Source organism: Bufo gargarizans, unplaced genomic scaffold (genome assembly GCF_014858855.1).
Source record: "Bufo gargarizans isolate SCDJY-AF-19 unplaced genomic scaffold, ASM1485885v1 original_scaffold_1046_pilon, whole genome shotgun sequence".
In the NCBI taxonomy this organism is placed as follows: domain Eukaryota; kingdom Metazoa; phylum Chordata; class Amphibia; order Anura; family Bufonidae; genus Bufo; species Bufo gargarizans.
The window spans coordinates 78,765-149,862 of NW_025334210.1; the positions used below are offsets into that span (position 1 = coordinate 78,765).

The 71,098-nt window shown below is 50.3% G+C and overlaps 1 protein-coding gene across 1 annotated transcript; it reads right to left on the reverse strand.

Annotated features, from left to right (window-relative positions):
• Positions 1-26,975: 26,975 nt before the first annotated feature.
• LOC122922903 (serine/threonine-protein kinase A-Raf-like) lies at positions 26,976-53,000 on the reverse strand. Its single transcript, XM_044273674.1, has 10 exons — positions 52,896-53,000; positions 37,464-37,497; positions 37,269-37,375; positions 36,747-36,949; positions 36,487-36,660; positions 36,129-36,175; positions 33,171-33,289; positions 32,964-33,095; positions 32,673-32,807; positions 26,976-27,137 (listed from the first exon to the last, which is right to left on the reverse strand). The coding sequence occupies exons 1-10, from the start codon at positions 52,998-53,000 to the stop codon at positions 26,976-26,978; spliced, it is 1,218 nt and encodes a 405-aa protein (XP_044129609.1).
• Positions 53,001-71,098: the final 18,098 nt, after the last annotated feature.

A 71,098-nucleotide genomic window follows, 5' to 3' on the forward strand; every position in this document is an offset into this window, starting at 1 on the left:
AGGCTGAGAGTAGGCCTACAATCCGTGCTATTGTCCTCAGAGATACTAAATTCTTGTTGAGGACAGATCGGATTTCTTTCCTGATAGTCTTCAATTTCCTGGATGGAAGACTCAGAGTAGCAGATTGAGTATCTACCAGGAAGCCCAAAAATTCCACCTGTTTTGATGGAATTAATTTGATTTTTCGTAGTTGACTAGAAATCCCAAATTGGTCAAAAGAGTTAGTGCCCAATGGATATGAAGGTGAATTATTGAAAGAGATTGAGCCATGATAAGAATATCGTCTAAATAAATGATGAGGCGTACACCTCTTGTCCGAAGGATTGCCACCACTGGTTTTAATAGTTTTGTGAAACACCAAGGAGCTGAAGCCAATCCGAATGGTAGGCTGGTGAATTGATATTTGTGACCCTTCCATAGAAACTGGAGGTAAGGTTGAGACATCGGATGCATAGGCACCGTGAGATAGGCGTCTTTCAGATCTATTTTTGCGAGCCAATCTTCTTGTAGGAGTAGGTCTCTCAGTAAATGGATACCCTCCATTTTGAAATGTCTGTAGACGACATAATTGTTGAGGGTTTTCAGATTGATTACAGGTCTGTGACCTCCATCCCTCTTTTTCACTAAGAAGAGATTGCTCAAAAAACCCGGAGATTGTACAGGTATTTTTATTAAAGCGCCTTTGGAACATAGTTCCTTGATTTCTAAATGTATCAGATTTTGATCTGTCTGGGAAAATGTGATCGGATGTGGTAACTGAGTTTGAATTGGTTTGTAGCCAAAGTCTATTTGGTAGCCTCTTACGGTGTTTAATATCCATGCGTCTGTTGAAATCATAGCCCAGACGTGGATAAAATGTTTTATCCGACCTCCTAAGGGAATGTGGGAAGAAAATGGAAAGAGATTTCTTACCTGCAGAGGGTCTTGATCTCGGGAATCCTCTATTTCCTCTCGCACGCCATGGTCTTCCTCTTGTAGGGAAGAATGGAGTGGTATTGTAGGAGGTGGATGGGTAATTAGTATATTCTTGTTGTGGGGAGGGGCCTTTAAAGAATTGTCTGTCGTGGGATCCTCGGCTGGGAAACCGGCCCTTTCGTCTCCCAGCCCTTCCAAAAACACGCCCTTGGAAGACTCTTTTTAAAGAATTCTGGGCCTTATCAAGTGATGAAAATAGCCCCACATACTTGTTAATATCTTTAACAAAATAATCACCGAAGAGTAACCCATCGGAGGATGGATTATTATCCGGGTCATTATGCACCGTGGCAAGGTGCGTCAATTGTGGATCTAACCTCATAAGAATAGACCTCTTTCTTTCAGTGCATATGGTCGCATTTGTATTACCTAATAGACATATTGCCCTTTGTGACCATCCTTTTAGGACCGATAAATCCACAGGTTTGTCTGAAGTGGAAGCCTGTTCAGTCAAATCTAATATTTTTGTCAAAGGACCGACCATGTCTAGTAATCTATCTTGGATCGTCCTAAAGGAACGATCTACTCCTTTTTTGGGATTTTTCCCTGATTTTGACAAATATTTTACCAAAGCTGGATCAATTTCAGGCGTATCTGAAATTTTATGTGGGAGAGTGGGTCTAGGGCATTCAGCTCGTAGTTTGTTTCTTGCTGAATTTTCTAGTGGCTTTTTGAGCCAAGAAGACACAAATTTAGACACCTGGGGTAATGGTACCCATTCTCCTGACCTGGGATGCTTAATCATTCCAGGGTCAAAGAAAGGTACCCCTGATCCATCCAAAATAACGGATGAAGAAAGATTTCCTTCTTCCAGGTTTGTCTCTTCCTCATCAGAAATGTCTTCATATAGAGATATTATATCACTAGAATTATCATCTTCATTAGAGGATTCAGGAGGGGAAGAGTTAAATGAGTCTGGCTTAACTCTTAAAGCCTTAGATGCCCGCTTCGTGACTTCAACCTCAGGGGCAGAGGGTGCAATATTAACTGCTTTAGCAGCGGTAACTGTGCTTTTTGAAAAAGCTCTAGATTTTTCCTGATCCCATTTATCCTGTGTTTTTTGTAACTTTTTAGGAGTGGGATCGGTAGAAAATCGCCTTTTACAGGCTGATTTACCCCTCTTAAAACCATCCGCAAGGCGGGAAGAGGATTCCTCCGTAGACCAGAATTGGTCGGACGGGGTAACAGGGTCATTTGGTTTTTGCAAGGTCTGCGCATTAGTCATAGCCATGGTCACAGATTGTGTAATGATACTTTGCAATGACGACATGGCTGTGTCGACTGCACATTTTACAGATCTAGAAACTGTTTCATTGACCATGGATTGGAGGAGATCTTCCTCCACAATAAGTGAACCTGGGGTTCCAGGAATATTTTTATGATTTTCAGCGGACATGTTGGCTGATAATATATATATAACCAATTAAGGAAAAATGCTGAAATTGTAAGGGATTGTAAAATATCACCATATACACCAATATAAAGAAATTGTAATGAAGAACAGTATATGTAAAGGATATTATCAAAACTATCACTAAGCAGAGGATAAGGAATGAAATTAGCTAGCAGTTTTCTTCTGAGACGAAACCAGCAACAGATGCTATCTCTGAATGAGGAGAAAAGGGCGGGCAAGGCTGATGACCAGCTGCACATGCGCACTGGGGATCTGGTGCTGAGGTAAAGTGAAAGTAAACAGTGACAGGACTACTACAGGTAAGTCAGCATAGAGGAAAATAGTGGTGCAAATGCAAAGCAGGCAATAACTCTAATCAGGGGGAACTGAATGCAGGAGAAAACACATTAATATGTGAGTGTAACCAAATTTTTATGAAAAATAATCACATGCAGCATAGCATTTTGGTAAAACCACAAAACAAGTGGCAACATACGTTGTCCACAACCATGTAGAAGAATAAATAATCAATAATAGAAATATTTATAATAAGTATATAAAATAATCTATATAATTATATTTATATGACAAAAGAACTTCAATACATATCTTTCTGGGAGCAGCAAGAAAGAAGGACGTTTTTATGTGGGGCTAAACCTTATATAACCTTTGTTGGCTGTTCATTGGATAGTCCTAGAGGCTCATTTACATATTTTATAAAAAATGTTCTATGTTTACATTGTTAACTATTTTGCTGCTGGGAGTAAAAAAGAAAGATATTAGCATAATGGAGTCTCCTGTCTTGAATTAAAATCTGGCTTCATGTCAGCAGAGAATTAGTCTGCATGTCATAGCAGAGAATCAGGCTTCACGTCAGCCACCACTGCAACAGTCCATTGTCAGATATTTAGGCCCAGCACCCAGGCAGAGGAGGGAGGTCCCGTAACAGAGAATCTGTCTTCATGTCAGCAGAGAATCAGTCTGCATGTCATAGCAGAGAATCAGGCTTCACGTCAGCCACCACTGTAACAGTCCATTGTCATATATTTAGGCCCAGCACCCAGGCAGAGGAGAGAGGTCCCGTAACAGAGAATCTGGCTTCATGTCAGCAGAGAATCAGTCTGCATGTCAAAGCAGAGAATCAGGCTTCACGTCAGCCACCACTGTAACAGTCCATTGGCATATATTTAGGCCCAGCACCCAGGCAGAGGAGAGAGGTCCCGTAACAGAGAATCTGTCTTCATGTCAGCAGAGAATCAGTCTTCATGTCATAGCAGAGAATCAGGCTTCACGTCACCCACCACTGCAATAGTCCATTGTCATATATTTAGGCCCAGCACCCAGGCAGAGGAGAGAGGTCCCGTAACAGAGGATCTGGCTTCATGTCAGCAGAGAATCAGTCTGCATGTCATAGCAGAGAATGAGGCTTCACGTCAGCCACCACTGCAACAGTCCATTGTCATATATTTAGGCCCAGCACCCAGGCAGAGGAGAGAGGTCCCGTAACAGAGGATCTGGCTTCATGTCAGCGGAGAATCAGTCTGCATTCCATAGCAGAGAATCAGGCTTCACGTCACCCACCACTGCAACAGTCCATTGGCATATATTTAGGCCCAGCACCCAGGCAGAGGAGAGAGGTCCCGTAACAGAGAATCTGTCTTCATGTCAGCAGAGAATTTTATTTCAAGACACGGAGGCTCCTATTGCATATCTCTCTTTACTGACAAAACCACAGCAGCAAAGAAAAAACTTAAGAGATTAGCATATCTCCATGGTAACAAGCTCCTCCCACTTGCTCCCCTATATATAGTCTCTGTTACAGGAAGCCTTCCTCTTTCTTTGCTGCTGCCACAGCTAAGTACCTCACTGTGCCCATTTTCTACTGTTTATACGTAATACACTGTATATATATATATACATTTCTTTCTTTACAGGGTGCGGTCTTTACCCAATTATTTATTTATTGTGGTTGGTGTCATTTTGCCGGTGTATTTTGAAACTTTTCTCCACAGGTTGCGCTCCTTTCATTTATTCGCCGTATACCCCATTGTTTCTTTCTCAAATCCTTCCCTTCTCTCACTCTGACCCACCCTGTACTCACCCCCCTTTTTCGTCTGTTTCCTCTCAGCCTCATAGAACCTTGCGCTTCTTCGGCCGGTCGCCATTTTAGTCGCGCTGCCCCGAGATCTCGCGCGGACCCCTCCGCTCGCGAGATTCTCGGCGGCCATTTTAACTTCATATTTAGGCGCGCAATCACGTTCAGTCACACCCCTCGGTCTTCCCTGACATCGCTGCCAGACTGCGTCTTCTATACTGCGTCTTGTGGGGTAACTCACCCCAATTAAATTGTTTGTTTTTTCTTTAACTACCCTGTTTATTAGAGTTATCACTAGAGCCCAGATTTATACTTAGAGACAATAAATCTCGGTATATCACCTCAGTTACCATGTCACATACCCCATCCAGACATTCTATGGCCGAGGAGTCTGAGGTAGAATTTCACTCCCCTCCTTCAGCACCTGAGTTTAGTGCAGCCCCTTCCACTCTAGACCCTTCCCAGGTGGATATTTTACAGCGCTCTGTGTCAGAGGCTATTATAGCGGCAATGGGATCTATGTCCCATTCCCTTTCCATGACAATTGCAGATGCACTTAAGAGTCAGCCCCCCACACCCACGGTTGATACCCAAGCAGGTGCTACTTCCCATCCTACCTCCAGAATTGATTTGACTGGTGTGACCATAGCCACCCAAGACAGCGCGCCAAGATCGCGCAAAAGAGCCTTTTCCCGCCAGGCAGAAAAGGCGAGGAGTTGGAAATGTGCCAGAGCACAACCAGAGTCAGTTTCAGGATCCGAATTCGGTTCCGACTATGAGGAGGCTAGATTTGAGGATGAGGAATATCCAGATGCAGACCTGTCTGACTCCCCATATGTTCGGCCTACTGACAGTTCCGCTACTGCGGCAATACCGTCTACATCCCAGGCTGCATTGGGTTCATCCGGTCCTTTGACCGACCCCTCTGGAGAGCCATTATTTGACCCCGACTCCTTGCACCACCCGAGGTCGGCTGAGTGGCTACCGCTGGATCATGTAGCCCAATACTTAGAATCCAGAGTCCGCTGCCCCCTCAGTAAGGAGGCGCGTAAAAAGCTCAGGGCTGAATGCCCGCGGCCCTTAATACCAAACAAAGTGTGCGATACACCATCAGTAGACCCTAAGATGGTCCAATTTCTATCTAAATCTGGCTGGAATCCTAGGAGAGGCCTAGATTCTGCTCTTCGAGCATGCCAGGATAAACTACTGGACATATTTGGGCCCCTAGCAAAAAATTTTGAATTAGCTGAGACCGCTAAAGCGGCTAATGAGTCTGTGGACCCTGAGGTCCTCCGTGCTTGGGCACAACGTGCCATTTGTATAGCCGGGAATGTCAACACTTCCCTGTCAATAGAAAGACGTAAGGCGATCTTATTTAAGATCGAGCCTAAATTAGCTAATTTGGCTCTGTCCGAATCTGGTAGTGAGGCACAGGGCCTCCTCTTTGGTGACTCATTTATTAAAGACATGAGCAAATTTGTGGGAGCATTCACGGCCCTTGACAAGGCCCAATCCTCCATGAAGAGGGTTTTCCACCCTCGTTTTTCTCACAGGGCCGGCAGCTCCAGGGGCCGTCTGTCCGGCCGCTCCTCATTCCAGACCCGGGGCTCGGGTCGAGGTTCCTACAGCCACCGATCCTATTCCGAAAGATCCTCATTCCAGGATTCCAGACAACCAATGGGTTTCTTCCCATCCAGAGGCGCCCCCAATCGAAGAGGTTTCCGTGGAAACTCCGGCTCCCGCCGCCCTTTCGGTAAGTGTACCACCACTTCTTTTTTCTCCACTTTGTGTAGGGGGCAGACTACGACATTTTTCTCGTCCTTGGTCCGCCATCACCACGGACACTTGGGTGCTCTCCACAATCCTTGGCTTCCAAATAGAGTAAGTTTTCCGTTTCTTCCCACCCCCCCCCTACCCTATGGTCACTTCATCAGAGACCCTCTTCCACATAGACAAGGAATTGATGGACCTACACAGAAAGGAGGCGATCGAACGTGCGCCAGATTGCTCCGGAGGCGTTCTGAGCACTATCTTTCTGGTGCACAAGAAGGGCGGCCAAATGCGCCCAGTCATCAACCTGCGCCCCCTGAACAGGTTTGTACGGTATCGACACTTCAAGATGGAGGGCATCCATCTTCTCAGGGATCTTCTACTAAAAGGGGATTGGATGGTGAAGCTCGACCTAAAGGACGCGTACCTCACCGTCCCCGTAGAAGAGTCCTCCAGAGACCTGCTTCGCTTCAAATGGAAGGGAAAAACTTGGCGTTTCACTTGCCTCCCCTTCGGCCTTTCATCGGCTCCATGGTGTTTCACCAAACTCATGCGGCCGGTGGTAGCATGGCTTCGCAGTCGAGGAATTCGACTAATTATCTACCTGGACGACATACTTCTGTTGGCCCAGGACAGACAGACCCTTCTCTCACATCTGGACCTCACTTCAAGCCTATTAACCGGATTGGGATTCCTCATCAACTACGACAAGTCCGTTTTGACACCAGCACGGATAATGGAATTCCTAGGTTTTTCCGTTGATTCGGTAGCAGAAACCCTCAGTCTTCCGACGACAAAGATCAAGGAGATTCGCAAGGAACTACGCAGAACGCTGGACATGCCACGGATTTCCCTTCGACATCTGGCTCGGATCATCGGCCTCCTATCTTCCTCCATCCAGGCCGTTTTTCCAGCCCCTTTACATTACCGAGCCCTACAACGCCTGAAGACGGCGCATTTACACAAAGGAGCCACCTACGCGGACTTTATTTGTCTAGACGACGAAACTCGGGACGAGATCCATTGGTGGATCGGCAATCTTCAAGCCTGGAACGGGAAGGCGATTTGCGGTCCTCGTCCGGATTTTACAGTAGAGTCGGACGCCAGCCTACTCGGCTGGGGGGCCCACTGCGAGGGCATTTCAACCGGGGGTCGTTGGTCAATAGAGGAATCTCCTTTACACATCAATGCCTTGGAACTCCTGGCGGGCTCATTCGCTATTCGCAGTTTTGCGAAGGACATGGCCAAAGCTTGCATTCGACTACGCATGGACAACGTCTCCGCTGTCCGTTATGTCAATGCCATGGGCGGTACCCATTCTCCCATGCTGTCTCATTTGGCCAGGGATTTCTGGTCTTTCTGTCTGAGTCGGGAACTTACAGTGGTGGCGGAATACATCCCAGGATTACACAACGTTCAGGCGGACTGGAGCTCACGCTATCTCAGGGATGCCAGCGATTGGAGATTAGATGCGCAGGTGTTTTCTACCATCTCCTCAATCTGGGGCCCTGCTTGCATCGATCTCTTCGCCTCCCGTTTGAACAAACAACTACCGAGGTTCTTCAGTTGGCGCCCGGACCCGGAAGCGGAAGCTGTAGACGCATTCCTTCAAGATTGGTCAGAGGATCTTCACTACGCGTTTCCGCCGTTCTCAATGATTCCGAGAACCCTGAACCAGGTCCGTTTCCAATCAGCGGAGATCATCTTGATCGTTCCGTTCTGGACCACTCAGTCATGGTTCCCCAACCTTCTAGAGCTTCTCATCTTCCCTCCTTTTCTTCTACCAGTTTACCCAGATCTCCTCTTAGGTCCGGAAGACGTTCAACATCCTCTCCTTCTGGATGGTTCTCTCCGATTACTGGCGTGCAGAGTTTCAGGCGTTCCTACGAAGGCTATGTCCTTTCGGAAGCAACTTGGAAATTAATGGAAGAGTCTTGGGCTCCCGGCACCAGACGGGCTTATAGAGCGGCCTGGAGATCTTGGTCTAGTTGGTGCGTGGACCTGGAGTCTGGATCCCGTTTCAGCCGCTGTAACAGACATCCTGAATTTCCTTACTTCCCTATTCGAAGACGGTAAGGCTTATCGGACTATAAATCTTTTCAGGTCCGCCATTTCCTCTTTTCATCAAGGTTTCGAAGGCCGTCCAGCAGGCCAACACCCTTTAGTCTGCCGCCTACTCAAGGGCTCCAGGATGGCTCGTCCTCCCAGACCACGCCTTTCCGCCACTTGGGACGTTTCTCTGGTCTTAAATTTCTTCTCTTCCTGGCCATCCAATTCTGAACTCTCATTACGCCAATTGTCAGCTAAACTGGTCACTCTGTTCTGTCTTATCTCTTGTAAGAGAGTTTCTGACGTAAGAGCGTTAGATTATAACGCCAGATTTTTCTCTCCTGAAGGAGTCACCTTTGACATTTCTCGTCGGACTAAGACACAGATTCGTTCTGTGTCTCATCCTTGTTTTCCGGGAGTTCCTGCTCTTTGTCCCGTATCTTGTTTACGCGAATACGAGTCTCGAACTTTATCTCATCGTTCCAATGAGCTCCCTCAGTTGTTCCTTTCTTACCGACGTCCGTTTGCCCCGGTTTCCACCACAACTTTGGCTAGATGGGTTAAATGGCTCATGTCTTTAGCGGGTGTTGATACTTCAATATTCACCGCCCATTCTACTCGAAACGCATCTTCTACTTCTATGATGGCGGCGGGCGCTCGCCTGGAGGACGTTATGAAAATTGCAGACTGGTCCAGAGTATCGACTTTCAGAGACTTCTATTTTCGTCCTACTCAACATGTTTTTACACCTGTTATTGGACAGCTTTAAACTCGCAATAGGAGCCTCCGTGTCTTGAAATAAAATTGTATGATTTTGCTAATTTATGACGTAAAGTCATGATTTTATGAAAGACACGGAGGCGAGTATTGCCCTCCCTCACTTACTTTTTCCCTCCCTGGTCACTTTAATTTAGTTATTTATTTAATTATTTATTACCTTTGACTTGGTGATGATCACTTATACTTGCCATTTATTATGCTCTTTGCTGCTTTGCATGCACATGTTCCTTTAGTGTATACTAATACCCCCTCTATGTGATTTTCCTGTTTCTCTATACTCCTAGTGTGACTTAATCCTCACTATCGGTTGGATTACGTATGATCTACTTTCTTAGTTTCCAGTTTCGACATTGCAGTTCCGGTTTGACCAGTTCTCGGTTTCTGTTTCAAAGTTCCTGAAGAGTTGGAGTGGCATCCGCCAAGAAAGAGGAAGGCTTCCTGTAACAGAGACTATATATAGGGGAGCAACTGGGAGGAGCTTGTTACCATGGAGATATGCTAATCTCTTAAGTTTTTTCTTTGCTGCTGTGGTTTTGTCAGTAAAGAGAGATATGCAATACTCGCCTCCGTGTCTTTCATAAAATCATGACTTTACGTCATAAATTAGCAAAATCATACAATTAGTCTGCATGTCATAGCAGAGAATCAGGCTTCACGTCAGCCACCACTGCAACAGTCCATTGGCATATATTTAGGCCCAGGCACCCAGGCAGAGGAGAGAGGTCCCGTAACAGACAATCTGGCTTCATGTCAGCCGAGAATCAGTCTGCATGTCATAGCAGAGAATCAGGCTTCACGTCACCCAACATTGGAACAGTCCATTGGCATATATTTAGGCCCCGGCACCCAGACAGAGGAGAGGTTCATTCAACTTTGGGTAGCCTCGCAATATAATGGTAAAATGAAAATAAAAATAGGATTGAATAAGGAAGTGCCCTGGAGTACAATAATATATGGTTAAGGGGAGGTAGTTAATGTCTAATCTGGACAAGGGACGGACAGTTCCTGTGGGATCCATGCCTGGTTCATTTTTATGAACGTCAGCTTGTCCACATTGGCTGTAGACAGGCGGCTGCGTTTGTCTGTAATGACGCCCCCTGCCGTGCTGAATACATGTTCAGACAAAACGCTGGCCGCTGGGCAGGCCAGCACCTCCAAGGCATAAAAGGCTAGCTCTGGCCACGTGGACAATTTAGAGACCCAGAAGTTGAATGGGGCCGAACCATCAGTCAGTACGTGGAGGGGTGTGCACACGTACTGTTCCACCATGTTAGTGAAATGTTGCCTCGTGCTAACACGTTGCGTATCAGGTGGTGGTGCAGTTAGCTGTGGCGTGTTGACAAAACTTTTCCACATCTCTGCCATGCTAACCCTGCCCTCAGAGGAGCTGGCCGTGACACAGCTGCCTTGGCGACCTCTTGCTCCTCCTCTGCCTTGGCCTTGGGCTTCCACTTGTTCCCCTGTGACATTTGGGAATGCTCTCAGTAGTGCGTCTACCAACGTGCGCTTGTACTCGCGCATCTTCCTATCACGCTCCAGTGCAGGAAGTAAGGTGGGCACATTGTCTTTGTAGCGTGGATCCAGCAGGATGGCAACCCAGTAGTCCGCACACGTTAAAATGTGGGCAACTCTGCTGTCGTTGCGCAGGCACTGCAGCATGTAGTCGCTCATGTGTGCCAGGCTGCCCAGGGGTAAGGACAAGCTGTCCTCTGTGGGAGGCGTATCGTCATCATCCTGCCTTTCCCCCCAGCCACGCACCAGTGATGGACCCGAGCTGCGTTGGGTGCCACCCCGCTGTGACCATGCTTCATCCTCATCCTCCTCCACCTCCTCCTCATCCTCGTCCTCCAGTAGTGGGCCCTGGCTGGCCACATTTGTACCTGGCCTCTGCTGTTGCAAAAAACCTCCCTCTGAGTCACTTCGAAGAGACTGGCCTGAAAGTGCTAAAAATGACCCCTCTTCCTCCTCCTCCTCCTCCTCCTCCTCCTCCTGGGCCACCTCCTCTTCCATCATCACCCTAAGTGTTTTCTCAAGGAGACATAGAAGTGGTATTGTAACGCTGATAACGGCGTCATCGCCACTGGCCATGTTGGTGGAGTACTCGAAACAGCGCAACAGGGCACACAGGTCTCGCATGGAGGCCCAGTCATTGGTGGTGAAGTGGTGCTGTTCCGCAGTGCGACTGACCCGTGGGTGCTGCAGCTGAAACTCCACTATGGCCTGCTGCTGCTCGTACAGTCTGTCCAGCATGTGCAAGGTGAAGTTCCACCTGGTGGGCACGTCGCATATGAGGCGGTGAGCGGGAAGGCCGAAGTTACGCTGTAGCGCAGACAGGCGAGCAGCGGCAGGATGTGAACGCCGGAAGCGCGAACAGACGGCCCGCACTTTATGCAGCAGCTCTGACATGTCGGGGTAGTTGTGAATGAACTTCTGCACCACCAAATTCAGCACATGCGCCAGGCAAGGGATGTGCGTCAAACCGGCTAGTCCCAGAGCTGCAACGAGATTTCGCCCATTATCGCACACCACCAGGCCGGGCTTGAGGCTCATCGGCAGCAACCACTCGTCGGTCTGTTGTTCTATACCACGCCACAACTCCTGTGCGGTGTGGGGCCTGTCCCCCAAACATATGAGTTTCAGAATGGCCTGCTGACGTTTACCCCGGGCTGTGCTGAAGCTGGTGGTGAAGGTGTGTGGCTGACTGGATGAGCAGGTGGAAGAAGAGGAGGAGGAAGCCGAGAAGGAGGAGGTGGCAACAGGAGGCAAAGAATGTTGCCCTGCGATCCTTGGCGGCGGAAGGACGTGCGCCAAACAGCTCTCCGCCTGGGGCCCAGCTGCCACTACATTTACCCAGTGTGCAGTTAGGGAGATATAGCGTCCCTGGCCGTGCTTACTGGTCCACGTATCTGTGGTTAGGTGGACCTTGCTACAGATGGCGTTGCGCAGTGCACACTTGATTTTATCGGATACTTGGTTGTGCAGGGAAGGCACGGCTCTCTTGGAGAAGTAGTGGCGGCTGGGAACAACATACTGTGGGACAGCAAGCGACATGAGCTGTTTGAAGCTGTCTGTGTCCACCAGCCTAAATGACAGCATTTCATAGGCCAGTAGTTTAGAAATGCTGGCATTCAGGGCCAGGGATCGAGGGTGGCTAGGTGGGAATTTACGTTTTCTCTCAAATGTTTGTGAGATGGAGAGCTGAACGCTGCCGTGTGACATGGTTGAGATGCTTGGTGACGGAGGTGGTGGTGGTGTTGGTGGTACATCCCCTGTTTGCTGGGCGGCAGGTGCCAACGTTCCTCCAGAGGCGGAGGAAAAGGCCGAGGCGGCAGCAGCAGAAGAGGCCGAGGCGGCAGCAGCAGAAGAGGTAGCAGGGGGAGCCTGAGTGACTTCCTTGTTTTTAAGGTGTTTACTCCACTGCAGTTCATGCTTTGCATGCAGGTGCCTGGTCATGCAGGTTGTGCTAAGGTTCAGAACGTTAATGCCTCGCTTCAGGCTCTGATGGCACAGCGTGCAAACCACTCGGGTCTTGTCGTCAGCACATTGTTTGAAGAAGTGCCATGCCAGGTGTAACGGATCTCCTAGCACCCCGACCGGGTACCTCCGTCGATAGATGCTCCTAGTGCTTTCCGAGGACTCCAAGCACTCCACTTGACACCGTACGCCCTGCAGACCCCACGAACCGCCGCAGCTTGGTTGGGGTACCAGGCTCTCCAGTTCTGTCACCCACTCATTCAGGGGCTCCTCTCCCAGAAGGGGCATTCGCAGGGCCACTCGCATCCGCAACTGCTGCTCCTCACTGGGGAGACACTCGCCCCACCGACGCTGTACATCTTCCAGGGCCTCGTGCCAAACGCCTTTCCGGGCTGCATCCCTCCAGTCCGGGTCATCATCCTCCTCGTAGTGGAACGCTGTTCGAAGACTAGCCGATTCCATCCTGCTGTAGCCAGGGGCGCTGTACGGATACTAGCGTTGCCCTCAATATACTCCACGAACGGTGTCTCCGAGCTGCTTCTCCTCACACTAGGACGCCATCCCACTGCTTGCCACCAATGTAACGGATCTCCTAGCACCCCGACCGGGTACCTCCGTCGATAGATGCTCCTAGTGCTTTCCGAGGACTCCAAGCACTCCACTTGACACCGTACGCCCTGCAGACCCCACGAACCGCCGCAGCTTGGTTGGGGTCTCACCGTCCTCCACCCACGCTGGACCTATGACAAGGCTCCAGGCTTCAGTGGGTGAACCTCTCCTACAGCCAGAGAGCAGGAACAGCTCTTACAAGAGCTAGTAGTTATGCAGGGGGAGTATAGCAAATCTTCAGCGTATAGCAATCCCCCAGTTTTGATCAGTTATCCAAACACCAGTCTCAACATGATGAAGGATAAAACAGGAACACTTTATTGAGGGCTACCCGCCCGTATTTATGCAGGTCCCCATCTGGTGGACACGCCCCCAGGGGACCAGAATGGAGACTGCGACACACCGAACAGATACAACACATCCCCACAATGTATCATGGTTTCCTCCTCTCTGCCCCAGAGACAACCGAGGGATAATCCAATTATCTCTCAGGACAAAGGGGAGATCGCCAATACACATGTGGGACAACAGGACAGACATCACCATTTAAACACACAATGTCACACCCTCCCAGCAAACACAGACATTTAACATATTCCCAGATAGCTCAAGTCTGAGTGCATATTATTAGGTGAATGGCACTCAGACCACACGAATACAATTAAACTAGCCATCTGGGTACCCTCACATAACAAAATACCATTCCAAAGACAGATTTAAGCTGTGCGGCCGGCCTGTCTTCTTTAAAGTTAGTATGGGCCATAATCCTGAGGCAGGAGGCTGGCAAAAAGCCCCCTCCAAAACACTGTGGCGAGGTTGGTTTCGTCACACATCTCCCCCTTCCAGGGAAGACTAACCAGATACCTGACCTCACGGTCAGTAGCTGAGTTAGTCTGGCAGTCCAACCACAACCCCATACTGGACCTGTTGAATTTTGGGGCCTGGCTCTGTTCTGTATGTCCCCAGCTGTTGAGTGGGCATCTGCGACTCCTTGGTGGGCAGAGGCCGACTGCGCTCTGCCCAGATGCCAGCTCTTCCGCGGGGGTAGCCTGTGGAAAGTCCGGCTCTGAAGAAGAGGGTAGGGGAGGGCAGAGGCCGACTGCGCTCTGCCCAGATGCCAGCTCTTCCGCTGGGGTAGCCGGTGGGGAGTCCGGCTCTGGAGAAGAGGATAGGGGAGGGCAGAGGCCGACTGCACTCTGCCCAGATGCCAGCACTTCCGCTGGGGTAGCCTGTGGGATGTCCGGCTCTGGAGAAGAGGATAGAGGAGGGCAGAGGCCGACTGCGCTCTGCCCTGATGCCAGCTCTTCCGCTGGGAAGAAATCAGTGGGTAGCGCAGGCTCATCCCCTGCCCCCAGAACTCTGTTGGGAAGTAGCTGGGAAGGGGAGGGCTCGCTTACCTCCTCCTCCTGGTATCCCTGCGGAGATGGATGGGGATCTTGACCGACTGTCCAGCATCTCTGTAGGACTGGCACAGAGCCTGCGGTCTCATCTGCGCCCATGCAGAGGGGCTTGTGTTCCCCTTTTCCCGGTATCTCCGGCTGCTGGTGGAAGGTGAGGCCGGTTGCCTCTCCTCCCCAGGACTCTGGTTGCTGTAAGGCAGAGGGACCCCGCATCTCCTCCCCCTGGAACTCAGGTTGCCGCTGGGGAGAGAGACCGGTTGTCTCCTCTCCCTGTGATATGCACTGCCGCTGGCGATCTGGGCAGGCGGCCCAGCATCCCTGTAGGGCCAGTAGAGAGACCTCGGTCCCATCTCCACCTGCCATCTGTGGGTCCTCCCAGGACCAGTCTGTGAGGTCCCTCAACATTTGCGAGTCAGAATCACCTGCGTCCACACCTGGCAACTCCGGCTGCTGCTGAGGGTCTGGGCCAGCATCCCAGTGGAGAGCCCTCGGTCCCGTCTCCACCTGCCTGTTGTGGTTCCTCACAGGACCAGTCTATGAGGACCCCTACCTCTGTAGCTGGTACTGAAGCAGGGGATACTTCAGTCGGGTCTTCCCAGCTGTAGGGTTGTAGGTCTGGGACTGCCACCCAGCTCTCTGGCAGTGTATATTGGGACCGAATTGAGCTGAAGAAGTATTGGTAGTCCTGCTCCAGCTCCCACTCCTTTGTCACTAGAGATGCCAGGTCTTGTCTCACCTCTCTCGCTGTAGCCCAATCATGCATAGCCTCTCTGTAGTCATAGATATCCCAGAACCGGGACCCTCCAGCATCTCCGAACTCCGGTTCTGCGAAGGCCTCAAACAACAGGCCAGGGCCATCATAATCCTCACCCTCGGGTCTGTCGTGCTCAGCCATCCAGGGAGAGTGCCGAATCACATACCACCAGAGTGCCTGGTAGGCGTCATCTAGCCAAAGCTCCTTCCATACCAGGCTCTCCAGTTCTGTCACCCACTCATTCAGGGGCTCCTCTCCCAGAAGGGGCATTCGCAGGGCCACTCGCATCCGCAACTGCTGCTCCTCACTGGGGAGACACTCGCCCCACCGACGCTGTACATCTTCCAGGGCCTCGTGCCAAACGCCTTTCCGGGCTGCATCCCTCCAGTCCGGGTCATCATCCTCCTCGTAGTGGAACGCTGTTCGAAGACTAGCCGATTCCATCCTGCTGTAGCCAGGGGCGCTGTACGGATACTAGCGTTGCCCTCAATATACTCCACGAACGGTGTCTCCGAGCTGCTTCTCCTCACACTAGGACGCCATCCCACTGCTTGCCACCAATGTAACGGATCTCCTAGCACCCCGACCGGGTACCTCCGTCGATAGATGCTCCTAGTGCTTTCCGAGGACTCCAAGCACTCCACTTGACACCGTACGCCCTGCAGACCCCACGAACCGCCGCAGCTTGGTTGGGGTCTCACCGTCCTCCACCCACGCTGGACCTATGACAAGGCTCCAGGCTTCAGTGGGTGAACCTCTCCTACAGCCAGAGAGCAGGAACAGCTCTTACAAGAGCTAGTAGTTATGCAGGGGGAGTATAGCAAATCTTCAGCGTATAGCAATCCCCCAGTTTTGATCAGTTATCCAAACACCAGTCTCAACATGATGAAGGATAAAACAGGAACACTTTATTGAGGGCTACCCGCCCGTATTTATGCAGGTCCCCATCTGGTGGACACGCCCCCAGGGGACCAGAATGGAGACTGCGACACACCGAACAGATACAACACATCCCCACAATGTATCATGGTTTCCTCCTCTCTGCCCCAGAGACAACCGAGGGATAATCCAATTATCTCTCAGGACAAAGGGGAGATCGCCAATACACATGTGGGACAACAGGACAGACATCACCATTTAAACACACAATGTCACACCCTCCCAGCAAACACAGACATTTAACATATTCCCAGATAGCTCAAGTCTGAGTGCATATTATTAGGTGAATGGCACTCAGACCACACGAATACAATTAAACTAGCCATCTGGGTACCCTCACATAACAAAATACCATTCCAAAGACAGATTTAAGCTGTGCGGCCGGCCTGTCTTCTTTACAGTTAGTATGGGCCATAATCCTGAGGCAGGAGGCTGGCAAAAAGCCCCCTCCAAAACACTGTGGCGAGGTTGGTTTCGTCACACCAGGGAACTCCTTGAAGCTGCCTTTGGGGTGCTCGGTCCCAGATGGCGGCGGTCAGTAGCAGGCGGAGTCTCTTGCGGCGGGTGTTCTGCTTTTGCCCACTGCTCCCTCTTTTGCTACGCTGTTGGCTCGGTCTCACCACTGCCTCTTCCTCCGAACTGTGAAAGTCAGTGGCACGACCTTCATTCCATGTGGGGTCTAGGACCTCATCGTCCCCTGCATCGTCTTCCACCCAGTCTTGATCCCTGACCTCCTGTTCAGTCTGCACACTGCAGAAAGACGCAGCAGTTGGCACCTGTGTTTCGTCATCATCAGAGACTTGCTGAGGTGGTATTCCCATGTCCTCATCATCAGGAAACATAAGTGGTTGTGCGTCAGTGCATTCTATGTCTTTCACCGCTGGGGAAGGGCTAGGTGGATGCCCTTGGGAAACCCTGCCAGCAGAGTCTTCAAACAGCATAAGAGACTGCTGCATAACTTGAGGCTCAGACAGTTTCCCTGATATGCATGGGGGTGATGTGACAGACTGATGGGGTTGGTTTTCAGGCGCCATTGTGCGCTTTCTGCAGAAGACTGGGTGGGAGATAATGTGAACGTGCTGGATCCACTGTCGGCCACCCAATTGACTAATGCCTGTACCTGCTCAGGCCTTACCATCCTTAGAACGGCATTGGGCCCCACCATATATCGCAGTAAATTCTGGCGGCTACTGGGACCTGAGGTAGTTGGTACACTAGGACGTGTGGATGTGGCAGAACGGCCACGTTCTCTCCCAGCACCAGAGGGTCCACTAACACAACCACGACCATGTCCACATCCGCGTCCCTTACTAGATGTTTTCCTCATTGTTATCGTTCACCACAACAACAAAAATATTATTTGGCCCAATGTATTGTATTCAAATTCAGCTGAATATATATTTGAGGCCTAGTATTTAGGCGCTGGGTGACAGGTATAGGTTTACTGACAGAATTAGACTTGGAAATGCACAGTAGCGGGTGTGTGAAGTTATTCAGAATGACCCTATGTGCACCTTGAATATGATATACCCTTTTAGGGATAGATTTCAAATAGCTCTGATACAGCAGAAACCACTAAATTATGAAATTGCTAAATTGGGAATTGTATATCAACCCAGAACAAAAAATGTGCTTTGACAGACACTAAATAACTTGACCAGCCACACCAGTAACGACAGATTTAGCTGGATATAAACTTGAGGCCTAGTATTTAGGCGCTGGGTGACAGGTATACGTTTACTGACAGAATTAGACTGGGATATGGCCAAAAAATAACCACACTATTGATGGTTAAATGCACTTGGTGTGACAGCTTGACCAACCACACTACTGAGGGTTAAATGCACTTGGTGACAGGCGCAGCTTGCCCCTGATGTAGTATATGGCCAAAAAATAAACAGACTATTGCTGGTTAAATGCACTTGGTGTGACAGCTTCACCCTGATGTAGGCTTTAGCCAAAAAACAACCACACCATTGAGGGTTAAATGCACTTGGTGACAGGCGCAGCTTGCCCCTGATGTAGTATATGGCCAAAAAATAAACAGACTATTGCTGGTTAAATGCACTTGGTGTGACAGCTTCACCCTGATGTAGGCTTTAGCCAAAAAACAACCACACCATTGAGGGTTAAATGCACTTGGTGACGGGCGCAGCTTGCCCCTGATGTAGTATATGGCCAAAAAATAAACAGACTATTGCTGGTTAAATGCACTTGGTGTGACAGCTTCACCCTGATGTAGGCTTTAGCCAAAAAACAACCACACCATTGAGGGTTAAATGCACTTGGTCGCAGCTTGTGCTGGCGCACCACAAGACACAAAATGGCCGCCGATCACCCCAGAAAAAAGTGACTGACAAACGGTCTGGGCAGCCTAAAAACAGTGAGCAATTGAGTATCAGCAGCTCAATGATCCACAGCTGCAGATCGATCAATTAATCAAGTCCTTTGGAGGAGTTAATCTGCCTAATCTCGCCCTACTGTCACAGCCGCAACCTCTCCCTACGCTAATCAGAGCAGAGTGACGGGCGGCGCTATGTGACTCCAGCTTAAATAGAGGCTGGGTCACATGGTGCTCTGGCCAATCACAGCCATGCCAATAGTAGGCATGGCTGTGACGGCCTCTTGGGGCAAGTAGTATGATGCTTGTTGATTGGCTGCTTTGCAGCCTTTCAAAAAGCGCCAAGAAAGCGACGAACACCGAACCCGGACTTTTACGAAAATGTCCGGGTTCGGGTCCGTGTCACGGACACCCCAAAATTCGGTACGAACCCGAACTATACAGTTCGGGTTCGCTCATCCCTAATTATTAGGCAAATGAGTATTTTGACCACATCATCCTCTTTATGCATGTTGTCTTACTCCAAGCTGTATAGGCTCGAAAGCCTACTACCAATTAAGCATATTAGGTGATGTGCATCTCTGTAATGAGAAGGGGTGTGGTCTAATGACATCAACACCCTATATCAGGTGTGCATAATTATTAGGCAACTTCCTTTCCTTTGGCAAAATGGGTCAAAAGAAGGACTTGACAGGCTCAGAAAAGTCAAAAATAGTGAGATATCTTGCAGAGGGATGCAGCACTCTTAAAATTGCAAAGCTTCTGAAGCGTGATCATCGAACAATCAAGCATTTCATTCAAAATAGTCAACAGGGTCGCAAGAAGCGTGTGGAAAAACCAAGGCGCAAAATAACTGCCCATGAACTGAGAAAAGTCAAGCGTGCAGCTGCCAAGATGCCACTTGCCACCAGTTTGGCCATATTTCACAGCTGAAACATCACTGGAGTGCCCAAAAGCACAAGGTGTGCAATACTCAGAGACATGGCCAAGGTAAGAAAGGCTGAAAGACGACCACCACTGAACAAGACACACAAGCTGAAACGTCAAGACTGGGCCAAGAAATATCTCAAGACTGATTTTTCTAAGGTTTTATGGACTGATGAAATGAGAGTGAGTCTTGATGGGCCAGATGGATGGGCCCGTGGCTGGATTGATAATGGGCAGAGAGCTCCAGTCCGACTCAGACGCCAGCAAGGTGGAGGTGGAGTACTGGTTTGGGCTGGTATCATCAAAGATGAGCTTGTGGGGCCTTTTCGGGTTGAGGATGGAGTCAAGCTCAACTCCCAGTCCTACTGCCAGTTTCTGGAAGACACCTTCTTCAAGCAGTGGTACAGGAAGAAGTCTGCATCCTTCAAGAAAAACATGATTTTCATGCAGGACAATGCTCCATCACACGCGTCCAAGTACTCCACAGCGTGGCTGGCAAGAAAGGGTATAAAAGAAGAAAATCTAATGACATGGCCTCCTTGTTCACCTGATCTGAACCCCATTGAGAACCTGTGGTCCATCATCAAATGTGAGATTTACAAGGAGGGAAAACAGTACACCTCTCTGAACAGTGTCTGGGAGGCTGTGGTTGCTGCTGCACGCAATGTTGATGGTGAACAGATCAAAACACTGACAGAATCCATGGATGGCAGGCTTTTGAGTGTCCTTGCAAAGAAAGGTGGCTATATTGGTCACTGATTTGTTTTTGTTTTGTTTTTGAATGTCAGAAATGTATATTTGTGAATGTTGAGATGTTATTGGTTTCACTGGTAAAAATAAATAATTGAAATGGGTATATATCTGTTTTTTGTTAAGTTGCCTAATAATTATGCACAGTAATAGTCACCTGCACACACAGATATCCCCCTAAAATAGCTAAAACTAAAAACAAACTAAAAACTACTTCCAAAAATATTCAGCTTTGATATTAATGAGTTTTTTGGGTTCATTGAGAACATGGTTGTTGTTCAATAATAAAATTAATCCTCAAAAATATAACTTGCCTAATAATTCTGCACTCCCTGTAGAGGCTCTGTTCTCTCTGCAACTGCCACGTCCTCTGCACGTTGACTGACGGTGTGATCCCATTTTCACTGTCTGGTCCTGTCAATCAAAGTACAGAAGGTGCAGCAGAGTCTCTAGGTGTAATGGTAACGCCCCCGTTGTGCCTAGGGCTCATTTGCATATTTTAAAACTTCATTTATGAACATGGGAGCAACACAGATGCCTTCAGCTGCAAACAGGTTAGCCGGTGTCATAGGTACAAACCTGCTGACAGATGCCCTTTAATGACCACAAACTAATATCGTTGTAGGGATCTGTATTGCTGTAAGTGTGGATCATTAGACCAGGGCCAGGATTCGCAGTTGTAAAAGGCCCATGCACACAACTGTATGTTTGGTCTGCATCTCAGAGGTGTAGCTCGGCTTTCCTGCACCAAAGGCAAGGATTCACATTCGTGCCCCTCCCCCAACTCAATTTTTTTAAATAGAGGGCGCAGTTAAATAGCAATTTTTTACAGTAAGCCCCTCCTCTAACTCCTCCCAATACATAACCGTACTCTCCCAGTCCCACCTAATAAAATCTATCATGGGGTACACAGCGGTACCAATACACCTTGCAATAAACAAAAGACCCAACTGGTCCTGCCTCATCCAGGGTGTCGCTGGAGTCGGCGTGATGTCCGCTGGATCTGGAACAAGGTCCCTTGTAAGGAAGGGATGGTGCACTAGGAGGGGGCACTATGCTGGGCTCTAAGACCGAGCCACCCCAATATACAACACCATCATGTAGGGCATTTCCCCTTAATGCCACCACACAGTAGTGTGGCCCCATCACAATCATTACCCCTCCATTTAGTTATATTATATCAAACGAGACGTTGGTGGCAGTCTTCCCTAGCTGAGACGGCACTGTTTCACTGGGGCATTGACAAGGCTCCCTCAACTTGTTGCCTCTCTGTGCCCGCATGGTCAGTAGGAGTCTGTGAACACTGTACCAAGCTGACCTTACCTGCTCCTCAGGGACGGCGTAACATAACACCTTGGTAACCAGTGACCATACAGTATCTCGCTGGCTCTACGTACTTGACGTCCGGTGGTAGCGAGTTGTGGTATTCGTCACATAGATATTACAGTAACGTAAACCAATCATGTGATGGGGAATGAGCTATGTGCAGTCTTTCCATGGTTTGATTTGTAGTGTCTGCGATACTGGGGATTGATAGTATTGTCTTGTCCCCTAGTGGCTGTTCTATATAAATACTTCTCCGAGCAGTGTGTTTGAGTCTTTCTGCAATTCACTCGCAGGTGTGGTGTGATTGATAGAGGGGCAGTGAAAAGGCTCTCAGCTTGTTGCCTCTCTGTGCCCGCGTGGTCAGGAGGAGTCTGTGAACACTGTACCAAGCTGACCTTACCCCCTCCTCCAGGAGGACATAACGTCATGCTTTGGTAACCAGTGATCATACTTGACAGGTCGGGGCACGAAGGGTACGGCATTCGTCACAATGACATTTACTTCCTGGCCCTGTCAACGTGCAGAGGGAGCAGCAGATGGAGAGAGAGCAGAGCCTCTAGGTGTAACGGTTACACCCCCATTGCTCCCAGAGGCTAATTTGCATATTTTAAAACATAATTTTTCTCAGCAATTCGGGCACCTATGAACATTGGATTAACAGAGATGCCTTCAGCTGCCAAGCGCATGTGTAACAGGTCAGCCAGTGTCACAGGTACAAATCTGCTGACAGATGCCTTTTCATATCGGATTGTAATTGGTCATTCTTAGTAGTCAGAATCGCTTGACAAGAGGCTATAGTGGCCATGACTTTTCAGCCTCTGCCAAGCAGAGTAAAAGAGGAGCATAACTAGTTTGTGTACTAAGCTTAGAGGTAGGAGGATCAACCAATGGAGATTCAGGAGAGGCGGTAGGATCGCTGAGCCGAGCAGCCTGAGGCAAGATGGCACTGGTCCCTGTGGGGCGCTGCTGGTAGGAGATAACCGTACCAAGAGACTCTTTTCTGCTTTGGCCAATGCTGATCCTGTCTGGGCCAGCTAACCCCGCACAGGGCACTCACACCAGATTTGATCCACACTGGGATATCTCACGGGTGGGCAGACATGTGTCAGGTGTTGGATGGCCAGGATATACCCACTCGTTCCTAGAAGGGAACAAGTGGCTCCCCTTAACTTACCATGTTGAACACACTAAGATCTGCAGGCTGTAGAGCAAGAACCGAACAGAGTCAAGTGGGCTGCTCTATTTATACTGGACAGGCTGTCAATCAATCAGTGACTCTGCCGACTGGACTCAACTGCAGAATGAGCAGGGATTTAAAACTAGACATGAATCTGCTTAGGTTCCTTTTGGAGAATTTTAGGACGAGTTTTCTTTAATCATCTCAGGCCCCCCCTAGCTTAAACCCCCTTAATGACCAGACCACTTTTTACACTACTGCACTACACTACTTTTACCGTTTATTGCTCGGTCATACAACTTACCACCCAAATGAATTTTACCTCCTTTTCTTCTCACTAATAGAGCTTTCATTTGGTGGTATTTCATTGCTGCTGACATTTTTACTTTTTTTGTTATTAATCAAAAATGACATTTTACACTTTCTGTTGTAAAATTTTTCAAATAAAACTACATTTCTATATAAATTTTTCTCTAAATGTATTGTTCTACATGTCTTTGATAAAAAAAATGCAATAAGTGTAAAGGCCGATTTATTGGCCTGCATTTGTGGGAGGGGTGTAGCTGCCTTTATATCCGGCATACGCCCCTCCCTCAATGAACGTCTCGTCTTGTTTCCCCCTCCCACCCTCCCTTTCATATTAGCACTCTAAAGGGGATGCCCTCTATTCAGGCGACCCTACATCGCCGCGGTTACGGCATAATTCTAGCCGCTTTAGAGTTGAGGGGGCCGCAGATGGTGTCAGTCAGTTCCTTCTCGCCATCATTAACCCCGACCACAAGTGTATATTTATTGGTTTGGGTAAAAGTTATAGCGTTTACAAACTATGGTGAAAAAAAATGAATTTACGCACTTTGACTTTCTGAGCACCTGTCATGTTTCCTGAGGTTCTACAATGCCCAGACAGTAGAAACACCCCACAAATGACCCCATTTTGAAAGTAGGCACCCTAAGGTATTCGCTGATGGGCATAATGAGTTCACGGAATTTTTTATTTTTTTTTCACAAGTTAGCGGAAATGGATTTTTTATTTTCCTTACAAAGTCTCATATTCCACTAACTTGAGACAAAAAATAAAATCTTACATGAACTCACCATACCCCTCACGGAATACCTTGGGGTGTCTTCTTTCCAAAATAGGGTCACTTGTGGGGTATTTATACTGCCCTTGCATTTTAGGGGCCCTAAAGCGTGAGTAGTTTGGAATCCAAATGCGTAAAAATGCCCTGTGAAATCCTAAAGATACTCATTGGAATTTGGGCCCCTTTGCGCACCTAGGCTGCAAAAAGGTCACTATCGCCGTACTCAGGAGAAGTAGGGCAATGTGTTTTGGGGTGTATTTTTACATATACCCATACTGTGTGTGAAAAATATCTCTGTAAATGACAACTTTTAAAAAAAATGTATAACCCAATTTACAGAGATATTTCTCTCACCCAGCATGGGTATATGTAAATATACACCCCAAAACACATAGCACTACTTCTCCTGAGTACGGCGATACCACATGTGTGACACTTTTTTGCAGCCTAGGTGCGCAAAGGGGCCCACATTCCAAAGAGTACCTTTTAGGAGGGCATTAGGGCCCCTAAAATGCCAGGGCAGTATAAATACCCCACATGTGACCCCATTTTGGAAAGAAGACACCCCAAGGTATTCCGTGAGGGGCATGGCGAGTTCATAGAAGTTTGTTTTTTTTGGCACAAGTTAGCGGAAATAGATTTTTTTTGTTTTTCTCACAAAGTCTCCCTTTCCGCTAACTTGTGACAAAAAGTTCAATCTTTCATGGACTCAATATGCGCCTAAGCGAATACCTTGGGGTGTCTTCTTTAAAAAATGGGGTCATTTGTGGGGTGTTTGTACTGCCCTGGCATTTGTGGGTCTCCGCAATCATTACATGTATGGCCAGCATTAGGAGTTTCTGCTATTCTCCTTATATTGAGCATACAGGTAATGAGATTTTTTTCCGACTGGTTCAGAAGCCTGTAGGCCTCTTCAAAAGAATACCCCTTCCTTGCCATTTGGTCAACTAAATTTAGGGGGTATTTCCTGAGACTACCCAAGAAAAAAAGCAAGCCTGTCTTACAAATGGGAGGCTAGCGAAGTACCTGAAGCCGCTGCGATTGATAAAAAATATCAAAACTCCTTTTTTTATCGCTGCAGCGCTTGTGTAGTGATTGTGCAGTGTGGGCGACCAATCAGGCCAACACTGCGTTTTGGGTGGAGGGCGAGCTAAGGTGACACTAATACTATTATAGATCTGACTGTGATCAGTTTTGATCACTTACAGATACTATAAAAGTACCAATGCTGATTAGCGATACGCTAATCAGCGAATCAGTGACTGCGGTGCGGTGGCTGGGCGCTAACTACCTAACAAAGGGGCCTAAACTATCCTAAAACCTAACCGTCAATACTGGAGAAAAAAAAAAGTGACAGTTTACACTGATCACTTTTTTCCCTTTCACTAGTGATTGACAGGGATGATCAAGGGGTTAATTGGAGAGATGGGGGGCAGCAATCTGGGGCTAAATATGTAGTGCTTGGTGTACTCGCTGTGATCTGTGCTCTCTGCTGGGACCAACCGATGAAAAGGACCAGCAGAGGAGCAGGGAAGCCATTTAACACATCATATTTATAAATATAATGAGTTATATGGCTGGTGGTTCGTTATTTTAAAAGTCACCAACCTGCCAGCGCTGATCCTGGTGACCAACTCCTTGTGCGCCTTTTGCCGACCCGCACTGCGCATATGCGGGCCAAATATGTGCGGAATCTCGTGTCTCGCCCACAGGACGCATCCCTGCGTTAGGAGGTGGTTCAAGGGGTTTTCCGAGATTTTACTACTGATGGCCTATCCTCTGGATAGGTCTTCAGTATCTGTTGGTGGGGGTCCGACACCCCACCGATCAGCTGTTTGAGAAGGCAGTGGCCTTCTCTTAGCTTTTCCTAGGCTGGAGATGTCATGTTCATCAGTCACATGACCTAGGCGCAGCTCAGCCCCATTCAAGTGAATGAGCTGCAATACCAAGAACGGCCACTATACAATGTACGGTGCTGTGCAGAGTAAGCAGAGGGAACGCCGGTGCCTTCTCAAACAGCTGGTCGGCAGAACGCAAGCTGAGGGCAAGTGATGAGAGGGCGGAGCATGACAGGAGTCCTGTACAGAGGATTTCCTTAAAGAGGTTTTCTGAGATATATTAACTGATGGCTTCTCCACAGGACAAGCCATCAGTATCTGATCATTGGGGGTCCAACAACCGGGACCCCCGCCGATCAGCTGTTTGAGACGGCACTGATGCTTGCAGTAGCTCCGTGGCCTTCTTACGTCACGTTCAACAGTCACATGACCTAGGAGCAGCTCAGCCCCATTGAAGTGAATAGTACTGAGCTGCAATACCAAACACGGCCACTATACAACGTACGGCGCTGTGCTTGGTGAGCAAGGAGAAGGCTGCGTTGCTACTACAAGTCAATCAGCTGATTGTGGGGGGTCCCGGGTGTCAGACCCCCACCCATCAGATACTGATGATCTGTCCAGAGGATAGGTCATCAGGTAAAATATTGCAGAAATCCCCTTTAAATCAGACATCCTTTTATAAGTATTACCTTGAGTGCGCTCTATGTAATGCAGGGGTCCTCCAAAGAAACGGTAAACACCTGTAGGGGGGCTCTCCTTTGTGATTATACAGAATAGACAAATGTATTTTTTTTTACACCAAACTTCTTTTATTTAAAACTATACATTACACCTCCTTATATTCAATGCACTTCTGATTTGTATTCACGTCCCTAACCTTAATTTAACCCAATCGTCCCCACCCACAACTGCCATCCTCACACCAGGAGATGGGAAACTGAACACACAACGAAGCGAGGATGATGCTAGAAAAAAAAAAACATCCTTAAATTTCCTTTTTACAAACGATTCTCCCCAGTTAACAGAAACGGAACCTCTGCAGAAGAATCAGAAATATCTTCCTCCCTCAGATTTACGGCTGGTGACAGTCAGGAGGCAGGTCCTGGCAAGCAGCGAAACCACATGTGCACGGGGTTGGGGGGGGTACAGGCGTCGGGTCTCCTGAACCGTTCCTGGAAAATAATTAAACAATAAACCGTTAACTTCAATGGTTCTCGACGACCCAGATGCCACTGTCCTACGTACCGCCCCGTAATGGCAAAAAAATAACTAGGCTCCGATAATCCGGTTCCTTCACTACCTTGCAGGGAAGCTCCAATCAAGACTGAGAAATTGTCTCTCGAGATGTTTGTATGTTCCAATATGTTGCATGTTGACCGCTCTGTGAAGGGAAGGTTCGGACACGCTGCGTTCTATTTTTGGGAGAGCTTGCTGCAGCAGCTCAATAGAAGAAAGAATCTAAAGGAGAGAAATAGAAAATCTATCAATATGTGAACCCCATACTAGAGGTTACAGAACGACTCTACAATGTACTACATCGTGTATTATACTCCAGAGCTGCACTCATTATTCTGCTGGTGTAGTCACTGTGTACATACAATACTTATCCTGTACTGATCCTGAGTTACATCCTGTATTATACTCCAGAGCTGCACTCACTATTCTGCTGGTGCAGTCACTGTGTACATACATTACTTATCCTGTACTGATTCTGAGTTACATCCTGTATTCTACTCCAGAGCTGCACTCACTAGTCTGCTGGTGCAGTCACTGTGTACATACATTACTTATCCTGTACTGATCCTGAGTTACATCCTGTATTATACTCCAGAGCTGCACTCACTATTCTGCTGGTGCAGTCACTGTGTACATACATTACTTATCCTGTACTGATCCTGAGTTACATCCTGTATTATACTCCAGATCTGCACTCACTATTCTGCTGGTGCAGTCAATGTGTACATACATTACTTATCCTGTGATACATCCTGAATTATACTCCAGAGCTGTACTCACTATTCTGCTGGTGCAGTCACTGTGTATATACATTACTTATCCTGTACTGATCCTGAGTTACATCCTGTATTATACTCCAGAGCTGCACTCGCTATTCTGTTGGTGCAGTCACTGTGTACATACATTACTTATCCTGTACTGATCCTGAGTTACATCCTGTATTATACTCCAGATCTGCACTCACTATTCTGCTGGTGCAGTCAATGTGTACATACATTACTTATCCTGAGATACATCCTGAATTATACTCCAGAGCTGCACTCACTATTCTGCAGGTGCAGTCACTGTGTACATACATTACTTATCCTGCACTGATCCTGAGTTACATCCTGTATTATACTCCAGAGCTGCATTTACTATTCTGCTGGTGCAGTCACTGTGTACATACATTACTTATACTGTACTGATCCTGAGTTAAATCCTGTATTCTACTCCAGAGCTGTACTCACTATTCTGCTAGTGGAGTCACCGTGTACATACATTACTTATCCTGTACTGATCCTAAGTTACATCCTGTATTATACTCCAGAGCTGTATTTACTATTCTGTTGGTCCAGTCACTGTGTACATACATTACTTATCCTGTACTGATCCTGAGTTACATCCTGTATTATACTCCAGAGCTGCACTCACTATTCTGCTGGTGGAGTCACTGTGTACATACATTACTTATCCTGTACTGATCCTGAGTTACATCCTGTATTATACTCCAGAGCTGCACTCACTATTCTGCTGGTGCAGTCACTGTGTACATACATTACTTATCCTGTACTGATCCTGAGTTACATCCTGTATTATACTCCAGAGCTGCACTCACTATTCTGCTGGTGCAGTCACTGTGTACATACATTACTTATCCTGTACTGATCCTGAGTTACATCCTGTATTATACTCCAGAGCTGCACTCACTATTCTGCTGGTGCAGTCACTGTGTACATACATTACTTATCCTGTACTGATCCTGAGTTACATCCTGTATTATACTCAGAGCTGCACTCACTATTCTGCTGGTGCAGTCACTGTGTACATACATTACTTATCCTGTACTGATCCTGAGTTACATCCTGTATTATACTCCAGAGCTGCACTCACTATTCTGCTGGTGCAGTCACTGTGTACATACATTACTTATCCTGTACTGATCCTGAGTTACATCCTGTATTCTACTCCAGAGCTGTACTCACTATTCTGCTAGTGCAGTCACCGTGTACATACATTACTTATCCTGTACTGATCCTGAGTTACATCCTGTATTATACTCCAGAGCTGCATTTACTATTCTGCTGGTGCAGTCACTGTGTACATACAATACTTATCCTGTACTGATCCTGAGTTACATCCTGTATTATACTCCAGAGCTGCACTCACTATTCTGCTGGTGCAGTCACTGTGTACATACATTACTTATCCTGTACTGATCCTGAGTTACATCCTGTATTATACTCCAGATCTGCACTCACTATTCTGCTGGTGCAGTCACTGTGTACATACATTACTTATCCTGAGATACATCCTGAATTATACTCCAGAGCTGTACTCACTATTCTGCTGGTATAGTCACTGTGTACATACATTACTTATCCTGTACTGATCCTGAGTTACATCCTGTATTATACGGCAGAGCTGCACTCACTATTCTGCTGGTGCAGTCACTGTGTACATACATTACTTATCCTGTACTGATCCTGAGTTACATCCTGTATTATACTCCAGAGCTGCACTCACTATTCTGCTGGTGGAGTCACTGTGTACATACATTACTTATCCTGTACTGATCCTGAGTTACATCCTGTATTATACTCCAGAGCTGCACTCACTATTCTGCTGGTGGCAGTCACTGTGTACATACATTACTTATCCTGTACTGATCCTGAGTTACATCCTGTATTCTACTCCAGAGCTGCACTCACTATTCTGCTGGTGCAGTTACTGTGTACATACATTACTTATCCTGTACTGATCCTGAGTTACATCCTGTTTTATACTCCAGAGCTGCACTCACTATTTTGCTGGTGGAGTTACTGTGTACATACATTGCTTATCCTGTACTGATCCTGAGTTACATCCTGTATTATACTCCAGAGCTGCACTCATTATTCTGTTGGTGCAGTCACTGTGTACATACATTACTTATCCTGTACTGATCCTGAGTTACATCCTGTATTATACTCCAGAGCTGCACTCACTATTCTGCTGGAGCAGTCACTGTGTACATACATTACTTATCCTGTACTGATCCAGAATTACATGCTGTATTATACTCTAGAGCTGCACTCACTATTCTGCTGGTGCAGTAACTGTGTATATACATTACTTATCCTGTACTGATCCTGAGTTACATCCTGTATTATACCTCAGAGCTGCACTCACTATTCTGCTAGTGCAGTCACTGTGTACATACATTACTTATCCTGTACTGATCCTGAGTTACATCCTATATTATACTGCAGAGCTGCACTTACTATTCTGCGGGTGCAGTCACTGTGTACATACATTACTTATCGTGTACTGATCCTGAGTTACATCCTGTATTATACTCCAGAGCTGTACTCACTATTCTGCTGGTGTAGTCACTGTGTACATACATTACTTATCCTGTACTGATCCTGAGTTACATCCTGTATTATACTCCAGAGCTGTACTCACTATTCTGCTGGTGCAGTCACTGTGTACATACATTACTTATCCTGTACTGATCCTGAGATACAGCATGTATTATACTCCAGAGCTGCACTCACTATTCTGCTGGTGGAGTCACTGTGCACATACATTACTTATCCTGTACTGATCCTGAGCTACATACTGTATTATACTCCAGAGATGCACTCACTATTCTGCTGGCACTGTGTACATACATTACTTATCCTGTACTGATCCTGAGTTACATCCTGTATTATACTCCAGTGCTGCACTCACTATTCTGCTGGTGTAGTCACTGTGTACATACATTACTTATCCTGTACTGATCCTGAGATACAGCATGTATTATACTCCAGAGCTGCACTCACTATTCTGCTGGTGCAGTCACTGTGTACATACATTACTTATCCTGTACTGATCCTGAGTTACATCCTGTATTATACTCCAGAGCTGCACTCACTATTCTGCTGGTGCAGTCACTGTGTACATACATTACTTATCCTGTACTGATCCTGAGTTACATCCTGTATTATACTCCAGAGCTGTACTCACTATTCTGCTGGTGCAGTCACTGTGTACATACATTACTTATCCTGTACTGATCCTGAGTTACATCCTGTATTATACTCCAGAGCTGCACTCACTATTCTGCTGGTGCAGTCACTGTGTACATACATTATTTATCCTGTACTGATCCTGAATTACATCCTGTATTATACTCCAGAGCTGTACTCACTATTCTGCTAGTGCAGTCACTGTGTACATGCATTATTTATCCTGTACTTATCCTGAGTTACATCCTGTATTATACTCCAGAGCTGTACTCACTATTCTGCTGGTGCAGTCACTGTGTACATACATTACTTATCCTGTACTGATCCTGAGTTACATCCTGTATTATACTCCAGAGCTGTACTCACTATTCTGCTGGTGCAGTCACTGTGTACATACATTATTTATCCTGTACTTATCCTGAGTTACATCCTGTATTATACTCCAGAGCTGTACTCACTATTCTGCTGGTGCACTCACTGTGTACATACATTACTTATCCTGTACTGATCCGGAGTTACATCCTGTATTATACTCCAGAGCTGCACTCACTATTCTGCTGGTGCAGTCACTGTGTACATACATTACTTATCCTGTACTGATCCTGAGTTACATCCTGTATTATACTCCAGAGCTGTACTCACTATTCTGCTGGTGCAGTCACTGTGTACATACATTACTTATCCTGTACTGATCCTGAGTTACATCCTGTATTCTACTCCAGAGCTGTACTCACTATTCTGCTGGTGCACTCACTGTGTACATACATTACTTATCCTGTACTGATCCGGAGTTACATCCTGTATTATACTCCAGAGCTGCACTCACTATTCTGCTGGTGCAGTCACTGTGTACATACATTATTTATCCTGTACTTATCCTGAGTTACATCCTGTATTATACTCCAGAGCTGTACTCACTATTCTGCTGGTGCACTCACTGTGTACATACATTACTTATCCTGTACTGATCCGGAGTTACATCCTGTATTATACTCCAGAGCTGCACTCACTATTATGCTGGTGCAGTCACTGTGTACATACATTACTTATCCTGTACTGATCCTGAGTTACATCTTGTATTCTACTCCAGAGCTGCACTCACTATTATGCTGGTGCAGTCACTGTGTACATACATTACTTATCCTGTACTGATCCTGAGTTACATCTTGTATTCTACTCCAGAGCTGCACTCACTATTCTGCTGGTGCAGTCACTGTGTACATACATTATTTATCCTGTACTGATCCTGAGATACATCCTGTATTATACTCTAGAGCTGCACTCACTATTCTGCTGGTGCAGTCACTGTGTACATACATTATTTATCCTGTACTGATCCTGAGATACATCCTGTATTATACTCTAGAGCTGCACTCACTATTCTGCTGGTGCAGTCACTGTGTACATACATTACTTATCCTGTACTGAACCTGAGTTACATCCTGTATTATACTCCAGAGCTGTACTCACTATTCTGCTGGTGCAGTCACTGTGTACATACATTACTTATCCTGTACTGAACCTGAGTTACATCCTGTATTATACTCCAGAGCTGCACTCACTATTCTGCTGGTGCAGTCTCTGTGTACATACATTACTTATCCTGTACTGATCCTGAGTTACATCCTGTATTATACTCTAGAGCTGCACTCACTATTCTGCTAGTGCAGTCACTGTGTACATACATTACTTATCCTGTACTGATCCTGAGATACATCCTGTATTATACTTCAGAGCTGCACTCGCTAAGTAGTTAGGGGTTACCATTCGTGCTGCAGCTCACCTGTGGGAACAGAGGCCTCTCCTCTCTTTTGAACTTTAGGCAATTTGCTAGAAGCCTTTTCATGGCTTTGGGGCTGGCGTTAGAGACTTGAGTGAGGTCAGGGCTGAGGTAACCATGGCCAACCATGAAAATGATCTGTAGAGGGATGAAAAGCAGTTAATAATGCTGCTGCGCTTTAGACAAAGGGTTCTGCAAACTGCAACTCCCATCAGGCCCTGAAACCCACAGCAGTTGAAGACCCAATGACCTTCTAAAGAAGGACTACTAGTCCCAGAAGCCCCTGCTGGTCACCTGGTCTCTGTTGTTGATATTTGCATATGGTAGTAGTCCGGCCATCAGCTCGTACAGCACCACCCCGTAGGCGTAGACGTCGGACTGGAAGCTGTACGGACTGTTCTCCTGCATCATTAATACTTCTGGGGCCTGGAAAATAAAACGCAATGATCGGCACCAGAGCGAGGGATTATACCGGGCCACAAAGCGGACTGCAGAACTCACCATCCATAGGATGGAACCACTCGGCTGCTTCACCTGCTGAGATCCGCTCCACCTTGTCTTCACCGTGGCCAACCCGAAATCACCAATCTTCACAGTGAGCCCCTCGTGCAGGAAGACATCTTAATGTTCGGTTAAGGATGAAACTTGAGTAAATAGAGGAGGGGTCCTCATTCAGGATCTGGCTATATAGAGCGTCTCTCTCTTTGGAGGACCCAACCCGACCATACATTACACAGTCATTTAGATTTCTTTACCCCTGTTAAGCCATATGGCATAAAAATATTTATATTTTAATACTGGCTTTTTCGGATGTGGTAAATTTTTATACTTTTCATATAAATTTTTATTTATTTTTTTACTTCATTAACCACTTCAGCCCCGCTAGCTGAAACCCCCTTAATGACCAGGCCACTTTTTACACTTCTGCACTGCACTACTTTCACCGTTTATCGCTCGGTCATGCAACTTACCACCCAAATGAATTTTACCTCCTTTTCTTCTCACTAATAGAGCTTTCATTTGGTGGTATTTCATTGCTGCTGACATTTTTACTTTTTTTGTTATTAATCAAAATGTAACGATTTTTTTGCAAAAAAATGACATTTTTCACTTTCAGTTGTAAAATTTTGCAAAAAAACCGACATCCATATATAAATTTTTGGCTAAATTTATTGTTCTACATGTCTTTGATAAAAAAAAATAATGGTTTGGGTAAAAGTTATAGCGTTTACAAACTATGGTACAAAAGTGTGAATTTCCGCATTTTGAAGCAGCTCTGACTTTCTGAGCACCTGTCATGTTTCCTGAGGTTCTACAATGCCCAGACAGTAGAAAAACCCCACAAATGGCCCCATTTTGGAAAGAAGACACCCCAAGGTATTTTCTCACAAAGTCTCCCTTTCCGCTAACTTGGGACAAAAATTTCAATCTTTCATGGACTCAATATGCCCCTCACGGAATACCTTGGGGTGTCTTCTTTCCGAAATGGGGTCACATGTGGGGTATTTATACTGCCCTGGCATTTTAGGGGCCCTAAAGCGTGAGAAGAAGTCTGGAATATAAATGTCTAAAAATTTTTACGCATTTGGATTCCGTGAGGGGTATGGCGAGTTCATGTGAGATTTTATTTTTTGACACAAGTTAGTGGAATATAAGACTTGGTAAGAAAAAACAAAAACAAACAAAAAATTTCCGCTAACTTGGGCCCAAAAAAATGTCTGAATGGAGCCTTACAGGGGGTGATCAATGACAGGGAGGTGATCAGGGAGTCTATATGGGGTGATCACCCCCCTGTCATTGATCACCCCCCTGTAAGGCTCCATTCAGACGTCCGTATGATTTTTACGGATCCACGGATACATGGATCGGATCCACAAAACACATACGGACGTCTGAATGGAGCCTTACAGGGGGGTGATCAATGACAGGGGGTGATCAGGGAGTCTATATGGGTGATCACCCCCTGTCATTGATCACCCCCCTGTAAGGCTCCATTCAGACGTCTGTATGTGTTTTGTGGATCCGATCCATGTATCCGTGGATCCGTAAAAATCATACGGACGTCTGAATGGAGCCTTACAGGGGGGTTATCAATGACAGGGGGTGATCAGGGAATCTATATGGGTGATCACCTCCCTGTCATTGATCACCCCCCTGTAAGGCTCCATTCAGACGTCCGTACGTGTTTTGCGGATCCGATCCATGTATCCGTGGATCCGAAAAATCATACGGACGTCTGAATGGAGCCTTACAGGGGGGTGATCAATGACAGGGGGGTGATCAGGGAATCTATATGGGTGATCACCCCCTTGTAATTGATCACCCCCCTGTAAGGCTCCATTCAGACGTCCGTATGCATTTTGCAGATCCGATCCATGTATCCGAAAAATCATACGGACGTCTGAATGGAGCCTTACAGGGGGGTGATCAATGACAGGGGGGTGATCAGGGAATCTATATGGGTGATCACCCCCTTGTAATTGATCACCCCCCTGTAAGGCTCCATTCAGACGTCCGTATGCATTTTGCGGATCCGATCCATGTATCCGAAAAATCATACGGACGTCTGAATGGAGCCTTACAAGGGGGTGATTAATGACAGGGGGGTGATCAGGGAGTCTATATGGGGTGATCATGGGTTCATAAGGGGTTAATAAGTGACGGGGGGGGGGGGGGGGGGGTGTAGTGTAGTGTTTGGTGCTACTTATTACTGACCTACCTGTGTCCTCTGGTGGTCGATCCAAACAAAAGGGACACCAGAGGACCAGGTAGCGGAATATCAGACTCTGTTATCAAAACAGCGTCTAATATACCTGTTAGGGGTTAAAAAAATCACATCTCCAGCCTGCCAGCGAACGATCCACTCGCTTACCTTCTGATACTGTGAACACGCGCGCCTGTGTGCGTGCGTTCACAGCAAATCACGGCTCTTGGCGAGATGACGCATATATGCGTGACTCTGCGCAGAGCTGCCACCTCCGGAACGCGAATCTGCGTTAGGCGGTCCGGAGGTGGTTAAAGTCACCCTAGGAGACTATAACATGCAATTACTAGATTGCCATTCGTATTTCTATCCATTACAGAATACTGAATTCAGTACAGCATATTCCAATGCAGCGCTGCCACCTTCAGGCCAGCACTGCGATATGCTAGTAATCGGAGGCTCTGGCCTATTACTGCGGTGGAATGCATTCCCCGATCTCAGCCAGGGGAAGGCGTCCTGGGATGAGAATCCGGTTTTAGTGCTCTCAGATGCAGTGCTCACATTTGACCACAGCATCTCAGGGGTTAAATGTCTGTGATCGACATTACTGCTGTTCGCAGACATTAGCAATGGGTCTCTGCTGTTTAAAAGAGCAGAAACCCGGTGGTTATGGCTCCATTTTAAAGACACGACCTGGGAGGGGCTAAGAACAATGTGTCGAAAAGTAAAAACCTCTTTCTGGAGTGGAAGGATACTATTGGATTTCAGATCACGATGTATGATATTCTTGGCATGGAGGTAGCTAAAAAAAAAGAGAGCAAAATAGTGGAAAATTACTGCCAAATATGCACAAAAGCCACAGATAATCCAAAAAGAACCACAAATCAAACATAGAAACTCTCCTGGCACCAAGCAGACCCAGATCAGCTCTGCAAGGTTATAATTACAGCCAGCCACCAGGTGGTGCTTCATCACCCACAATCAATGCCACCCAGTCTTCTCTATACACTGCCGGGTAAAGGGAAGTTTATGACCTGGATCTAGGAGGAGGAATTGGGGGGAGCGGGAGAGACCATCTTTAGGTCAGATTGTGGTAAGGGGGTTGTTACTTACTCCATCCCCTGCGCCGTTTGTCGCGCGATGTCAATCAACTGGAAAACATCAAACCGTGTCTCTATGACGTGTAGAAGGCGGTAGAGGCTGCTCCACTCGCACCACTGCGTGATTATGGCGTAGGGTTTTGTCATGTAGCCCATAAAGAGCAGGATGTTGACGTGACGTGTTTTCCTGTAAGGAGGGGGGAGCAGTTAGCTGTGTAGACAGACGCCGTTACTTTTGGGGGGTCTCTCCCAGGAAGCACCCCCTGCCCTCACCTGAGAACTTGCATCTCGCTCTTGAAGGCCTGGATTTGTTCTGCGGTGGGATTGATCACCTTGAGGATCTTGACGGCCACGTCGCCGTGCCACTTGCCTTTGTACACCGTGCCGAAAGATCCCGTGCCGATGCGTTTCAGTAACATCACCTCACTGGAGTCGACCTCCCAGTAGTAGTTGAAGTCCTGGTAGCCCAGCTGTTTCTACAAGAGAACGGACGGAACCGGTGTAATGACATAATAGAAGTCACCAGCTCCCAGTGAAGTCACCCAAGCTGCCACCCCACCAAGATGGGGCCCTTGAAGTGGTGGCAGTGCTTGCCCGGGCGCCTCGGTCCCATCAAACAGCTAATGGGTGGGGGTGTCGAGAGTTAGACCCCAACTGGTCAGATATTTGTGGCCTAAGCTATGATGAATATCAATAGGTCTGATGGAAAACAAGGGCCAGTAACCCCCTGGGCACAGTAGCCCTGACTACCTCCGTGCCCCTCAAATCTTCAGGAGGCCCTCATCAATCACTCACCACTTTCTTCTTATCATCAGATGACGATGTCCTCTGGTCTCTCAGGGCCTCCACAGGTGGTGACTTGCTACCAACGATGGAGTCGGTTTGGGGCGTTCCCTCCTCGGCTGAAAACACAAGACGCAATGTTATACATCGGCAGAAGGGGGCGCCGGCGAGGTCTACAGGACAGGTAGTAGAAGACGGATAACTCACGAGAGGTGGTGGCGGCGGCGATCCTTAAGGCTTCCTGTCGGAGAAGAAGAGCAGGGTTACACTGAAGGGTCTTACAATATACTTTGGGGGAGTCTGCTCCTTATATTGGGGGGGAGGGGGTTAGGGAGCCGGGGGGATATTACAGGATGCCCCAAAACATTTCAGTATAATAATTTATCACTTCTAGATAAGTATGAAAAACGAGATTTTTGTATAACTTACCAGTAAAATCTCTTTCTCGCTCTTTCCTTGGGGGACACAGAAGACCTTGGGTATAGCTCATCTCCATAGGAGGCGTGACACTAAGTGAAAACTGTTAAGCCCCTCCTCCACAGCTATACCCTCAGCCTGGAGAGAGAGGCTGCCAGTTGCGTGTCCAAGTAGTGAAAAAAGGCAAAGTCCAAAAGTGGAACCAACAAGCCAACTACCCAACGGGTAAAACAACTCGGAAACCGTGTAGAGAAAAACAAAGAATGGGTGGGTGCTGTGTCCCCCAAGGAAAGAGCGAGAAAGAGATTTTACTGGTAAGTTATACAAAAATCTCGTTTTCTCGCCCAGTTTCCTTGGGGGACACAGAAGACCTTGGGACGTTCAAAAGCAGTCCAAAAGGGGGAGGGACCACAGCACCAAGGCGAAGCACCCGAAGGCATCAAGAAACCGCCGCCCGCAGACCAGGCGGCCCAAGGCAGCACCTGCCGAAGCCAGAGTATGCACCCTGTAGAACGCTGTAAGGCAGACCAGTGACCGCCTCGCACAGACGCATGGCCGAAGCCAAATGCCTCCGGCCCAGGAGGCACCGACAACTCTGGTGAAATGAACGGAGACACCAAAAGCAGAACCCTGCCCTTGGTGCGGTAACCACAGCAATAACCACAGTGAGAAAGCGGAGGAAAGCCACCCCGGAGGCCACCAACCCGTTGCGCGGACCTCCTAGAAAACCAAGTGACCTAACGTCGACAAGAGCGGAGATCTCCAAGTAAAAACCGCAAGGCCCAAACAAATCCCAAATCGGAAGAAGTGTCCGTTCCCGGGGGTGGGAAGGGGAGGACGAAAGCCTCGTCAAAATGAAAGACAAACACCACCTTCAGAAGGAAGGAAGAGACGGGATGGAGAACAGCCCTGTCCTGAGGAAAGAGAAGGCCCGGAACAAGAAGGGCCGCCACCCAGGCACCCGCCAGAGACACGACGGCTACGGAAACATAACCGTACAGGACAGAAGGAGTAGAGAGAACTTCTGTAACGGCTCCAAGGGAAAGATTGGAGTGCCAAGAGCCCAGTATGCAATGCCCAGGGCGGTACCCAGGGGCAGTACAAGGGAACCCCAAAGCCGCTCCATGGAAGAGGGTCCTGACAGGCCCAGAGGGCCGGGGAACGCTGAAAGGGGAAGGACAGCGCTGACACTTGACACTTCAAGCAACAGAGTCCCAGTCCCAGATCTAGGTCGGACTGGAGAAAGACAGAACCATTAGGAGCGAACACTAGCGAGCCCGCAAGAGTCGCCTGGGCAAGCGGGTGAAAACCCAATGCGAACAGGCGCAGACCCGTAACACGGGCAGAACGGTCGGCAAAAACTGGTCCCGTCGGCCCCCGAGCAACGTTGTCCTGTAACCACCCGGAGTGGGGGAGCAGAAGGACAGACGGAAAGGAACCGAAGGGTCCGCCCAGCAACCGCCAGGACAAGACAGGCTAAAGTCCATGTCGATGTAGCCACCACAGGAAGACGTCCTACAGTCCCGGTGTGGGAGATCTAATGACAATCTCGACCGAATGGGGGTTCCTCCCAAGTTACAGCCAGAGTGAACAAGGGAGACAGTACGAGGCCAAGAGGAACATCAGAACCATCCACATGAACAACCAAGCTCTCCCCAGAGGGGAGGGCAGTGAAGGAACCGCCACTGAAGCGCGGCCGGGGCAAAAGCCACACCGGAGGGAGCCGAGCCGAACCGAGCGGGAGCCAAGCAGAGCCGGCGAGAAAAGGCAGTCGAGACAGAGGCCGGCATAACACCCTCCAACCGAAAGGAGGAGTGGGCAACAGGGAAGCCATAGGACAGCTCAAAGGCAGAACCCCGCTCACTGAGACGCCCGGTTCACTGCCACGCAGAAGGCGAGTACCCTGAAGAACCCAAGGTGGAGGTCCTACGGACCTGGGTAAGCGAGCACCCAAGAGAAGCTGGGTGACCATCCCGAGAAAAGCGGCCCGAACCCGGTAGCGGACCAGCCTGAAGCGCAGAGGGGGCGCCAAAAGAAAAGACTCATACTGCACGACACCCGAAGAGGAGGAAACAGTAGCAGGCGAGGGAACAGCAGCCCCGCCAGAGCCAACGCCGAAATCGAGTGGCACTGCAAACGGCACTCTCGACCCAGTGACCACTTGCGCCGGGAAGCGAGTGCACGGGAGAACGAAAGGGCACCTATCAAAGAACCACGAACACTCCCCAGGTGGAAAGGCCAACGGACATGGTGGATGCCGACCAACGGGACCACAATATACAGGCCAAACCAGAGAACGAGCACCACCCAGCTCGGCGAAGTAGAGAGCAGTAGAGCCCATCTACTCATATCTAAAGAATACACCTTTGAATACAATGGCATTCTTTTAATGCTTGTATGACAGCACCCAAGGGTTATACAGGTGGACAGAATGATCTCTTTAGAGAAGAGCGCAAGGCCCGTGACAAGCACCACATCCCAAGAGAAAAAAAGGGAATGTCGCAGGAGGAAGTGAGGCATACGTACGAGCAGCCCCGCAAGCAGTGAGAAGGCCAACCCACCTATGGGAGGAGAAGGCATACACGGCCCAAACAACGGACAGAGCGCACCAGAAATACCGCTCACTGCAAAAAAATAGTCACCCAGTGAAGGGGATCAGCCACAGAGTCCAACAGTATCAACGGAAGTGCAAAGTGCAACCTGAAAGGGAGTTATGCACAAGACATCAGTATGGCATGCGATGGAAACGCAGGCAGGCCCCCCAGAAAAGGGGGAAACGTATCTGGCAACACTGCAGCTGGTAAGAATGCAAAGGCCCGTCCCAAAGGGGGGATGCCCAAGGCCAGTAACAACTTCAGAGAAGTAGAACATACCATAGTCTGCCCAGAAGGTGACCAATCACATGGCCGCACAGTACCCAGCGGGAACGCAGGAGGTCCGCCCAGTGAAAGGGGGACATGCACGGGGTTATCCAACCATTAAGCGAGTGCGCAATAACCCACCTAACACCGAATACTGTGAGAGTGCAACTACTCCACAATGAAGGAGAACATGCAAGAATCCCGCACAGCATATCACGGACAGCCATGGGTCACGTGAGGGTGCAAATTTTTCGCCCATGGATGAGGAGGGCCGTGTATGGCCCGCAACACATCCGGCGAAAGAGCAGTATTCCACCCAGAAAGGGGCGGGGTAATGCACACGGCCGTCACCGCATCCAGCAAAAATGCAAGCACCCCGCCAAGGATGCGGGACATGCACATGGCCAGCAACGCACTGGCGAGAAAACAACCACAGTCAGCGGTGTTGTGCGTATGCCGCCTGAGGAATTTCTCTCTCCTACGTCACTGGATACATGCTCATTGCTGGCAGCGATTCCAGTGAGTGCAGCACACCACCCAAGGAAGGGGTCGTGCACATGGCCGGCAGCGAATCCAGTGATAGTGCAGCAATCCACCTATGGAAGGAGTTCATGCACATGGCCGGCAGCAAATCCAGAGAGAGTGCAGCATTCCGCCTATGGACGGAGGTCATGCGTATGGCCGGCAACGAATCCAGAAAGTGCAGCATTCCGCCTATGGAAGGAGGTCATGCACATGGCCGGTTCATGCATATGGCCGGCAGCGAATCCAGCGAGAGTGCAGCGTTCTGCCTATGGACGGAGGTCATGCATATGGCCGGCAGCGAATCCAGAGAGAGAGAGCGCAGCAGTCCTCCTTTGGACGGAGGTCATGCGTATGACCAGCAGCGAAGCCAGAGAGAGTGCAACATTCCACCTATGGAAGGAGGTCATGCATAAGGCCGTAGCGAACCCAGCGAGAGTGCAGCATTCCGCCTATGGAAGGAGGTCATGCATAAGGCCGTAGCGAACCCAGCGAGAGTGCAGCGTTCCGCCTATGGAAGGAGGTCATGCATATGGCCGTAGCGAACCCAGCGAGAGTGCAGCGTTCCGCCTATGGAAGGAGGTCATGCATATGGCCGTAGCGAATCCAGCGAGAGTGCAGCGTTCCGCCTATGGAAGGGGGTCACGCATATGGCCGTAGCAAATCCAGCGAGAGTGCAGCGTTCCGCCTATGGAAGGGGGTCGTGCACATGGTCAGCATCGTATGCGGTAAAAGGGCAGTATTCCGCCTACAGAAAGGGGGTCATGCACAAGGCCAGCCCGCAGCCAGAGAGAGTGCAGTATGCCGCCTATAATGGGGGGTCATGCACATGGCCAGCACCGCGACTGGAGAGGGCGACTAATTCTGCCTATAGAAAAAGGCGGCCTGCACCTGGCCAGCGCCGTACCCCAGGAGAGGGCAAGGGTCCGCCTAGAAAGGGAAACATGTATACCTGGCCAGTGCCACGGAGCGCAACATGCCACCTATAGAATAGGGGCAGGCATACGGCCAGCGCTCTAAGGTCAGGCTGCAGTATCCTGCGCAGCCAACATAAAATACAGATATTTCATATATATGATATATATTCACACTTCATTATTAGTATTATTATATTTATTTTTTATTTTATTTTTTTCTATTTATTATTGTAAAACACAGCCTCTTTTAGGCAGGAAGGGGCCACCATTAAGAGCACAGCCTCACTGAGAGGCTAGCCATCCTAGGGTCTCCTCCAGATGGCAGCCGTCAGCGTCCAAGAGGTTAATACAGATCGGACCTGAGGGCGGTGCAGCGATCCCCTGGGGGCGGGGGGGACCTCCGGCGGGAAGAATTCGCGCCTGCGAATGCCCGCCCCCTCCAATCGAGGCCGGAATATTGCGGCCTAGTAGGCCGCGAAGCCGGGGCCTAAAGTTTGCGGTGCCCGGAGGTACCGGCCGGGATCTGGAGGGAGCGAAGCGGCGCATGCATAATACCGGCCGCGGGAGCCCACCCCGCGGGCCGGAGAATGAGGGGGCCCGAGGAGCCCGGGATAGAACCTTTCTGCGGCGCCCGACCGACCGGAAGACAGCCTCTCTGAGAGCACCTGCGGTCGGCCGGGGTCCGCTGAACACCGCAGTCATGCCGGCCGCGGGAGCCACCCCGCGGACCGGAAACAAGGGCCCTACGCGGCAGCAGTCAGGAGAGGGCCCTGGCCCTGAGCCGTCTCAAGGAGGGATGCCTGCGCACCGGTAAGGCGATAGGGGGGGATGGGGGACCCTGCAAGGAGAGAGGCAGCTCCCTGGGCGGCATGATAGGGACGCCAGCATAACCCCTCAGTGGATGCACCTATAGTGGAGGGGAGGAGAGGGAACTAATAAAACAAACTAGGATGGCCAGACCAGTATGGGGGTCAGTCAAGCAGGAGACCGGGGTGGGGGGGAGGGGGTCGTAGGGCTGGAGAAGCCACTCTCTCACCACAGCCGTCTTCACCCTCGGTCCGTTCCAGCAGGGTCGCCCCTTCAGCTACTGGCACCGTAGTGGCAGGACGCTGGAAGAGGGACTTGGCGTGCGGGCGACCCTTACGCTGGCGGGATGCAGGGGAGCTGGGCTGCCCTGGTCCACCTTGCCTTCTGTGGGGGAGGCAGCAGTGCGGATGCCGGCACTGGCGCAGCTCAACCCCGGGAGAAACAGAGAGGTCTAGTGCGTCTCTGTTGTCCCGTATTCTGGAACAAAAGAAAATAAAAAAGTAAAAATCAAAAATTTTTAAAAACAACAAAGGAGAAAACAGCCCTGCAGTAGCAGAGAGTGTCTTGCCTCCTTGGACACTAAGCAAAAAACTGGCAGCCTCTCTCTCCAGGCTGAGGGTATAGCTGTGGAGGAGGGGCTTAACAGTTCTCACTTAGTGTCACGCCTCCTAGGGAGCTGAGCTATACCCAAGGTCTGTGTCCCCCAAGGAAACTGGGCGAGAAATGAATGTATATGGCTGACTGGGGTCAATGTCTGTCAGATATGGGGGTATACCCCCCAAAATGGGCCAAAAAGAGGGCTGGGGGAGAGCCACATGAGCAGATATGGCCGCTCTGCTGCTCTTAAAGGGAACCTGTCACCGGGATTTTGGGTATAGAGCTGAGGACATGGGTTGCTAGATGGCCGCTAGCACCTCCGCAATACCCAGTCCCCATAGCTCTGCGTGCTTTTATTGGGTAAAAAAAACGATTTGATACATATGCAAATTAACCAGAGATGAGTCCTGTCCCTGACTCGTCTCACATACAGGACTCATCTCAGGTTAATTTGCATATGTATCAAATCGGTTTTTATACACAATAAAAGCACACAGAGCTATGGGGACTGGGTATTGCGGATGTGCTAGCGGCCATCTAGCAACCCATGTCCTCAGCTCTATACCCAAAATCCCGGTGACAGGTTCCCTTTAAAGGAGCCCACGCACCCACAGTCAATGGGTGCTCATATCAGGGTGACATGACTTATGGCACAAAATAACCTTTACAGACAACCTAACCACACCGTCCCATAAGACCGGAACCCCCCCCCCCCCCGAAATCATTATCATGGTCTAAAGAGTAGAAATACGGACAAAAAAAAAGCCTCGCACGCAGGACTGTGGTAAAGAGGGGACTCCACGGCGGTCAGCGGGGTCACGGACACAGAGATGCATGCTTTGCAGGATGGAGCACTACGGGTGCACCGTGCTTTCCCATCCTGCAGAAGGGATCTCCGTGGTGACGGACGGCGCAGTATAGCAGCTGTTGGAGGCCTCCCAACACTATTTTGTGTCCGTTAAACGTATGACAAAAACCCACCCTTACCTGCCCGATCCAAAACCTCACTTTTCTGGTTGTTCTGCTCAACTAACGGAGCAGGCAACCAGAAATAAATAGCGGCAGTGTGAACGGGGCCCCATAGGAGGGTAAGCAGGAAGCGTTGGGCTACTTTCACACTAGCAGGGCTCAGCAAAAATGCTTCCGTTACTGATAATACAACCGTCTGCATCCGTTATAAACGCATCCGGTTGTATAATCTTTAACTTAGCCCAGTCCAATATGGCGGCCCTTCTCCGTACGTTATCACCTAGCTGTAATATCCTGCTGTGCATTCAGTACACGCCAGACACATACATCACACACTGCACACATAATACAGTGCACCACACGCATCATACACTACACACATCATACACTGCATCACACGCATCATACAGAGCACCACGGACATCACACACTGCACACATAATACAGTGCACCACACGCATCATACACTACACTGCATCACACGCATCATACAGAGCACCACGGACATCACACACTGCACCACTGACATCATACAGTGCACCACTGACATTACACACATCATACAGTGCACCACACACATCATACAGTGCACCACTGACATTGCACGCATCATACAGTGCACCACACGCCTCCTACAGTGCACCGCACGCATCATACAGTGCACCACTGACATTGCACACATCATACAGTGCACCACACGCCTCCTACAGTGCACCGCACGCATCTTACAGTGCACCACACACCTCCTACAGTGCACCACTGACATTGCACACATCATACAGTGCACCACACACATCATACAGTGCACCACTGACATTGCACGCATCATACAGTGCACCACACGCCTCCTACAGTGCACCGCACGCATCATACAGTGCACCACTCACATTGCACACATCATACAGTGCACCACACGCCTCCTACAGTGCACCGCACACATCATACAGTGCACCACACACCTCCTACAGTGCACCGCACACATCATACAGTGCACCACTGACATTGCTCACATTATACAGTGCACCGCACGCATCATACAGTGCACCGCACACCTCATACAGTGCACCGCACACATCATACAGTGCACCACTGACATTGCTCACATTATACAGTGCACCGCACACATCATACAGTGCACCACTGACATTGCACACATCATACAGTGCACCGCACGCATCATACAGTGCACCACACCCCTCCTACAGTGCACCGCACACATCATACAGTGCACCACTGACATTGCTCACATTATACAGTGCACCGCATGCATCATACAGTGCACCGCACGCATCATACAGTGCACCACTGACATTGCTCACATTATACAGTGCACCGCACACATCATACAGTGCACCACTGACATTGCACACATCATACAGTGCACCGCACGCATCATACAGTGCACCGCACGCATCATACAGTGCACCACTGACATTGCACACATCATACAGTGCACCACTGACATTGCACACATCATACAGTGCACCACACGCCTCCTACAGTGCACCACACGCATCATACAGTGCACCACACGCCTCCTACAGTGCACCGCACACATCATACAGTGCACCACACGCCTCCTACAGTGCACCGCACGCATCATACAGTGCACCGCACGCATCATACAGTGCACCACACACATCATACAGTGCACCGCACGCATCATACAGTGCACCACTGACATTGCACACATCATACAGTGCACCGCACGCCTTCTACAGTGCACCGCACACATCATACAGTGCACCACACGCCTCCTACAGTGCACCGCACGCATCATACAGTGCACCACACACATCATACAGTGCACCACACGCCTCCTACAGTGCACCGCACACATCATACAGTGCACCACACGCCTCCTACAGTGCACCGCACGCATCATACAGTGCACCACACACATCATACAGTGCACCACACACATCATACAGTGCACCACACGCATCATACAGTGCACCGCACGCATCATAAAGTGCACCGCACGCCTCCTACAGTGCACCGCACGCATCATACAGTGCACCACACACCTCCTACAGTGCACCGCACACATCATACAGTGCACCACACGCCTCCTACAGTGCACCGCACGCATCATACAGTGCACCACACGCCTCCTACAGTGCACCGCACGCATCATACAGTGCAACGCACACATCATACAGTGCACCACTGACATTGCTCACATTATACAGTGCACCGCACGCATCATACAGTGCACCGCACACATCATACAGTGCACCACTGACATTGCACACATCATACAGTGCACCACTGACATTGCACGCATCATACAGTGCACCACACGCCTCCTACAGTGCACCGCACGCATCATACAGTGCACCACTGACATTGCACACATCATACAGTGCACCACACGCCTCCTACAGTGCACCGCACACATCATACAGTGCACCACACACATCCTACAGTGCACCGCACACATCATACAGTGCACCACTGACATTGCTCACATTATACAGTGCACCGCACGCATCATACAGTGCACCGCACACCTCATACAGTGCACCGCACACATCATACAGTGCACCACTGACATTGCTCACATTATACAGTGCACCGCACACATCATACAGTGCACCACTGACATTGCACACATCATACAGTGCACCGCACGCATCATACAGTGCACCACACCCCTCCTACAGTGCACCGCACACATCATACAGTGCACCACTGACATTGCTCACATTATACAGTGCACCGCATGCATCATACAGTGCACCGCACGCATCATACAGTGCACCACTGACATTGCTCACATTATACAGTGCACCGCACACATCATACAGTGCACCACTGACATTGCACACATCATACAGTGCACCGCACGCATCATACAGTGCACCGCACGCCTCCTAGAGTGCACCACTGACATTGCACACATCATACAGTGCACCACTGACATTGCACACATCATACAGTGCACCACACGCCTCCTACAGTGCACCGCACGCATCATACAGTGCACCACACGCCTCCTACAGTGCACCGCACACATCATACAGTGCACCACACGCCTCCTACAGTGCACCGCACGCATCATACAGTGCACCGCACGCATCATACAGTGCACCACACACATCATACAGTGCACCGCACGCATCATACAGTGCACCACTGACATTGCACACATCATACAGTGCACCGCACGCCTTCTACAGTGCACCGCACACATCATACAGTGCACCACACGCCTCCTACAGTGCACCGCACACATCATACAGTGCACCACACACATCATACAGTGCACCACACGCCTCCTACAGTGCACCGCACACATCATACAGTGCACCACACGCCTCCTACAGTGCACCGCACGCATCATACAGTGCACCACACACATCATACAGTGCACCACACGCCTCCTACAGTGCACCGCACACATCATACAGTGCACCGCACACATCATACAGTGCACCACTGACATTGCACACATCATACAGTGCACCACACGCCTCCTACAGTGCACCGCACGCATCATACAGTGCACCACACACATCATACAGTGCACCACACGCCTCCTACAGTGCACCGCAAGCATCATACAGTGCACCGCACACATCATACAGTGCACCGCACGCATCATACAATGCACCACTGACATTGCACACATCATACAGTGCACCGCACGCCTTCTACAGTGCACCGCACACATCATACAGTGCACCACTGACATTGCACACATCATACAGTGCACCGCACGCCTTCTACAGTGCACCGCACACATCATACAGTGCACCACTGACATTGCACACATCATACAGTGCACCGCACACATCATACAGTGCACCACACGCCTCCTACAGTGCACAGCACGCATCATACAGTGCACCACACACATCATACAGTGCACCACACGCCTCCTACAGTGCACCGCACGCATCATACAGTGCACCGCACACATCATACAGTGCACCGCACGCATCATACAGTGCACCGCACGCATCATACAGTGCACCGCACGCATCATACAGTGCACCGCACGCATCATACAGTGCACCACACACATCATACAGTGCACCACATGCATCATACAGTGCACCACACACATCATACAGTGCACCGCACGCATCATACAGTGCACCACTGACATTGCACACATCATACAGTGCACCACACGCCTCCTACAGTGCACAGCACGCATCATACAGTGCACCACACACATCATACAGTGCACCACACGCCTCCTACCGTGCACAGCACGCATCATACAGTGCACCACACACATCATACAGTGCACCGCACGCATCATACAGTGCACCACACACATCATACAGTGCACCACACGCCTCCTACAGTGCACCACACACATCATACAGTGCACCACACGCCTCCTACAGTGCACCACACGCCTCCTACAGTGCACAGCACACATCATACAGTGCACCACACACATCATACAGTGCACCACACGCCTCCTACAGTGCACAGCACGCATCATACAGTGCACCACACACCTCCTACAGTGCACAGCACACATCATACAGTGCACCGCACGCATCATACAGTGCACCACTGACATTGCACACATCATACAGTGCACCACACGCCTCCTACAGTGCACCGAACGCATCATACAGTGCATCCCCCCACATCATACAGTGCACCGCACGCCTTCTACAGTGCACCGCACACATCATACAGTGCACCACTGACATTGCACACATCATACAGTGCACCACACGCCTCCTACAGTGCACAGCACGCATCATACAGTGCACCACACGCCTCCTACAGTGCACCGCACGCATCATACAGTGCACCACACGCCTCCTACAGTGCACCGCACGCATCATACAGTGCACCACACACATCATACAGTGCACAGCACGCATCATACAGTGCACCACACACATCATACAGTGCACCACACGCCTCCTACAGTGCACAGCACGCATCATACAGTGCACCACACACCTCCTACAGTGCACAGCACGCATCATACAGTGCACCACACACATCACACAGTGCACCGCACGCATCATACAGTGCACCACTGACATTGCACACATCATACAGTGCACCACACGCCTCCTACAGTGCACCGCACGCATCATACAGTGCACCACACACATCATACAGTGCACAGCACGCATCATACAGTGCACCACACACATCATACAGTGCACCACACGCCTCCTACAGTGCACAGCATGCATCATACAGTGCACCACACACCTCCTACAGTGCACAGCACGCATCATACAGTGCACCACACACCTCCTACAGTGCACAGCACGCATCATACAGTGCACCACACACATCATACAGTGCACCGCACGCATCATACAGTGCACCACTGACATTGCACACATCATACAGTGCACCGCACGCATCATACAGTGCACCACTGACATTGCACACATCATACAGTGCACCACACGCCTCCTACAGTGCACCGCACGCATCATACAGTGCACCACTGACATTGCACACATCATACAGTGCACCACACGCCTCCTACAGTGCACCGCACGCATCATACAGTGCACCACACGCATCATACAGTGCACCACACACATGATACAGTGCACCGCACACATCATACAGTGCACCGCACGCATCATACAGTGCACCACAAGCCTCCTACAGTGCACCACACGCATCATACAGTGCACCACACACATCATACAGTGCACCGCACACATCATACAGTGCACCACTGACATTGCACACATCATACAGTGCACCACACACATCATACAGTGCACCACTGACATTGCACACATCATACAGTGCACCACACGCCTCCTACAGTGCACCGCACGCATCATACAGTGCACCACACACATCATACAGTGCACCGCACACATCATACAGTGCACCACTGACATTGCACACATCATACAGTGCACCACACACATCATACAGTGCACCACATCATACAGTGCACCACACGCCTCCTACAGTGCACAGCACGCATCATACAGTGCACCACACACATCATACAGTGCACCGCACGCATCATACAGTGCACCACTGACATTGCACACATCATACAGTGCACCACACACATCATACAGTGCACCACTGACATTGCACACATCATACAGTGCACCACACGCCTCCTACAGTGCACAGCACGCATCATACAGTGCACCACACACCTCCTACAGTGCACAGCACGCATCATACAGTGCACCACTGACATTGCACACATCATACAGTGCACCACACACATCATACAGTGCACCACTGACATTGCACACATCATACAGTGCACCACACGCCTCCTACAGTGCACCGCACGCATCATACAGTGCACCACACACATCATACAGTGCACCGCACGCATCATACAGTGCACCGCACGCCTCCTACAGTGCACCACACACATCATACAGTGCACCACACACCTCCTACAGTGCACAGCACGCATCATACAGTGCACCACACGCCTCCTACAGTGCACAGCACGCATCATACAGTGCACCACACACCTCCTACAGTGCACAGCACGCATCATACAGTGCACCACACACATCATACAGTGCACCACACGCCTCCTACAGTGCACAGCACGCATCATACAGTGCACCACACGCCTCCTACAGTGCACCACACACATCATACAGTGCACCACACGCCTCCTACAGTGCACAGCACGCATCATACAGTGCACCACACGCCTCCTACAGTGCACCGCAGGCATCATACAGTGCACCACACACCTCCTACAGTGCACAGCACGCATCATACAGTGCACCACACACATCATACAGTGCACCGCACGCATCATACAGTGCACCACACGCCTCCTACAGTGCACCGCACGCATCATACAGTGCACCACACACATCATACAGTGCACCGCACGCATCATACAGTGCACCACACGCCTCCTACAGTGCACCACACACATCATACAGTGCACCGCACGCATCATACAGTGCACCACACGCATCATACAGTGCACCACACGCCTCCTACAGTGCACAGCACGCATCATACAGTGCACCACACGCCTCCTACAGTGCACAGCACGCATCATACAGTGCACCACACACCTCCTACAGTGCACAGCACGCATCATACAGTGCACCACACACATCATACAGTGCACCGCACGCATCATACAGTGCACCACACGCCTCCTACAGTGCACCGCATGCATCATACAGTGCACCACTGACATTGCACACATCATACAGTGCACCACACGCCTCCTACAGTGCACCGCACACATCATACAGTGCACCACACGCCTCCTACAGTGCACCGCACGCATCATACAGTGCACCACACACATCATACAGTGCACCGCACGCATCATACAGTGCACAGCACGCATCATACAGTGCACCACACACATCATACAGTGCACCGCACGCATCATACAGTGCACCACACGCCTCCTACAGTGCACCGCACGCATCATACAGTGCACCACACACATCATACAGTGCACCACACGCATCATACAGTGCACCACACACCTCCTACAGTGCACCGCACGCATCATACAGTGCACCACACGCCTCCTACAGTGCACCGCACACATCATACAGTGCACCGCACACATCATACAGTGCACCACTGACATTGCATACATCATACAGTGCACCACACGCATCATACAGTGCACCACACGCCTCCTACAGTGCACCGCACGCATCATACAGTGCACCACTGACATTGCACACATCATACAGTGCACCACACGCCTCCTACAGTGCACCGCACGCATCTTACAGTGCACCACACACATCATACAGTGCACCGCACGCATCATACAGTGCACCACACGCATCATACAGTGCACCACTGACATTGCACACATCATACAGTGCACCACACGCATCATACAGTGCACCACACGCCTCCTACAGTGCACCGCACGCATCATACAGTGCACCACTGACATTGCACACATCATACAGTGCACCACACGCCTCCTACAGTGCACCGCACGCATCTTACAGTGCACCACACACATCCTACAGTGCACCGCACGCATCATACAGTGCACCACACGCCTCCTACAGTGCACCGCACACATCATACAGTGCACCACTGACATTGCACACATCATACAGTGCACCACACGCATCATACAGTGCACCACACACCTCCTACAGTGCACCGCACGCATCATACAGTGCACCACACGCCTCCTACAGTGCACCGCACACATCATACAGTGCACCGCACACATCATACAGTGCACCACTGACATTGCACACATCATACAGTGCACCACACGCCTCCTACAGTGCACTGCACGCATCTTACAGTGCACCACACACATCATACAGTGCACCACACGCATCATACAGTGCACCACACGCCTCCTACAGTGCACCGCACGCATCATACAGTGCACCACTGACATTGCACACATCATACAGTGCACCACACGCCTCCTACAGTGCACTGCACGCATCTTACAGTGCACCACACACATCATACAGTGCACCGCACGCATCATACAGTGCACCACACGCCTCCTACAGTGCACCGCACGCATCATACAGTGCACCACACACATCATACAGTGCACCGCACGCCTCATACAGTGCACCACTTACATCACACTTTAAACTCCCCGCTGCCGCCTCGCTCTGCTCCGGATGGTTGGCCTCGTCCATAGACAGCCACCAGTTGCTGATGTGGTACTTCAGCTCCGCTGCCATGTTGGCTGCCGTCCTCCACTGTCCAGTACTACAGATTACAACCGCTGCTCGGCCGTTAGCCCCTCCCCTCGTGCCAGCGAGCCCTGAAGCAACCAATCACAAAGCTCCATATTGTCCCGCGCTCCTGCTATTGGTTGTTTTTCTCTCTGCGCAGCCTGTGCCGTTCACAGCGCGCCCTGTTCTGAGCTAGGGCAGAGAGAAGCCTGAGGCGTGTCTGAGGCGGGTAATGGCCTGTAGAGGCTTCTTCATTATCACTGAGGGAACTACAGGAGACGTGTGGCATTGCATGTTATACTGGGCCTACTGGTCTGTCGCAGTCTACGGGGTACCTCAGTAATGATGTTAGGGTTCATGGATCGGGTACACAGAATAATCCTGATAGCTGCTTACAGATCTGAGCCCTGGGCGCCATCCGTGTGCCCAACTGCCCCACCTTACTAAATGGGTGCAGATATCTCTTCCTATGACAATCGCAATATTTCTTTATAGCGCCAATTCCAGTCATAGCATTGCATGATAAAATCCTAGCTACCTGCAGCCTCCACTAGAGGGAGCTCATTGTATGCAGATCCATACAGCTCCCATAACCACTATGGGGCACACCCCTGTCATCAATATCAGATTGGCAGTGGACAGAGCTGGTTACTGCTGCTGAGCGCAGTGCCATCCACTACATAACTGGTGGGGCAGGGCTCCAGATGGCGACCAAAACGGTTGCCAACGCGCCTTAAATTTGCAGATGGCAACAAGACTTTTTAGTCTTGTCGCCATTTGCGACTGGACCACCGCACTGCTGCGCAGCCTAGTATCAGTTAAAGAATATGGCACGCGCCACGTTCTCTTCACTAGCACAGTGGAGAAGGGGGGACTCCCTCCCCACGGTGACACGGCCGCCACTGCCACCAATGGGGAGATAGCAGGGAGGAGCTGTGGTCACTGCGCCACCAATGAATGTAAAACATATTAATACAAGTGTCGGCAGCGGTATCACAGACCCGGCCTCAATAACAGGGCATGCGATCCGCAGCAATTAATCCCTCAGATGTGGCACCTGAGGGGTTAATTGCGGTGTATCGCATGCCCTGTTATTGAGGCCGGGTCTGTGATACCGCTACCGACACTTGTATAAATGAGTTAAAGAGGACCTTTCATCGGTCCAAAAAATATGAACTAAGTAGCAGGCTGCATAGAGCGGCGCCCAGGGATCTAAGTGCACTTTAGCAGTGCACTGTCCAATCGCAGCTCAGAGCCACAGAGGTATTTTTTCTCCCTGGCTCTAAGCGCTGCGCTGTGATTGGACAGCGCTGCTGTCAGGGAGAAGGAGAGACACTGGCGTCTCCTCCGCCTTGCTCTGAATGTTGAAAATACCGGGGGCCACAGCGGGTGAACGGAGCAGCGCCCAGGGATCTAAGTGCACTTTAGCAGTGCACTGTCCAATCGCAGCTCAGAGCCACAGAGGTATTTTTTCTCCCTGGCTCTAAGCTCTGCGCTGCGATTGGACAGCGCTACTGTCAGGGAGAAGGAGAGACACTGGCGTCTCCTCCGCCTTGCTCTGAATGTTGAAAATACCGGGGGCCACAGCGGGTGAACGGAGCGGCGCCCAGGGATCTAAGTGCACTTTAGCAGTGCACTGTCCAATCGCAGCTCAGAGCCACAGAGGTATTTTTTCTCCCTGGCTCTGAGCGCTGCGCTGCGATTGGACAGCGCTACTGTCAGGGAGAAGGAGAGACACTGGCGTCTCCTCCACCTTGCTCTGAATGTTGAAAATACCGGGGGCCACAGCGGGTGAACGGAGCGGCGCCCAGGGATCTAAGTGCACTTTAGCAGTGCACTGTCCAATCGCAGCTCAGAGCCACAGAGGTATTTTTTCTCCCTGGCTCTAAGCTCTGCGCTGTGATTGGACAGCGCTACTGTCAGGGAGAAGGAGAGACACTGGCGTCTCCTCCGCCTTGCTCTGAATGTTGAAAATACCGGGGGCCACAGCGGGTGAACGGAGCGGCGCCCAGGGATCTAAGTGCACTTTAGCAGTGCACTGTCCAATCGCAGCTCAGAGCCACAGAGGTATTTTTTCTCCCTGGCTCTGAGCGCTGCGCTGCGATTGGACAGCGCTACTGTCAGGGAGAAGGAGAGACACTGGCGTCTCCTCCGCCTTGCTCTGAATGTTGAAAATACCAGGGGCCACAGCGGGTGAACGGAGCGGCGCCCAGGGATCTAAGTGCACTTTAGCAGTGCACTGTCCAATCGCAGCTCAGAGCCACAGAGGTATTTTTTCTCCCTGGCTCTGAGCGCTGCGCTGCGATTGGACAGCGCTGCTGTCAGGGAGAAGGAGAGACACTGGCGTCTCCTCCACCTTGCTCTGAATGTTGAAAATACCGGGGGCCACAGCGGGTGAACGGAGCGGCGCCCAGGGATCTAAGTGCACTTTAGCAGTGCACTGTCCAATCGCAGCTCAGAGCCACAGAGGTATTTTTTCTCCCTGGCTCTGAGCGCTGCGCTGTGATTGGACAGCGCTGCTGTCAGGGAGAAGGAGAGACACTGGCGTCTCCTCCACCTTGCTCTGAATGTTGAAAATACCGGGGGCCACAGCGGGTGAACGGAGCGGCGCCCAGGGATCTAAGTGCACTTTAGCAGTGCACTGTCCAATCGCAGCTCAGAGCCACAGAGGTATTTTTTCTCCCTGGCTCTGAGCGCTGCGCTGCGATTGGACAGCGCTACTGTCAGGGAGAAGGAGAGACACTGGCGTCTCCTCCACCTTGCTCTGAATGTTGAAAATACCGGGGGCCACAGCGGGTGAACGGAGCGGCGCCCAGGGATCTAAGTGCACTTTAGCAGTGCACTGTCCAATCGCAGCTCAGAGCCACAGAGGTATTTTTTCTCCCTGGCTCTAAGCTCTGCGCTGTGATTGGACAGCGCTACTGTCAGGGAGAAGGAGAGACACTGGCGTCTCCTCCGCCTTGCTCTGAATGTTGAAAATACCGGGGGCCACAGCGGGTGAACGGAGCGGCGCCCAGGGATCTAAGTGCACTTTAGCAGTGCACTGTCCAATCGCAGCTCAGAGCCACAGAGGTATTTTTTCTCCCTGGCTCTGAGCGCTGCGCTGCGATTGGACAGCGCTACTGTCAGGGAGAAGGAGAGACACTGGCGTCTCCTCCGCCTTGCTCTGAATGTTGAAAATACCAGGGGCCACAGCGGGTGAACGGAGCGGCGCCCAGGGATCTAAGTGCACTTTAGCAGTGCACTGTCCAATCGCAGCTCAGAGCCACAGAGGTATTTTTTCTCCCTGGCTCTGAGCGCTGCGCTGCGATTGGACAGCGCTGCTGTCAGGGAGAAGGAGAGACACTGGCGTCTCCTCCACCTTGCTCTGAATGTTGAAAATACCAGGGGCCACAGCGGGTGAACGGAGCGGCGCCCAGGGATCTAAGTGCACTTTAGCAGTGCACTGTCCAATCGCAGCTCAGAGCCACAGAGGTATTTTTTCTCCCTGGCTCTGAGCGCTGCGCTGCGATTGGACAGCGCTACTGTCAGGGAGAAGGAGAGACACTGGCGTCTCATCCGCCTTGCTCTGAATGTTGAAAATACCGGGGGCCACAGCGGGTGAACGGAGCGGCGCCCAGGGATCTAAGTGCACTTTAGCAGTGCACTGTCCAATCGCAGCTCAGAGCCACAGAGGTATTTTTTCTCCCTGGCTCTGAGCTCTGCGCTGTGATTGGACAGCGCTACTGTCAGGGAGAAGGAGAGACACTGGCGTCTCCTCCGCCTTGCTCTGAATGTTGAAAATACCAGGGGCCACAGCGGGTGAACGGAGCGGCGCCCAGGGATCTAAGTGCACTTTAGCAGTGCACTGTCCAATCGCAGCTCAGAGCCACAGAGGTATTTTTTCTCCCTGGCTCTGAGCGCTGCGCTGCGATTGGACAGCGCTGCTGTCAGGGAGAAGGAGAGACACTGGCGTCTCCTCCACCTTGCTCTGAATGTTGAAAATACCGGGGGCCACAGCGGGTGAACGGAGCGGCGCCCAGGGATCTAAGTGCACTTTAGCAGTGCACTGTCCAATCGCAGCTCAGAGCCACAGAGGTATTTTTTCTCCCTGGCTCTGAGCGCTGCGCTGTGATTGGACAGCGCTACTGTCAGGGAGAAGGAGAGACACTGGCGTCTCCTCCACCTTGCTCTGAATGTTGAAAATACCGGGGGCCACAGCGGGTGAACGGAGCGGCGCCCAGGGATCTAAGTGCACTTTAGCAGTGCACTGTCCAATCACAGCTCAGAGCCACAGAGGTATTTTTTCTCCCTGGCTCTGAGCTCTGCGCTGTGATTGGACAGCGCTACTGTCAGGGAGAAGGAGAGACACTGGCGTCTCCTCCGCCTTGCTCTGAATGTTGAAAATACCGGGGGCCACAGCGGGTGAACGGAGCGGCGCCCAGGGATCTAAGTGCACTTTAGCAGTGCACTGTCCAATCGCAGCTCAGAGCCACAGAGGTATTTTTTCTCCCTGGCTCTAAGCGCTGCGCTGTGATTGGACAGCGCTGCTGTCAGGGAGAAGGAGAGACACTGGCGTCTCCTCCGCCTTGCTCTGAATGTTGAAAATACCTGGGGCCACAGCGGGTGAACGGAGCGGCGCCCAGGGATCTAAGTGCACTTTAGCAGTGCACTGTCCAATCGCAGCTCAGAGCCACAGAGGTATTTTTTCTCCCTGGCTCTAAGCTCTGCGCTGTGATTGGACAGCGCTGCTGTCAGGGAGAAGGTGAGACACTGGCGTCTCCTCCGCCTTGCTCTGAATGTTGAAAATACCGGGGGCCACAGCGGGTGAACGGAGCGGCGCCCAGGGATCTAAGTGCACTTTAGCAGTGCACTGTCCAATCGCAGCTCAGAGCCACAGAGGTATTTTTTCTCCCTGTCTCTAAGCTCTGCGCTGTGATTGGACAGCGCTGCTGTCAGGGAGAAGGTGAGACACTGGCGTCTCCTCCGCCTTGCTCTGAATGTTGAAAATACCGGGGGCCACAGCGGGTGAACGGAGCGGCGCCCAGGGATCTAAGTGCACTTTAGCAGTGCACTGTCCAATCGCAGCTCAGAGCCACAGAGGTATTTTTTCTCCCTGGCTCTAAGCTCTGCGCTGTGATTGGACAGCGCTGCTGTCAGGGAGAAGGTGAGACACTGGCGTCTCCTCCGCCTTGCTCTGAATGTTGAAAATACCGGGGGCCACAGCGGGTGAACGGAGCGGCGCCCAGGGATCTAAGTGCACTTTAGCAGTGCACTGTCCAATCGCAGCTCAGAGCCACAGAGGTATTTTTTCTCCCTGGCTCTAAGCTCTGCGCTGCGATTGGACAGCGCTGCTGTCAGGGAGAAGGAGAGACACTGGCGTCTCCTCCGCCTTGCTCTGAATGTTGAAAATACCGGGGGCCACAGCGGGTGAACGGAGCGGCGCCCAGGGATCTAAGTGCACTTTAGCAGTGCACTGTCCAATCGCAGCTCAGAGCCACAGAGGTATTTTTTCTCCCTGGCTCTGAGCGCTGCGCTGCGATTGGACAGCGCTACTGTCAGGGAGAAGGAGAGACACTGGCGTCTCCTCCGCCTTGCTCTGAATGTTGAAAATACCGGGGGCCACAGCGGGTGAACGGAGCGGCGCCCAGGGATCTAAGTGCACTTTAGCAGTGCACTGTCCAATCGCAGCTCAGAGCCACAGAGGTATTTTTTCTCCCTGGCTCTAAGCTCTGCGCTGCGATTGGACAGCGCTACTGTCAGGGAGAAGGAGAGACACTGGCGTCTCCTCCGCCTTGCTCTGAATGTTGAAAATACCGGGGGCCACAGCGGGTGAACGGAGCGGCGCCCAGGGATCTAAGTGCACTTTAGCAGTGCACTGTCCAATCGCAGCTCAGAGCCACAGAGGTATTTTTTCTCCCTGGCTCTAAGCTCTGTACTGTGATTGGACAGCGCTACTGTCAGGGAGAAGGTGAGACACTGGCGTCTCATCCGCCTTGCTCTGAATGTTGAAAATACCGGGGGCCACAGCGGGTGAACGGAGCGGCGCCCAGGGATCTAAGTGCACTTTAGCAGTGCACTGTCCAATCGCAGCTCAGAGCCACAGAGGTATTTTTTCTCCCTGGCTCTAAGCTCTGCGCTGTGATTGGACAGCGCTACTGTCAGGGAGAAGGTGAGACACTGGCGTCTCATCCGCCTTGCTCTGAATGTTGAAAATACCAGGGGCCACAGCGGGTGAACGGAGCAGCGCCCAGGGATCTAAGTGCACTTTAGCAGTGCACTGTCCAATCGCAGCTCAGAGCCACAGAGGTATTTTTTCTCCCTGGCTCTGAGCTCTGAGCTGTGATTGGACAGCGCTACTGTCAGGGAGAAGGTGAGACACTGGCGTCTCATCCGCCTTGCTCTGAATGTTGAAAATACCAGGGGCCACAGCGGGTGAACGGAGCAGCGCCCAGGGATCTAAGTGCACTTTAGCAGTGCACTGTCCAATCGCAGCTCAGAGCCACAGAGGTATTTTTTCTCCCTGGCTCTGAGCGCTGCGCTGTGATTGGACAGCGCTGCTGTCAGGGAGAAGGAGAGACACTGGCGTCTCCTCCGTCTTGCTCTGAATGTTGAAAATACCGGGGGCCACAGCGGGTGAACGGAGCGGCGCCCAGGGATCTAAGTGCACTTTAGCAGTGCACTGTCCAATCGCAGCTCAGAGCCACAGAGGTATTTTTTCTCCCTGGCTCTGAGCGCTGCGCTGTGATTGGACAGCGCTGCTGTCAGGGAGAAGGAGAGACACTGGCGTCTCCTCCGCCTTGCTCTGAATGTTGAAAATACCGGGGGCCACAGCGGGTGAACGGAGCGGCGCCCAGGGATCTAAGTGCACTTTAGCAGTGCACTGTCCAATCGCAGCTCAGAGCCACAGAGGTATTTTTTCTCCCTGGCTCTGAGCGCTGCGCTGTGATTGGACAGCGCTGCTGTCAGGGAGAAGGAGAGACACTGGCGTCTCCTCCGCCTTGCTCTGAATGTTGAAAATACCGGGGGCCACAGCGGGTGAACGGAGCGGCGCCCAGGGATCTAAGTGCACTTTAGCAGTGCACTGTCCAATCGCAGCTCAGAGCCACAGAGGTATTTTTTCTCCCTGGCTCTAAGCGCTGCGCTGTGATTGGACAGCGCTACTGTCAGGGAGAAGGAGAGACACTGGCGTCTCCTCCGCCTTGCTCTGAATGTTGAAAATACCAGGGGCCACAGCGGGTGAACGGAGCGGCGCCCAGGGATCTAAGTGCACTTTAGCAGTGCACTGTCCAATCGCAGCTCAGAGCCACAGAGGTATTTTTTCTCCCTGGCTCTGAGCGCTGCGCTGCGATTGGACAGCGCTGCTGTCAGGGAGAAGGAGAGACACTGGCGTCTCCTCCACCTTGCTCTGAATGTTGAAAATACCGGGGGCCACAGCGGGTGAACGGAGCGGCGCCCAGGGATCTAAGTGCACTTTAGCAGTGCACTGTCCAATCGCAGCTCAGAGCCACAGAGGTATTTTTTCTCCCTGGCTCTAAGCTCTGTACTGTGATTGGACAGCGCTACTGTCAGGGAGAAGGTGAGACACTGGCGTCTCATCCGCCTTGCTCTGAATGTTGAAAATACCAGGGGCCACAGCGGGTGAACGGAGCAGCGCCCAGGGATCTAAGTGCACTTTAGCAGTGCACTGTCCAATCGCAGCTCAGAGCCACAGAGGTATTTTTTCGCCCTGGCTCTGAGCGCTGCGCTGTGATTGGACAGCGCTGCTGTCAGGGAGAAGGAGAGACACTGGCGTCTCCTCCGTCTTGCTCTGAATGTTGAAAATACCGGGGGCCACAGCGGGTGAACGGAGCGGCGCCCAGGGATCTAAGTGCACTTTAGCAGTGCACTGTCCAATCGCAGCTCAGAGCCACAGAGGTATTTTTTCTCCCTGGCTCTGAGCGCTGCGCTGTGATTGGACAGCGCTGCTGTCAGGGAGAAGGAGAGACACTGGCGTCTCCTCCGCCTTGCTCTGAATGTTGAAAATACCGGGGGCCACAGCGGGTGAACGGAGCGGCGCCCAGGGATCTAAGTGCACTTTAGCAGTGCACTGTCCAATCGCAGCTCAGAGCCACAGAGGTATTTTTTCTCCCTGGCTCTGAGCGCTGCGCTGTGATTGGACAGCGCTGCTGTCAGGGAGAAGGAGAGACACTGGCGTCTCCTCCGCCTTGCTCTGAATGTTGAAAATACCGGGGGCCACAGCGGGTGAACGGAGCGGCGCCCAGGGATCTAAGTGCACTTTAGCAGTGCACTGTCCAATCGCAGCTCAGAGCCACAGAGGTATTTTTTCTCCCTGGCTCTGAGCGCTGCGCTGTGATTGGACAGCGCTACTGTCAGGGAGAAGGAGAGACACTGGCGTCTCCTCCGCCTTGCTCTGAATGTTGAAAATACCGGGGGCCACAGCGGGTGAACGGAGCGGCGCCCAGGGATCTAAGTGCACTTTAGCAGTGCACTGTCCAATCACAGCTCAGAGCCACAGAGGTATTTTTTCTCCCTGGCTCTAAGCGCTGCGCTGTGATTGGACAGCGCTACTGTCAGGGAGAAGGTGAGACACTGGCGTCTCCTCCGCCTTGCTCTGAATGTTGAAAATACCAGGGGCCACAGCGGGTGAACGGAGCGGCGCCCAGGGATCTAAGTGCACTTTAGCAGTGCACTGTCCAATCGCAGCTCAGAGCCACAGAGGTATTTTTTCTCCCTGGCTCTGAGCGCTGCGCTGCGATTGGACAGCGCTGCTGTCAGGGAGAAGGAGAGACACTGGCGTCTCCTCCACCTTGCTCTGAATGTTGAAAATACCGGGGGCCACAGCGGGTGAACGGAGCGGCGCCCAGGGATCTAAGTGCACTTTAGCAGTGCACTGTCCAATCGCAGCTCAGAGCCACAGAGGTATTTTTTCTCCCTGGCTCTAAGCGCTGCGCTGTGATTGGACAGCGCTACTGTCAGGGAGAAGGAGAGACACTGGCGTCTCCTCCACCTTGCTCTGAATGTTGAAAATACCGGGGGCCACAGCGGGTGAACGGAGCGGCGCCCAGGGATCTAAGTGCACTTTAGCAGTGCACTGTCCAATCGCAGCTCAGAGCCACAGAGGTATTTTTTCTCCCTGGCTCTAAGCGCTGCGCTGTGATTGGACAGCGCTGCTGTCAGGGAGAAGGAGAGACACTGGCGTCTCCTCCACCTTGCTCTGAATGTTGAAAATACCGGGGGCCACAGCGGGTGAACGGAGCGGCGCCCAGGGATCTAAGTGCACTTTAGCAGTGCACTGTCCAATCACAGCTCAGAGCCACAGAGGTATTTTTTCTCCCTGGCTCTGAGCTCTGCGCTGTGATTGGACAGCGCTACTGTCAGGGAGAAGGAGAGACACTGGCGTCTCCTCCGCCTTGCTCTGAATGTTGAAAATACCGGGGGCCACAGCGGGTGAACGGAGCGGCGCCCAGGGATCTATGTGCACTTTAGCAGTGCACTGTCCAATCGCAGCTCAGAGCCACAGAGGTATTTTTTCTCCCTGGCTCTAAGCGCTGCGCTGTGATTGGACAGCGCTGCTGTCAGGGAGAAGGAGAGACACTGGCGTCTCCTCCGCCTTGCTCTGAATGTTGAAAATACCTGGGGCCACAGCGGGTGAACGGAGCGGCGCCCAGGGATCTAAGTGCACTTTAGCAGTGCACTGTCCAATCGCAGCTCAGAGCCACAGAGGTATTTTTTCTCCCTGGCTCTGAGCGCTGCGCTGTGATTGGACAGCGCTGCTGTCAGGGAGAAGGTGAGACACTGGCGTCTCCTCCGCCTTGCTCTGAATGTTGAAAATACCGGGGGCCACAGCGGGTGAACGGAGCGGCGCCCAGGGATCTAAGTGCACTTTAGCAGTGCACTGTCCAATCGCAGCTCAGAGCCACAGAGGTATTTTTTCTCCCTGGCTCTGAGCTCTGCGCTGCGATTGGACAGCGCTGCTGTCAGGGAGAAGGAGAGACACTGGCGTCTCCTCCGCCTTGCTCTGAATGTTGAAAATACCGGGGGCCACAGCGGGTGAACGGAGCAGCGCCCAGGGATCTAAGTGCACTTTAGCAGTGCACTGTCCAATCGCAGCTCAGAGCCACAGAGGTATTTTTTCTCCCTGGCTCTAAGCGCTGCGCTGTGATTGGACAGCGCTGCTGTCAGGGAGAAGGAGAGACACTGGCGTCTCCTCCGCCTTGCTCTGAATGTTGAAAATACCGGGGGCCACAGCGGGTGAACGGAGCGGCGCCCAGGGATCTAAGTGCACTTTAGCAGTGCACTGTCCAATCGCAGCTCAGAGCCACAGAGGTATTTTTTCTCCCTGGCTCTAAGCTCTGCGCTGTGATTGGACAGCGCTACTGTCAGGGAGAAGGAGAGACACTGGCGTCTCCTCCGCCTTGCTCTGAATGTTGAAAATACCTGGGGCCACAGCGGGTGAACGGAGCAGCGCCCAGGGATCTAAGTGCACTTTAGCAGTGCACTGTCCAATCGCAGCTCAGAGCCACAGAGGTATTTTTTCTCCCTGGCTCTGAGCTCTGCGCTGTGATTGGACAGCGCTGCTGTCAGGGAGAAGGAGAGACACTGGCGTCTCCTCCGCCTTGCTCTGAATGTTGAAAATACCGGGGGCCACAGCGGGTGAACGGAGCGGCGCCCAGGGATCTATGTGCACTTTAGCAGTGCACTGTCCAATCGCAGCTCAGAGCCACAGAGGTATTTTTTCTCCCTGGCTCTAAGCGCTGCGCTGTGATTGGACAGCGCTGCTGTCAGGGAGAAGGAGAGACACTGGCGTCTCCTCCGCCTTGCTCTGAATGTTGAAAATACCTGGGGCCACAGCGGGTGAACGGAGCGGCGCCCAGGGATCTAAGTGCACTTTAGCAGTGCACTGTCCAATCGCAGCTCAGAGCCACAGAGGTATTTTTTCTCCCTGGCTCTAAGCGCTGCGCTGTGATTGGACAGCGCTGCTGTCAGGGAGAAGGTGAGACACTGGCGTCTCCTCCGCCTTGCTCTGAATGTTGAAAATACCGGGGGCCACAGCGGGTGAACGGAGCGGCGCCCAGGGATCTAAGTGCACTTTAGCAGTGCACTGTCCAATCGCAGCTCAGAGCCACAGAGGTATTTTTTCTCCCTGGCTCTGAGCTCTGCGCTGCGATTGGACAGCGCTGCTGTCAGGGAGAAGGAGAGACACTGGCGTCTCCTCCGCCTTGCTCTGAATGTTGAAAATACCGGGGGCCACAGCGGGTGAACGGAGCAGCGCCCAGGGATCTAAGTGCACTTTAGCAGTGCACTGTCCAATCGCAGCTCAGAGCCACAGAGGTATTTTTTCTCCCTGGCTCTAAGCGCTGCGCTGTGATTGGACAGCGCTGCTGTCAGGGAGAAGGAGAGACACTGGCGTCTCCTCCGCCTTGCTCTGAATGTTGAAAATACCGGGGGCCACAGCGGGTGAACGGAGCGGCGCCCAGGGATCTAAGTGCACTTTAGCAGTGCACTGTCCAATCGCAGCTCAGAGCCACAGAGGTATTTTTTCTCCTTGGCTCTGAGCGCTGCGCTGTGATTGGACAGCGCTGCTGTCAGGGAGAAGGAGAGACACTGGCGTCTCCTCCGCCTTGCTCTGAATGTTGAAAATACCGGGGGCCACAGCGGGTGAACGGAGCGGCGCCCAGGGATCTAAGTGCACTTTAGCAGTGCACTGTCCAATCGCAGCTCAGAGCCACAGAGGTATTTTTTCTCCCTGGCTCTGAGCTCTGCGCTGTGATTGGACAGCGCTACTGTCAGGGAGAAGGAGAGACACTGGCGTCTCCTCCACCTTGCTCTGAATGTTGAAAATACCTGGGGCCACAGCGGGTGAACGGAGCGGCGCCCAGGGATCTAAGTGCACTTTAGCAGTGCACTGTCCAATCGCAGCTCAGAGCCACAGAGGTATTTTTTCTCCCTGGCTCTAAGCGCTGCGCTGTGATTGGACAGCGCTACTGTCAGGGAGAAGGAGAGACACTGGCGTCTCCTCCGCCTTGCTCTGAATGTTGAAAATACCGGGGGCCACAGCGGGTGAACGGAGCGGCGCCCAGGGATCTAAGTGCACTTTAGCAGTGCACTGTCCAATCGCAGCTCAGAGCCACAGAGGTATTTTTTCTCCTTGGCTCTGAGCGCTGCGCTGCGATTGGACAGCGCTGCTATCAGGGAGGAGAGACACTGGCGTCTCCTCCGCCTTGCTCTGAATGTTGAAAATACCGGGGGCCACAGCGGGTGAACGGAGCGGCGCCCAGGGATCTAAGTGCACTTTAGCAGTGCACTGTCCAATCGCAGCTCAGAGCCACAGAGGTATTTTTTCTCCCTGGCTCTAAGCGCTGCGCTGTGATTGGACAGCGCTACTGTCAGGGAGAAGGAGAGACACTGGCGTCTCCTCCGCCTTGCTCTGAATGTTGAAAATACCGGGGGCCACAGCGGGTGAACGGAGCGGCGCCCAGGAATAATAGTAAGTGCACTTAGATCCCTGGGCGCAGCTCTATGAAGCCTGCTATTAAGTTCATATTCTTTGGACCCATGAAAGGTCCTCTTTAATTGCATTCATTGGAGGCGCAGTGCGCCCCCCCTTAGTATTAGTATAATTGGTGGAGTAGTGCGCCCCCCCTTAGTATTAGTATAATTGGTGGAGTAGTGCGCCCCCCCTTAGTATAATTGGTGGAGTAGTGCGCCCCCCCTTAGTATAATTGGTGGAGTAGTGCGCCCCCCCCTTAGTATTAGTATAATTGGTGGAGTAGTGCGCCCCCCCTTAGTATTAGTATAATTGGTGGAGTAGTGCGCCCCCCCTTAGTATAATTGGTGGAGTAGTGCGCCCCCCCTTAGTATTAGTATAATTGGTGGAGTAGTGCGCCCCCCCTTAGTATTAGTATAATTGGTGGAGTAGTGCGCCCCCCCTTAGTATAATTGGTGGAGTAGTGCGCCCCCCTTAGTATAATTGGTGGAGCAGTGCGCCCCCCCTTAGTATAATTGGTGGAGTAGTGCGCCCCCCCCTTAGTATTAGTATAATTGGTGGAGTAGTGCGCCCCCCCTTAGTATTAGTATAATTGGTGGAGTAGTGCGCCCCCCCTTAGTATAATTGGTGGAGCAGTGCGCCCCCCCCTTAGTATAATTGGTGGTTATTAGTATCATTGGGGGCGCAGTGGCCACAGCCTCCCCCCCCCCTCATTGTTATATGATGGCCACAGGGTCTCCTCCCCTCCATTGGTGGCAGTGGCAGATCCTTTCTGCTGTGGCTCAGGTGGCACGTCCTTCCTGTTGCAGGTCATGGAGAGTGTCCTTTCTGCTGAATCTCTCTCCCTATCACAGCTCAGGGTGTGTGTGTCCTTTCTTAGGGGACATGTCCTTTCTGCTACAGTGCTCTCCCTGTAAGGGTTAACCCTAACCCATTCACACGACCATAAGTGTTTTGCGGTCTGCAAAATGTGGATACCGGCCATGTGCGTTTGGCATTTTGCAGACCGCACATATATAGAGAATGCCTATTCTTGTCTGCAGTTGTGGACAAGAATAGGACATGGCCTATATTTTTTGAAATTGCGGAACGGATGCGAATCCGTTGATACGGTTGTATGAATGGGCCCTAAATGTCACTGCTTCTAACAGAAGACATGGCTGCTGGCAGTTGAAGAATGGAACTGTGGATGTGTAACCAGCTCAGTGACGTGGACGGAGAAATCACAAAAAGAACAGCAGGTGGCACTATAGAGTTTTATTGAATAGCAGTGGCTATACCAAAGGCTTAATTACATCCAATTGTAGAAGTGTTGGGATCCAAGTTTTAGTTTAGGCTACTTTCACACTTGCGTTCGGGTCTCAGCTTGTGATTTCCGTTTGAAGGCTCTCACAAGCAGCCCCGAACGGATCCGTACGGCCCCAATGCATTCCGAGTGGATGCTCAGAATGCATCAGTCTGGCACCGTTTGGCCTCCGTTCCGCTCAGCAGGCGGACACCTGAATGCGGGTGTCGTTCGGGTGTCCGCCTGGCCGTGCAGAGCCAAACGGATCCGTCCAGACTTACAATGGAAGTCAATGGAGACGGATCTGTTTGATGTTGACACAATATGGTGCAATTTCAAACGGACCCGTCCCCCATTGACTTTCAATGTAAAGTCTGGACGGATCCGTCTAACTTTCAGACTTAGATCTCTTTCTGAAATATAATGCAGGTGGATCCGTTCTGTGCAGACACCAGACGGATCCGCTCTGAACGCAAGTGTGAAAGTAGCCTTAAAAATAACGTTTAAGGCTACTTTCACACTTGCGCTTGATCGGATCCGTTCTGAACGGATCCGATCATATTAATGCAGACGGAGGCTCCGTTCAGTACGGATCCATCTGCATTAATAACTTTGAAAAATTTCGCAAGTGCGCAAGATGCCTGAGCGGATCCGTTCAGACTTTCAATGTAAAGTCAATGGGGGACGGATCCGTTTGAAGATTGAGCCATATGGGCTCATCTTCAAGCGGATACGTTCCCATTGACTTACATTGTAAGTCTGAACGGATCCGCTCGCCTCCGCACGGCCAGGCGGACACCCGAACGCTGCAAGCAGAGTTCAGCTGTCCGCCTGTCCGTGCGGAGGTGAGCGGAGCGGAGGCTGAACGCCGCCAGACTGATGCAGTCTGAGCGGATCCGCTCCATTCAGACTGCATCAGGGCTGGACGGAGGCGTTCGGGTCCGCTCGTGAGCTCCTTCAAACGGAGCTAACGAACGGACAGCCGAACGCTAGTGTGAAAGTAGCCTCAGCCTGCTTATAATTTCAGTGGATCTCAGTCATGAAGCCTGTGGCAGTGATGGACATTTCTGAGCTGTACAATTTGAGTGTATGTCTCCTTTAGGCCCTTCTCACAGCTGAGCGTTTGTTACAGTTGTATCCATTGTACCCGATCTTTTCTGAGCATAAGCGCCAGGACTCCTGGCTGACACATTTTACCTGCACTGATAGATTAGAGAAAACTGGATAAAAGTGAGGTTTGTACTCTAAATAGTCCTGTAGAGGGCGCCCTGATGAGGAATGCTAAAAGTAATAGATCTCCCGTCTGCTGCAGATAACACTAGTGCTGATACTGTAGTAGTGTTACCTGCAGTCCTGTGTAAAACCACAGGTAACACTAGTGCTGATAATGTAGTAGTGTTACCTGCAGTCCTATGTTAAACCACAGGTAACACTAGTGCTGATAATGTAGTAGTGTTACCTGCAGTCCTGTGTAAAACCACAGATAACACTAGTGCTGATAATGTAGTAGTGTTACCTGCAGTCCTGTGTAAAACCACAGGTAACACTAGTGCTGATAATGTAGTAGTGTTACCTGCAGTCCTATGTTAAACCACAGGTAACACTAGTGCTGATAATGTAGTAGTGTTACCTGCAGTCCTGTGTAAAACCACAGATAACACTAGAGCTGATAATGTAGTAGTGTTACCTGCAGTCCTGTGTAACAACACAGATAACACTAGTGCTGATACTGTAGTACTGTTACCTGCAGTCCTGTGTAAAACCACAGATAACACTAGTGCTGATAATGTAGTAGTGTTACCTGCAGTCCTGTGTAACAACACAGATAACACTAGTGCTGATACTGTAGTAGTGTTACCTGCAGTCCTGTGTAAAACCACAGCTAACACTAGTGCTGATAATGTAGTAGTGTTACCTGCAGTCCTATGTTAAACCACAGGTAACACTAGTGCTGATAATGTAGTAGTGTTACCTGCAGTCCTGTGTAAAACCACAGATAACACTAGTGCTGATACTGTAGTAGTGTTACCTGCAGTCCTGTGTAAAACCACAGGTAACACTAGTGCTGATAATGTAGTAGTGTTACCTGCAGTCCTATGTTAAACCACAGGTAACACTAGTGCTGATAATGTAGTAGTGTTACCTGCAGTCCTGTGTAAAACCACAGATAACACTAGTGCTGATACTGTAGTAGTGTTACCTGCAGTCCTGTGTAAAACCACAGGTAACACTAGTGCTGATAATGTAGTAGTGTTACCTGCAGTCCTATGTTAAACCACAGATAACACTAGTGCTGATAATGTAGTAGTGTTACCTGCAGTCCTGTGTAAAACCACAGATAACACTAGTGCTGATAATGTAGTAGTGTTACCTGCAGTCCTGTGTAAAACCACAGATAACACTAGTGCTGATAATGTAGTAGTGTTACCTGCAGTCCTATGTTAAACCACAGATAACACTAGTGCTGATAATGTAGTAGTGTTACCTGCAGTCCTGTGTAAAACCACAGATAACACTAGTGCTGATAATGTAGTAGTGTTACCTGCAGTCCTGTGTAACAACACAGATAACAATAGTGCTGATACTGTAGTAGTGTTACCTGCAGTCCTGTGTAAAACCACAGGTAACACTAGTGCTGATAATGTAGTAGTGTTACCTGCAGTCCTATGTTAAACCACAGGTAACACTAGTGCTGATAATGTAGTAGTGTTACCTGCAGTCCTGTGTAAAACCACAGATAACACTAGTGCTGATAATGTAGTAGTGTTACCTGCAGTCCTGTGTAACAACACAGATAACAATAGTGCTGATACTGTAGTAGTGTTACCTGCAGTCCTGTGTAACAACACAGATAACACTAGTGCTGATAATGTAGTAGTGTTACCTGCAGTCCTGTGTAACAACACAGATAACACTAGTGCTGATACTGTAGTAGTGTTACCTGCAGTCCTATGTAACAACACAGATAACACTAGTGCTGATAATGTGGTAGTGTTACCTGCAGTCCTGTGTAAAACCACAGATAACACTAGTGCTGATACTGTAGTAGTGTTACCTGCAGTCCTGTGTAAAACCACAGATAACACTAGAGCTGATAATGTAGTAGTGTTACCTGCAGTCCTGTGTAAAACTACAGATAACACTAGTGCTGATACTGTAGTAGTGTTACCTGCAGTCCTGTGTAAAACCACAGATAACACTAGTGCTGATAATGTAGTAGTGTTACCTGCAGTCCTGTGTAACAACACAGATAACACTAGTGCTGATAATGTTGTAGTGTTACCTGCAGTTCTGTGTAACAACATAGATAACACTAGTGCTGATACTGTAGTAGTGTTACCTGCAGTCCTATGTAAAACCACAGATAACACTAGTGCTGATACTGTAGTAGTGTTACCTGCAGTCCTATGTTAAACCACAGTTAGTTCTAGAGCTGATAATGTGGTAGTGTTACCTGCAGTCCTGTGTAAAACCACAGATAACACTAGTGCTGATAATGTAGTAGTGTTACCTGCAGTCCTGTGTAAAACCACAGATAACACTAGAGCTGATAATGTAGTAGTGTTACCTGCAGTCCTGTGTAAAACCACAGATAACACTAGAGCTGATAATGTAGTAGTGTTACCTGCAGTCCTATGTTAAACCACAGATAACACTAGTGCTGATATTGTAGTAGGATTACCTGCAGTCCTGTGTAAAACCACAGATAACACTAGAGCTGATAATGTGGTAGTGTTACCTGCAGTCCTGTGTAAAACCACAGATAACACTAGTGCTGATACTGTAGTAGTGTTACCTGCAGTCCTGTGTAAAACCACAGATAACACTAGTGCTGATAATGTAGTAGTGTTACCTGCAGTCCTGTGTAACAACACAGATAACACTAGAGCTGATAATGTAGTAGTGTTACCTGCAGTTCTGTGTAACAACATAGATAACACTAGTGCTGATACTGGAGTAGTGTTACCTGCAGTCCTATGTAAAACCACAGATAACACTAGTGCTGATAATGTTGTAGTGTTACCTGCAGTCCTATGTAACAACATAGATAACACTAGTGCTGATACTGTAGTAGTGTTACCTGCAGTGCAGTCCTATGTTAAACCACAGGTAACACTAGAGCTGATACTGTAGTAGTGTTACCTGCAGTCCTATGTTAAACCACAGATAACACTAGAGCTGATAATGTGGTAGTGTTACCTGCAGTCCTATGTTAAAATCCACAGGTAACACTAGAGCTGATACGGTAGTAGTGTTACCTGCAGTCCGAATGTAACACCCACAAATACCACTAGTGCTGATAATGTTAGTAGTGTTACCTGCAGTCCTATGTTAACCCACAGGTAACAC

Excerpts from the sequence above, each read along its gene's own strand:
- LOC122922903 (XM_044273674.1), bottom strand. The coding sequence starts at position 53,000 with ATGGCAGCGGAGCTGAAGTACCACATCAGCAACTGGTGGCTGTCTATG. Across the intron at positions 33,096-33,170 it reads GTGGTTCCATCCTATGGATG|GCCCCAGAAGTATTAATGAT; the intron begins GTGAGTTCTGCA and ends TTTATTTTCCAG. Across the intron at positions 32,808-32,963 it reads ATATCAACAACAGAGACCAG|ATCATTTTCATGGTTGGCCA; the intron begins GTGACCAGCAGG and ends ATCCCTCTACAG.